Source organism: Cyanistes caeruleus, chromosome 11 (genome assembly GCF_971803275.1).
Source record: "Cyanistes caeruleus chromosome 11, bCyaCae1.hap1.1, whole genome shotgun sequence".
In the NCBI taxonomy this organism is placed as follows: domain Eukaryota; kingdom Metazoa; phylum Chordata; class Aves; order Passeriformes; family Paridae; genus Cyanistes; species Cyanistes caeruleus.
This window is the reverse complement of record NC_141711.1, coordinates 21,004,116-21,059,758: the sequence shown is the minus strand read 5'-3', so window position 1 is coordinate 21,059,758 and position 55,643 is coordinate 21,004,116. Positions and strand designations below refer to the sequence as shown.

Here is a 55,643-nt window from a genome sequence, read left to right as displayed (position 1 = left end):
CACCTTGATGAGGTTTTCAGAACCTAACGAGCAAGACTACTTTTGCTTTGGTCTCATCATCCACCGGTCTGTTTCTCGACCTTTGTTCCGTTCCTTCTTTCCCATTGACAGCAGTTTTTCAGGCTATCTCTCTCCCCCACCCCTGCTGCTGCAGCTCTGGGCTGAGCAGGCTGTTTCAGCCGCTCGCTCTGCAGGGGCCCACTTGCGTCCTTGCCAGTCACTTGCTGACGTGCTGACCCTGGGGCAAAGCTCGTGTCTCCTCTTTCCCTGCTGTGCCGTCCCTTCACACACAGGACTGGCATTTTCAAACACACTCAGCTCCCGCCACTGCCGGGGGGCAGCGCCCGGAGTCCACAGCGCTCTGATCTGGGGCTCCTCTGCTGGGCCAGCTCGCTCTTCAGCGGCAAACCTCACCCAGCACCGCTGCCGGGCCGGCGAGCACTGCCGGCACCCTGCACCCCTGGAGACCCCGGCACAGACAGGGCGGGTCCCGCTCCAGCAGCGCCACTCACGAACCGCGCTCTGCACCCTTCACATCGGGTGGGAGAGGACCGGGAACCGCCACACCAGGCCCTGCTGTTCGCCACTCACAGGGACCGGGTCCTGCTGCAGCCGCTTTACATAAAAGCAATAAAACAACACCTAAACCTAGCAACTCTTAACCCAGCGCTCCAGATGCTCCTAACATCCCCTATTTCGGGCACAATTCTCACCTCTCATCGCGCTTGAAAGTTTTTCTCCCCACAAGCCAGTGCTCACTCTTCGGAGCCAACAAGACACTTCTCGCCCTCTTTCTAAAAATCTCTACAAATCTAATGAAAGGAATCGCAAACCTCTCTCTCTTTCTCTCTGCCACTATCATCTCACCACTCTTTACACCACATCCCTCCAGAATCTCCACTACACAAATTACTTTGCTTCAGAATCAACAACAAATTCAAACACCTCCTTTTGGGGACCCTCCCCAAAGCCACCAAAGGCGCTAGACACAGAGACCAGTCAGCTAGCCAGCTACTTTTACCAACTAAAACAAATCTGCAATTACTATTTCTACTGCCTTGAACAGATCTTCAGTCAAGCTAGAAATGAAGACACAGACATCATTCTTCTCTAAATTTTCTTCTACAAGTACAAAGGGGTCCATCTTCATACAGCTGCTTAATGTGAATAATCTCTAGTGTAACTTTTCTCATGACAAGATATGATCAGGTCTTTTATTTTTACAGGCATTTAGATACATTGACAAGCTTCTGACAATACCTTTATGTTTCAACAGTACTTGCAGCTTATATACTATGAACCATCTATAGCAAGAACTAGTTTTACAATTGTTTTCAAACTCTTCTTTCACAAAAAAAGACTCATCTCTAAATTAACACATGTACTTATTAAAATAGACCAAGTTTAGAGTCTCCACAATTCTTTTCTCAATTCAAAACACCAACAAGCTTAATTCTAATCTTTTAACTGGGTCCACTTCTGCTTCTGTGATAAGCACAGCTGCAAAACAACACAAGCACTCCTAGAGACATGTGCACTTTCTTGGCAAATTCAAAAGAACAAGAAATCATGGCAGTTCTGAGCCTGATCTTCAGCTAAACACACCATCACAATAACTCTTTTTAGAAATCATCAGAGAGATGATCAGCATTTCATATTGTGAAAAGAGAGACAAAATAATTTTCAGCAGCAGTAAAAAGATTTACAACAATCCACAGGATTTTGCTTTTAGGCTGGTACCAGGTTCTGCTGTTAAGAACCATGGGCTGTGCCCATCAGCACGGAATACAAACAACATTAGGGTTAACAGCTCTAACACTTATTGACAAACTGATAAGTTTTCACCTCAAGAAGTGACTACTATGCAAATTACTGTAACTTGCCTTCAAAATTAAAATCAACCACAAAATTCTACGATATTCACTAAAGTAAAGAAATTGGAAGGCATACTAAGAAATGGGCTTGTTTCTCTACAAAATAAATATTGCAGTCACTCAAGAAAAAACAAACAAAGCTTACTTCTTTTTCCACTTTCTCCCAGGATGCATTTCTTGGAATTCTTCTAAGCTTCTCTCCAAAACTTTTCTGCTCTTCCTGAAATCTCAAATTTTAAGTACCGACACAGCTTACTGCTGCAGAAGCCCACAGCACCATCATACACGGAATTCTCTCAGAACCCGGTAAAACAAAGGCTTGCAACTTGCAGCTCCCTTGGTTTGGAGCTGATACCATAAGCCAGTACTGCTCCATATCTCACTCACACATCTGGCTAAGAAAAAGCTCTCTGAGACAGTTTGACACCAGTCCTTACTCCCGAAATCACAGAACCTAATGTGCCTGAGGTCTCATAAGACCTCAGCATAGAAAACCTGGGTCCCAGAGGGACTCACCTGGCTCTCTCACCATTGGGCATGTTCCCAGCCTGTTTCACAGCTTCAGGAGGTTCCAGGAGTCACTGAGAGCTCCTCCAATCCCCCTGTGCCTGGAGCAGGGAACCCGAACCAGCATCTGTGGTTCAATCCAGCCTGCCTGCAGCCGCCTAAACACAGCTCTGTGGCTTGAGAGCTCCAAAATAAGTTTAAACAATGCAGGGGCACCAAGACTTAGAAGGCCCCTGCCCTCACTTTACTCAAAAGGGATGGGCTGAACTCATCCCCTCAGGGCACCCTCTGTGCCCTGATCTTATCAGGGTTCGGCCCGACCCACCGCCGGTCGGAGCTCTGGGAGTTCCCTTGCACTCCTGAGGCTGACCCGCCCCTCCGTCCCAATAGCTCGGCAGGGAGTAGCCCTGGGAGCACCATCTCCCAGGAAAACCTTTCACCGCTGCTACAGTAGGGCAAAAAAAACTTCTAAAAAAACCCAAAAAACCAAAAAAGAAACAACTTCAAACACTGAATCACATACCAGCTCACCAAAGCGACCCCTCCCCCGCAAGCAGCTCTTGTTGCCCAGGGGGGAGGAAAGGCACAGAGGGAAGATCACCACTAAAGATTACCTTGGCTCTGCTCTGAGACCAGAGCTGCTATCCCGCTGAGAACAGATTTGATACAACACCCCCGCGGCTCCTGGGCTACAAGCCCCAGTTCTGGTTTACCACCCCGGGGCTCCAAGACAGGAGCTCGCAGGGAGGAAGCGAATCACTCCATGTGTCCCCACCGTGATCCAGTCCCTGTGGAAGCATCGACCCGTGTTCACTCCTACTCCAGCACAGCACAGGAAACCTTTCCTCTTTTGCAACACAATTCCAAAAAAACCACAAACTTTAACGCAACAATCACACCTATTTACGCATTCTCACCTCTGTTCATTCAACTCCACCCAGTCACAGCAAGACAATAAGGTGCTCTTTACTTCCCTTGTTAATATCCGCCCATGGGCACTGTAATATGTCAAATATCCCAAGCTTCTTGGATTATTCCTCAATTTGGCAGTTTTAAGTCCAAATTTCTTGGATTTAATCCTCAACTTGACAAAGTTTTAGAGAACCCACATTTTACTCTGTTTTCCCAATGGATTGTGCCAGGAAAACCTTGGGCTCCCTTTCCCGAGGGGCCAACCCCTCTCCTGAGACCCAGTCCCAGTAACCCCGGGGGTATCTTGCAACCCCCGCTTCCTGCTCCCCCAAAGATTACTTACAATCCGTCTTCTTCTTTGGGTCTTTGTGCACAAGAATTATGAAACGAAAACACCGCGGTTTTTTTAGGGAGTCTTTTTTTTTTTTTTTTTTTTTTTTTTTTCCCCTTTCCTTTGCATTATTCCTCTCCTTCTTGTCCTCGGGGTTTTGACCTGCAGCCGCTGGTCCACGGTAGGAGAAACAGAATGGGATCTGCTGAACTCAGCAGGGGCGCGCCTGTTTCCCCGTTCTGGATCTCTGGTGGTCCTAGAGGTGAGGTGCTTATCCCAGAAAGAGCCCCCAAAAATTCTTAAAAACGAGATTCACTTAATAAATTATAAAAAGAATTTAATATAAACAAAAGACAATTAGGAGACAAAAGAAATAAAGCGAAGGGTTAAAACGGCTGGGTGCCCTGGTGGGTTGCCAGGAACACACCTGGTATCTCAGGAACACTCCTTTTATCCCATCCTTGCTGTGAGAGGTTAATGCATATTCAAGCATGTCCCCTCCCTGGTTCTACCTTCTTGGATCATGTTATTTTCTGCTGGTCAGCATAATTTTTGCTGGTCATCATTATTCTAGCTGGTCAGCATTATTTTTGGAGTTTTGGTTTCCTTTTTGCTGCAGATGGTCACTTGTTGATAACGGCCTGGGCCCCTCATCCTTCCCCTGAGGGCAGCTGGTCTTCATATCTTCCGCTGATAACAGTTTGGGTTCTATTGTTCTCCTGATAAGAACTTGGGCCCCAGTGTCCTTGCCCTCTGGGGTTTCCTTGCCTTGTACCTAGGAAATTCTTTTAAACTTAAGACTTGTTAGCATAGCTAAAAAATATTTAATATATAATATTCATCTGCGAAAGCCAATATCACAATACAAATTTATAACAGTGAATTATGGCAGAATTAGCCCATGGCAGAATTACAAGACTGTAAGTACTATAAAATGAAATAATTTTTTACATTCTTCTGTCTTTCACAGACCGTTCAAACTTATGTTGGCTTGATGTGACCAACAGAAGAGTTTGGCTCTGCTTTTAATTCAAACAAGGAGCAGAGCTGGAACCCGTTGAAAAGAATCTCTTCCCTTCCTAGCTTATGCAAATTGCCAGGGTTCTTTTTTTCCAGCTCTGGGCTGGATTTAAAACTATCCCAGGACAAACACTCCTGTAAAGTAACTGATATAAATTAGGGATTTGGTGTGTGTGCTCACTAACCCCTGAGCCCCTCCGAGCTGCAGCTCCCTGTTCTCTTTGCAGACAGAGGCTGGCTATGGATGACAGTCGTGCGTCTGGCCTGCTGCACAGCACATCCACACAGGAGCTAAGGGATCATCCTTGCACAGCCCATCCTGGAAGAAGAGAGTTCGCTGATGAATCCGACACCGTTTTATGGCATGGCAGCAGAATAAAGGCTAGAATTGGTCCTGTTCCAAGCCCTTTACATTTTGCTGTGTGTAATGGAGACAGGAACTACGAGTTTCCTATTCATGCACAATTTGCTGTCTGAGAGCACACAGTCCTCAAGGTCACAGGGGCTTGCAGATCTGTGTCCGAGATGACTTTAAAAACAAAACCAACCTTTATGTGCAACACCTGTGCTTCAGAACTTTACAATACAAATCACAAGCTGATTCCGACTGTTAAGTGGGAAAAAACTAAACCAAAGAACAAAACCAAAACTCTGACCCCACAAAACAAACAAAGAAAAGAACCACTAAGAAAAAAACCCAGAACCAACACCAAAAGCCCCACAAATCCAGAAAAAGATAAAAATCAGGTGAAGGAGGCAGAGATCCAAGAGCAACAAATGGGCAGAGGAACTACAGTAAGACAGGTAATAAGAAGGGGCAGATAAGAAGTGGCTATGGCACCAAACTAGCCAGGGCATCTGAGATACTCTTCTCAAAAGCCTTCTGAAAACCATCTGACACAAAAATAAACAGAAAATAAATGATGATGTCTGTGATAATGGGGCTCTGCATGTTTAGCTGTAATCTATCCACTGTGTGTAAGTTCTGTTTCCTTATTAAGTCACATCATCTGGCAAGGCTGTTTTTCTGTCCAAAGAAAAAACACTGCAGTGGAAAGGAGGCCAGCTTGGAAAATACTAAAAGCAAGAGGTAAAAATAATATGTTGTTTGGTTGGTTTGCTGTTTGCTCATGGGTTTTTTGTCTGTCTTTGAAAGGAGCTCCTTGGATGTTAATGCAAGCAAGAAGTCCTTTGTAAAGGGCTGTCTTTGTAAAACACCTGCCACTTCTGTGATGCAAGACAGAAACAGCTTCCCTTGGGCTGCAGCTGGAAGGCTTGAAAATGTGTTCCAGAAACTCGTGATATGACAGAGTCTGATTAACACAATTTAATGTCATGAACTGCAAGATGTAAGTTACCTGATAAAATAATCTGAGTATTTCCATGACAAGCAGAAGGAAAGGGCTGTGCATTGGAATGACAGGAAACAGCCCCAGAGCGCATGATGGACAAGTTTCCCAGCCAGAGCAGACCAGAAGCACTGGGAGCACAAAGAGACACACCCAGGAGGCCCAGCAGCTCCTTGCTGAGGGCCCACTTCATGCAAGGACTGGCAGTCAGAATATTAAATCAATTAAAAATAAAAGGGTGGGGGCAGGCAGCAGTGAGGTGGCCTCAAAGGTTCAGCTCTGCACTCTGCTTTTGTCACCAATATTCTCCTAGTTCCTGTGTTTGGCATTTGTAGCCAACAGAGCTTCCAGTCCCTTTGATCAAATCAGTCTTAAGAGCAGTTTGAGGCTGTGTCAGTCATTTGGATGTGAGCACTGACAGGGCTCCAGGCAACAAAAGAACATTAAGTGCAGGCCACCCCTACAGCTTTTCATATTAATGAGCACAAAGCCTTTATTTTTGCAAACAGAGGGAGGTATGTTGGGGGCATTTTTGCACCATCAGGTCGAGGTACAAGGCTGTGGATCTACACCGCACTGTGGCAAGGAGAGGAACACAGGTGGGGACAATCCAGGCTGTTAGCAGTGCCCCCAGCCCTTCATTAGGGACATCACAATTGCTTTTTGAGCTCCTAAAGCAGCTGGTGAACAGCTCTTCTTCTTTTCTCGCCCCCTGCACACTGACAGGCAAGTTGAACAGAAAATCTGCCCCTCCCTCTATAATCTCTGAGCACCAAAGCAAAGAACCAACAACAAAAAAAAAAAAAAAAAAAACCAAACCGAAAAGAAAAGATCACTTTGTGCCCAGGCAGATGTTTTTAAGAGCTTTCTAAGATTGACTAAGCCAGTGCTAACACCATTAATCTCAACAAATATTTTTACTTCCAAAAGTATTGTGCTGAATGAAGTGTCACACATTGTGTGCCTTGCACAAAGCATGGGCCGGCTGCTGCCATGCACAGGTGGGTGCCGGGTCAGACCCTTTACCTTCAGAACCAGCCCTGCCTTCCTGAGGGACAGAAATTCATCTGTCAGAATCCCTTGGAGCTTCTGGAGCTGCTCTTGGCTCACTTGTGGATAATTGGGCTTCTGTGGAGAACTTTGAGCTTGGTTCCAGCACATGGGGTCTGCAGAATCTAAGCAGCATCTTTGTGGGGCTGAGAGGAATGATGCATTTGCCTTTACAAACAAGCTGTGGGTCTGCTGAGGAATAAAAATTGGATATGGAAAGAGAAAAGAAACAATGGTGAAAAACCATAAATGCTATAAGAATTAAAAATTAAGAGGGAGAGTTATACATTAGAGGGGAATCTTAGGTATCAGGCACTCTGGGAAGTCTGTACCTCTCAAGTACCTCAGCCAATGGGGAAAGAGAGAGGGATGTGTCACCAGGAAATTAGGATATAAAGGAGGCTGCGTCCTCCAAAAATTGGAGAGAACCCAGGGGAATGCCCCATGGCCTGGCCCTTTATTCAAATAAAGTGAAAGGACTCCTCTGTCTCTGTTTTGGACATAAACCTCTGGTGTTTGTGGATTAATTTTCCTGACAAATGGTGGCTTTGTCCGGGATATTTGCACCATCCAGGGCGGTGGGCAGCGAGCGCAGCTGAAGGCGCCTCACCCAGTTTTGGTGGCCAGCTCCCCTTGGTGGTGGCCAGCACTGGGCGATCGATTGGGTTCCCGAGACTGTCCAGGAGACAGACGAGAGGTGGACCAGGGGGGTCCATGAAGAGTCCACAGGGAAGGACCACGGAAAATCTCACTGGTGAGTAAAATGGGATCCTTGTGGAGCAAACCTGAGAGTGCACCCATGGAGGGTTGCAAAGGTAAAGCTGGGAAGGGCCCCCAGCAAAAGCAATGACAGTCCCATAATAGCCCCCAAAAATCCCTTGGGGAGAATGCTGAGCTCTTGGGACAGATTGTGCATTCACCAGGAGGTAACTGGGGAGATAATGGTAAAATATTCTTATTTTGTGTGGCCAGAATATAAATTGCCAAAGGGGCATATATGGCCACCTTATAAAACCAATGGAATTTGTTTGTGTTGAATTTTATGGAACTAGGTAGAGGAGAATTGGAAAAGATACACTGAAAGGAAATGTAGATTGATATGGTTTTGACAAGCAGAAGGAGAAATCTATGTGTCAAGAGAAAGAGGAGGAAGAGGAAAACAGTGAAGATTAGGATGTTTTTCAGCACCTTCCCCTGTCTTGTAAGCCAGTGTTGCCAGCTGCAGGTCCCCTGTATCCTCAGCTTCTGGAGCAAAGGGATCAGGGCAATGCTGTTCCTATGGTCCCACCTGCAAATAATAATGGTGTAGTGGGAGGGGAGCAGCATATCATACCACCCCCTAGAACTAGAAGAGGAGCTCAGTTTAGGGCATCAGAAGCCCCCCAGACCCAAGAGACAGGGGTACACCAGATGCCACTCAGCCAAGTTCCTTTGGGAGGTCAGGGGGGAGGGTTTGGCTTTGTAATTGTAGCACTTAGCACCCAGGATATAAGTGGATTGAATAAAGAATTACCCCCATATTAAGATGATCCCATAGGGGTAGGGAAATGATAGAAGAAGATTTGGGCAATGCAGATTATACTGAGAAAGATTGAGATTTTCTTTTGGGGGTTTTGTTTGGGTCATCAGAGAAACAAACAATTTTGCAGAAAGCTGGGCAGCTGTGGGAAGATGAACATCCACAAGCAGTGGGGGAGTCTGGACCTAATGCACCTACAGTGGATGATGCCAAGCCCCAGGCAGAGCCCCAGTGGGACCCAAATAAACAGGCCAGTATGGCTCACCTCTGCAATTAGCATGCTTACTTGATTAGGGCAATCAAATCAGCGGCTCCCAGAACTAACAACATAGCTAAGGCTATGTGGTTAGAACAAGAAAAACATGAAAGCCACTCTCATTGGTTAGAGAGGATTAGGGATGCCTTGCGGAAGCATGGGGGGATGGATCCTGAAGGACCAGCCTTTGACACATGACTGAAGGTACAATTTGTTACTAAGGCCTAGCCTGATATAGGGAAAGTGTTACAAAAAGATCAAGAGTGGCAGAATACGCCTCTAGAGGAATTGGTTAAGAAAACCCAGCAAATATATGTAAGAAGGGATGAGGAAAAAGCAAAGGCTAAGGTGAAAATATTTGCAGACTTTTTGCCACCCCAAATGAATACACCACAGGGTTCAAGGGGTCCCCCGGGGCAGAGGGGACGGCATTGGCCACAAGGAAGTGGCAGAGGCATTCCCTCCTCGACAGGGAGAGCCGACCCAAAGAGCGGCTGGGGAGGAACCAGTGTGCTGCCTGCAAGGCAGAAGGGCATTGGCAAAGGGAATGTCCACAGAAACAGCTGGACCCTCAGGAGGAGGAAGTCCAGAAGATCATGAAAATGGATTGTTAAGAGTGTCAGGAGCTCCCATGATATCAAGGACCCACCACTTTAGAGCCCTTGAGAATTTTTAACGTGGGTCTGGATCGAGAGGAGGTGTGTTCTGGTACACACACAAGGACATCTTGATCCACCTTAAATTTTATACCTAAGGGGCAGAAACTGCCAAAAAGATCATTGGTTATTCAAGGAATGAGTAGAAAGGATGAAGCAGTGCATTTTATTCAACCTCTCTTAGTAGATGTGGAGGACAGGTTTAAAATGCATGAATTCCTGTTTCTTCCTAATTGTGATTGTAATTTAAGAGGACAAGATTCGATGGCGAAAGTGAAAATGCAAATTAAGATTGTAAAAAATGACACAGAGTCCAACACTGTAATATCTTTGTGGAAAATGTCTGAAAAGGCTTATGCTAAAATAAACCTGGAAGTGTGGTGAGACCCAAAGAAATACAGGAAACTTGACACAGAGCCTCTCCAAATGACTTTGAAGCAACCAGGACAAGTGGTGTCTAAAAAGCAATACCCTCTTTCAAGGGAGGGAAAGAAGGGGTTACAGCCTGTCATTGAGTCCCCGCTACAAGCAGGTCTTTTAGGGCCGTGTATGTCTCCCTACAACACCCCTATTCTGCTGGTTAAAGCACCAGCTAGAACCTACAAGATAGTGCAAGATTTAAAAATAATAAATGAAATTGTCAGATCAAGGCATGCCACAGTTCCAGATCCCCTCTACAATCCTGAACCAGATCCCTTCTTCACATCAGTATTATTCAGTCCTGGATTTGAAGGATGCTTTCTAGGGGAGTCCAGTTGCAGAAGACAGTAAAGAGTATTTTGCCTGTGAGTGGGAACAAGAGGAAGGAAAGAAAATAGGGAAGCAACAATTGACATCGACAGTGCTCCTGCAGGGATATCCAGAGTCACCGGTTTTGTTTGGGAAAGCTTTGCAGAAAATATGAGAAGCGTTTACTCCAGCCTCAGGAGTTAGGTTGTTACAGTATGTGGATGATTTGCTTTTATTAGGGGAACAGGACAAGGTAGTTGAAGAGGCTACTGTAAAGCTGCTTAATTTTCTTGCTAAAAAAAGACTTGAGTGTCCAAAAAAAAGGACAGTTAGTAGAAAAAAAGGTCAAATGTTGAGGACGTATTCTGACTGGAATGTTACGTATATTGATCCAGAAAGAATACAAGAGATTTTACTGGTACCATTAGCCCAGCCGAAAAAAGAGTTACAGCAGTTTTTAGGGTTATTGGGGTAGTGCAGAGTATAGACTGAAGATTTTTCTGTTGTGGCCAGACCTTTATATTTCTTTTTAACCCAAGACAATCCTAACATCATCCTATGGACACCAGAAGGAGAGCAAAGCTTTAGAGAATTAAATTACAAATTGGTTAATGCCGCAGTCTCAGCCCTTCCTGACTCAGAAAAAGAATTTGAACTATATGTGAATGTAAAACAGGGTGATGCTAAAATAATTTTGGTGCAAGAGCATGGGGGAACACGGAGGCCTGTTGCCTATTTTCCCAAGCCCTTAGACCCAGTGGCCAGAGGCTGGCCCCTTTGTCTGCAAAACTGTGCAGCCACAGCTCTGATCATGGCTAGAGCCTGAAAGCTGACAAGGGGGAAGGTATCTGATTGTTAAAGTTTCACATCAGATTAAAGCTTTGTTAACTAAGAGACCCTCTAAGTAGATGACCAGTGCTCAGTTATTCCAGTATGAGTCTTGTTTAATGGAACCAGAGGATTTAGAATTTAAAATTAGGAAAAGGTTTAACCCAGTCTCCTGTTTGAACAGCCCTGAAGAGGGGGGACAGGAAGAAACCCATGACTGCATTCAGGTAGTAAATCTCCAGATGCAAATGAGAGAAGATTTATGAGATAGTCCCTGGCCTGAGGGAGAAAATGTGTTTATAAATGAGTCTTCAAGAGTGCTAGAAGAGAAATTATTTACAAGATATTCTATCGTCAATAGAAAGCAATTAAGAAAAAAAGGAGTCGGTTACTGCCCACCTGGTCAGCTCAGACAGCAGAACTGTGTGGGCTTGTGAGAGCCTGTGAATTATATCAGGATGTAGAGAATATTTTAACAGAAGGTGGGCATGATATTTTAGTAAAAGCCTGTCTGCACAAACCAGCCTTTGGTATAAGTTGCAATATTAAAGGCTAATATCCTTGAAACTTTCCTGAAGCAGAGAGAATGAAGAAAAACAATATCCTTGTGTCTAAGAGAAAAAATGTAAACCTGTGTGTATAAGCCAATGGTAACATGCTTAGCCCGCGGACCCTGTAAAACCCTATAAGAGTGTGCTAAAGATAGAAATAAACGATGCTTGCCATACTTCTGTGAAGACTGGTGAATAGTCTGAGCTGTTTCTCAATATCTGGCGCTCCAAACAGGGACCCTGAAGGCTGGGGGCTTCGGCAGGTCGGTGTGCGGAGAGACTCAGTTACGGACCAGGGCTGGTGGAGCGGATCCGTGTGCGGAGAGACGCGGTCTCGGATCGGTACCGGGTAGGCTCGCCCGTGTGCGGGGAGACACTTTTAGCACCACAATCTTACCTAAGTTCCAACTTTACTACCCTGCAAGAAGAGAAACCTGATTTAAAATGGTTTCCATCTGAACCAGGGGTCATGGGGGAAAGCACTGAAGTGTGCACAGAGAACAAAGGCACCCCCAGGGCAGAGGCAGTGCAGAAGAAGCTCCAAGGCCACGCTGGACAAATATCAGCAATTATGGAAACAGTTGAAACAGAAACAGGTGGCTCAGACAGCTTCAAAGAGAGACAAAATAGCCAAAAAATCGCAAACTATATGGTATCTAGTTTGAAGTTCATCACTGTAATTAAAAGTTGATAAGCTGCAATGGTCACCATTGTTACCACCTGGCCCTGAGAGGCTTTTCGTGTAACATCGCCTGTTTTTATAAAATGGTGCCCTTTTTCCTCTATCTGTGAACAACAGGAGAAATATTGAGAGAAAGAACTGCATTTGTTAAAGTTAACTTTGTGAGGTTTTTTCTTTCTCTCTGTTTTTCCTCTCTGCGAGAGTATGTGGGGGATGATGGAGACATTACTCTGACCTTCTAGAGATAACAGCAGCAGAGCAGCAGCAGAGCGGGAAGTTCACCCCCCTGCTACCTCTCTAAGAAAAAGCATCGGGACAGTATCCAGTTTGTTAAAAAGTCATGATTCATTGGGTTTTTAAAATGTTTCTGTATACCCTGTTAGAGTGAATTTTGTGTTTTAAGTAATTATGAGTTAATGCAGTTGCAGTTTTTTGGGGAAAAGTATTGTGATTCTTTGGAAGTTTAAAAAGTCCCTTTTTAAAAAGTGTTTAAGGTGAATATTAACAGAAGTAAAAGTTACCTTGCAATAATTAGTTTTAAAACCTAATGTTAAAATATTGAATGATTTAGAGCTCCTAAGAAAACAACCTTCCAATTAAAGTTATCTACAAAAGAGATTTATGGTTTCAAAAATAATTAGCGAGGAGAACTTTACTGTAAAAGACAAAGTGAAGTTAAGCATATATTACCCATTTGTTTGTTTTTTCCACAATTTTAATAAGATAATTTCAATGTCAATGTTTTTTGTTATAAAAAACACGCGTAACATGTAAATATATATTCCAATTTGGACTTCAGATTGTAATTAAGAATTGGACTTGATGTTTCTGAAAAGTGCTACAAAAGCTGAATGGCAACTTGCCAAATCATGTGTTGCTGTGGTTTTTCTTTAGTAAAAGTGCACTTTAAAATCCTAACCGATTTAAGCATATACTAGGCAAATTCCTTTTATGAATAAGTATTTTAGCAACATTTGTAATTATTGTGAGTTTTTATTAGAGCCAATTGACATAGAATTCTTGTGTATTTCTTATTTTTTTCTAATAATTGTAGTGAATCCATGCTACTGTTATATTGTGTCTAAAAAGTATATGCCAAATTTTCAGCTGCCTTTTCATAATAATAGAGGAAGATTAAGTTACGCTTTTATTTGATATAGATTAAGTATTAATAGAATAAAGCAAAACTAACTTTTATTATGTTTAAGTTTGAATGTTTTTAAGTTAAGTTTTATAAATTTGATTTTCTTTTAAGGTTTTGTTATTTCCTTTTGTTATAACTAATTTTCATCATGTTTAAATATGGTTCAATTTGAATTGTTCTATGTTTGGTTAAACATATTTGTTTAAACTGTAAAGGATAGTTATTTCTTTTAGAGAGATGGAGATGACTACAACTAAAACAGCTGTGATAGAACACTGATGAACCTGCTTGTGGATAAAAGTGAATGCAGTCTGTGACACCCTTGACTTCATTGGGAGTTCTATTGGTTGTTGCAATCACTGCAGTTTTTGTTTTTTATACCTTTCTTATTTTTCAGTGTTTCCAGAATTCCAAGAAAATGTACCATTGCTGAGAGTCAGCTGCCATGGGAGAGGCTTCAGATTAAACCAACTGCTGAATGGTTGAATTGGTCTGGTACCTGAGGCTTCTGATCATTTGCTTTGTACAAATGCATTTTAACAGTTTGCTGTGCTGTAAGCATCTCATAGCTGCTACTATTGAGAACCTTGTTTTAGAAATGAGTTTTGAGGCATCTTTCCAGTTAAAAGCCAGGCCCTGGCCAAGCCTTGACTTTAGCTGGACAGAATGTTTGCCAACAGATCCAGATGTATTCTGTACCAAATCACTATCTGAGTCACTTTTTGACTCAGCAATTTGACCCTATTAATATGACAGCTGGATCAATTTTGAAGTGAGCTTGGAGAATCATTTCTGGAGGTGGTTGTCCAATCCTTCACTGATTTCTTTTGTTTGTTTGCAGACCCCATGATGCTGGTGCAGTATTTTATTGGTTAGTGGTAGTTTGATATTATATATGTTATTAATAATGTTTGTGATTTGATTGATTTTTAACTGCTATGGGTTTTTATTTATTGTGTATATGGTTTTGTGTTAACGTTGATGTGTATGACAGAAGTACATCTCATTTTATTATTTTTTTAAAAAAAAAAAAAGAAAATGGGGGGAATTGATGCCCTAGAAGCATTTGATTAGTGTAATATGTGCATTAGAAATTTGGACCACAATAATGAAATATTTATATTGAAAGTTTAGAAAGATCATATAACTTAAATTTCCTATTGGGTGAACCATAGCTAAGCCAAAATGCTTCATTAACTGCAAGGGAAGAAGAGTCTGTGTTTTGTTGACAGGTTCAAAAAGGTCACCTGTCCATCTGACCAGACTGTCTGCCTCTGAACACATGAGATCCAGTTAACACAGACGTCACCACACAACCTTGGTACTCCAAACAGGATCAGAAGTGGAGCTGTCAGGACACAGTTGTGTCTGAACACTACACAGACAGTTTGCCAACAGAAATTTTGTGTTGTTCTCATGATGTTGTGTCTCTACCAATTCTTTCAGTTATTCTCTGTTTTAAGATTTAGAAGGATGTGAAGAACAAGCTGAACATCGATGCCCTCACTCAGTCACCGATCAGCTGCCAGTTGACATCACAGGAGCAGCGGACATTCCAAGACTGAATCACGTTAAATCATTGTTTGTGAGAAGAGTTTTATAGAAGATCTAGAAGAGTGTAGAGACTCCATCTAACTGTATATAAAAGCAAATTGTAATTGTATTTGACCCTTTCAGCAAATTGCTTTCACGCTTAGATTGCATAAATACCAGAGCACGTGTGTTAAAAGTAGTTAGATAATAGTTTAAGATAAAGAGTGTAGCTTGTGTCATAATTGTTATTTGTAGGTTATTGATAACTTTAGAAAAGATATTAGTATGAAGTATAAGTATTCCCCCTTCAAGAGTTAATATAAGCATATTTGAAAGTTCATTTAATGTTAATGCCTTAATTGTGAGTCTGCAGGCATGGTGGCATTTGCATGGAACACACTGCTTATGGTAATTGTGCTGTGTGTAGTCCCAGCTGTCTGCTAACTGACATCCAAAAGTGACAGAACATTTGGGTCACTCTAGCACACTTGAGTGGCCAAAAAATCGATGTGTTTTAGCCTAGCCACACCTGGAGATCCTTTTCACACCTGTCTCATAGGAGTCCCTGAATGGGATCCTCAAGCATTTAAAGGTTTAGTTTGCAATGAAATTCGATTGAATCAATTGGCAATGTCGCAAGAGTGCAATCGCACTGTTGGCTTCACATTAAGACAACTTGAAGCCTGCTGGCAAACAAAAATTATCAAAGTTCTCAATGTTACCATAGAGCCCCCAGAAGAATTGGACTTGTTAGGTTCCACCAATACCTCAGGTGGATGAATAATGTTTGAATCCCCAACAGAAAGCCACTCCAACAAAGTAATGCAACACTGAGCTCTAGTTAACCCTATAGTTGATCTCGTTACTAACACTGAAAGTAAAGCTTTTATTCACGGTGCAATCTCACAGGACAATTACCAAAGCGATTACCTAGTTCAATATTCCTAATCTTTGGAGATAGAACATGGAATGGAATTCCTGCTAGTCCACATGGAGGACCCTGTTATCTTGGGAAACTTACATTGTTCCATCCAAGCTTGCATCAATTGCTGAATGTAGCTGGTAAAATAAAAAACATCAAACAGTCAAAGCGAAGCCTGAATGAATTACAATGTAATGATGTTAGAGACCCTGACTTTTGGAATCGTGGTATAATATGGGCAACCTCCTTCTTTACTCCAGGAGCAGCTGCTGCTAAAATCTTGTCAACTCTAAAAAGGCTCGCTTATCAGACTAGAAAAGAATTCTGCTAAACATCCACAATGTTAAATGAACTTTCAGCCGATGTGAGTAGTGTACATCATGCAGTATTGCAAAATACTTGCAATATTGCAACTACAACAGCTACAGGATGGGTTACATGCCCTGAAAGAAGATAGTGACCCCATTGGAAGTTGGTTTGCCAGCTGGGGCATCACTGGATGGTTGTGGCCTCTTGTGCTGTAAGGGGGATGGATTTTACTTATAATGTAATTGGGATGGTGGTTTTAAGTTGTATGTTATCCTGTCTTCATAGAAGTGTAGTGTAACTTTTCTTTAAAAACTTGTTTTTCTGTTTCTCTGTTTCTGCTGTATCTCTTCTGTATTTTTCTGTCTCTTCCCAGATTTCTCAGCCTCCTTTGGACTGAATTCTTTTGGGATTCTCCCTCGTGGGGAGCCCTGCTTATCTCAGTTCTTCTGATTTGAAGAAAACTCTGGAGCTCATTAGAATCTTGTTTCTCATGTTTATTAACAGGTCATCACAAAACTTAACAGGTCTCTCCAGGCTGGCTACACAAGGCTAATCTTTGCAATCTGGTACATTTCTTTCTTCTGATGGTACAAACAAGGCCTTGTGGCACATTTGTGTCTGATGCACAAAATGGCTCTGAACTACGCAGTTCTTTTATCTTTATACCTATTGTTACCTAATTAACAATAGACACGTATATTATTTTTCTTAATGACCCAAAGACCCATCACCTGTGTGCAGCACTGTGGCATTTTCTGTCCAATCACTTACTATTACCCAAAAACCTCTAGGAGAAGAACATGAAGAAGAAAGAGGAAGGGACAAGAGACAGCACTCTAAATCCTCCATCTTGTCTCCTGTTCTCTAAACTAACTTTTTCACCCAGTGATTTAAAAAAACTTTCTAATCTACACACTTACACTTTTAGCTTTTATTATCTACCTTTAACATTTGTTCTCATATATCACCATGAAAACATGCTCATGAATTTCATGTTATATGAAATTCAGTGTTTTTCTGGATCTTATAACTAAGTATCAGAAACAAGGGCACACACTCTGTATTCCAGACTCCAACAGGTTCTGATCACTCAGAGCAACCAGAGGTTTTTCAGGAAGCAGAAAGTCTTTATTTTGGGTTTTTCAACCCTTTTTTAAGGTGTTCCAATACAGGTTATCTTGACTGGTAGAAAGAACAAGACCTCCTTCATCCCACTGGTTGGTTAAGAGAAAAACACTCTCAGGACATCTGTGTCTTGTTTTGGGAAAGCAAACCTTACTCTCACTGACACTCCTTGAGAGAGAAAATGTTCTCCAAAGACTTTCCCTTGGAAACAATCAGCCCCTGAGAGCTTGAATGTCTCTCAGGTTCAGAAAATCATGTCCACAGTCAGGCTGTGTCCCTGGTGTTGTTCTTGATGGTTCCTTCTTTTCCTGGGCACTCCAGTGGAGGAGGTGCAGGCCCAGGTGATGCCACTGAAGGAAATGTGCCCTCAGCCCAGGGATGCTCAGCTTGGACTCCCCCAGCCCCTCGGGGCCCCACCGCTGGTCACAGCAGCCCCTGCCTGGCTCCTGCCTGCCCACACGGTGGTCAGCCCTGGCAGCTCCTGGACATGGAGCTCAGCTGGGGCTGGTGCTGTGTGGGCTTTGCTGGTGCTACCAGCCGGACACTGGGCTAACAGCTCCATCTCTTTATTGGAACGGATGAAGGGGCCATCACCTACACTGGCAGATGGGCTCACCTTCAGTGCTGTTTAGAGGGCAGGGCCAGGGGGCTCAGGGACACAGGAAGGGCCATGTTGGTCTCGGGTGGGGCGGGAGGGTGCTGGGCTGGGCCTTAGTTCTCTACAAGAACTATGGAATGGGCTACGCCGAGGCAGAGGAAGACCAAAAAAGGCACTGAAGGGACCTTGGGGATACCCATGGGGAGAAGAGCTGGCCGTGGGATCTACACGGTTATAGGAGGATTCCTCCTGTTCTGGGATGGCTGCTCTGGGATCCTCTTCTCAGAGCTCTTGAGAGAGCTGCCCAGGCCCTCATTACTGAAGAGGAGCTGCTCAAGCTGTCGGGGTGTTTAGTGTAGCCACTGTCTTTCAACTTCTGTCCAGAAGTGCTCCTGTGGAGAGAGAAGGTGGCTGAGGCCTCCAGCTGCTGCTGGTACACAGAGACCCTCCTGCACAGCAGGGCCCAGAGCGGCCAAGGCTCCCCAGCACGGCTGCAGCTGCTGGCACAGCTTGGCCCAGCTGCAGAGCTGCCCCTCAAGGCCCCGGCGAGCAGGGGATGGCTCTGGGCAGGGTCCCTGGCCAGGAGCAGGCCCCAGAGCGTGTCTGCCTTTCAAGGGCAATCTCTTCCCTGCTCTTTCTTCCACCCTGCCTCAGTCTCACTGAGAATATTTCCTGTCTACAATAGACTTTCAAAAGAAGCTGTTTGAGGGAAAAATGAACAAAACACTCACCGTTTTCTCTTCCAGGCATAGCAGATTCCAAAGCAGAACAACATGAAGATAAGTTCCAAACAAAGCAGGCCTGCTATTATCCCTAGCCAACAGAGTGTTCCCTGTCAGAAAGCCCTTTCAATGCCCTTCTGGGAATCAGGAACATGAGTTGTGGTGCCGGCTCCATCTATGGAAGCAATGGGCAGTGTGAGCCCATGCTGTGCTCTGCTGCTGAGCTGGCAGCAATCTGGATATGGTCAGGACATTCTCTGTTTGCCCCAGAGCTGGGGCCTGCAGGCACCTTGCTGCCCCTTGGCACAGGCTGTGCCACCCAACAGAGCCCAGAAGGCCGGGAGCACAGCCCAGGGACAGCGCAGCCGCTTGGGCAGTGGCTTCTTCCAGGGACTCAGGCCAAAGCCATCCCTGAGCAGCCACAGCCACCCCTGACCCTCCCTTCTCTGTGACAGCTCACCCAGCCCAAGGGGACAGAGCCAGGCCCTGTCAGGAGCCAGTGCAGGCCGTGCCCAGTTGGGAGCCAGGGCTGGCTGTGGCCCTGGGCTCATGGCAGGGCTCATGCGTGGAGCTGCTCCTGTGCCTTGGGCCTCTGGGCACTCAGGGCCAGCTCCGGGAGCAGCTGCAGAGGGAGTGATGTTGGTGCATGAGTCCCATTTCCCAAGGGTTGGGAATGAGCTCCAGAGGCCTCGGAGCTGAGGCACCTCCAGCTTTGGCTGCCACCGCACTGTGCAAGGGCCGGCCCTGGGGGGAGAGCTGCTGGCACACAGCCCCGCCGAGGGCTGAGCCCAGAACAGCAATTACCTCCTGTGTCTGGGCCTGTGCCTGGCATCGCCTTCTTTCATGCAGCAGAGTCTGGCACAGAATCACTGCTTCCTTCAGGAATGGTTTCCTGCTGCACAGGCTCTCATTTCATTTCTGGAGAATGGAAGAGGGAGAGCTGGATCAGATGGGGCTGCTCCTCATTGCGGAGGTGCCATCTTCAGGAGGCAATATTTGTGAAAGGCATGGATAAGGATCAGCAAACATGCAGGTTTTCAGGATTGTCCCAGGTTGGTCCCTTCTCCAAACAGCCCCAAGGCCTGATCTAGCTGGAGACTGAGAAATTGCAGGGGATCTCAGGGTGTGCATGGCCTGTGGTGCAGTTTGGGACTCCCTGTCAGGTGATGCCAAATGCCTTCCTGCAGAGGCTGGGGAGAAGCTGCAGCCAGGCCAGGCTGGGAGACAGCCCTGCAGGCCCTGAAAGCATCAGCGGGGCCCAGGAGCCCCGGCAGAGGCAGCAGAGCAGCGCTGCCCCCAGGGTCACTGCCAGGGAGGACAAGGTGAAGGCTGAGCACGGCTCAACCTCACGCAGAGCTAAAGTGGGAACTGGGCTGCTCTCTGGCAGGAGGAAGGGTCTTGTGCCAGCCCAGAGAGCCTGTGCTCATCCCCAGGGAACAGTTCTGCCCTGCATGTGCCCCCTACAATGAGCTGTGCTGCTGCCAGTGCCCCGTGTAGCTGTAGGGCTGCTCAGCTGTGGGGCAGGGACAGGAGCAGGAGGCTGCATGTGCAGCTGAGCCATGGCTGCAAAGCCCAGGGCTCTGGGCTCCCTGCTGTCCCAGGCCAGCCCAGAGGCCAGGGGGTTCCTGTGGTAGCTCTGTGCAAGTGGGACAGGGTTTTCCCCCTGGCTCACTTCAAGTGGCTGCTGGCAGGAGCATGTTTCCCTGTGCAGCTATTTAGAAGTTTGCAGGAAGTCTGTCCCATGAAATATGGAGCTCCAGATGTTTTAGGTTTGCATTGTGGCCTCTGTTACATTTTGTGTGTCCATTTTGCAGACATGAATGACTGCAGTGGTCCCAAGGAGGTTACCCTGGCGTCAGAAGTTTCCTTGCCAACTTCCCAGATGCTCTTACCTTCCAAGGCCTTGCCTTCCATCTAGAATTGCCTTTTTCCCTCAAAGACTTTATCTAACTCTCCTTTATTTTTAAGCTGACCATTCTGCAGGGGTAAAAAAATCCTGATTTAAAACACTGGCTATTTTCTGCTTTGCTGCCACTTGATTTTAGCTTCTGTGAAGTTGTTGTATAGAATGAGTAGTTCTCTGAATTTTTACAGCTCTGTTGGATAGTATTTCAGAATGAGCTGCATTATTCTACTTGCATTAAGAAAATCAGCTTTTAGTCAGTCTGTCCCAAAAGTGGCCCAATCTCATGCAGTTTTGAATGAAAATCCTTGGGGAAGGTAAATTATCTAGTGTCAAGAACAGAGTTCACCTTTGGGTATCACTCCTGCACTCCTAAGCTTTTCTTTCAATCTCCTCTAAAATACTCCAGCAAAGAGAAGAAAGTGTTGATTTAAATGCCCACAGATTATGTAATTTATAAACCAGGGTTTTCTTTTAACCCGAAGGAAGGTGTTTACTAAAATCAGCATAAGGGCAGATGAGAATCTCTGCCAAGAGCAATCTCCATCTCTGCCCTTCTCTTTCAAACACTGAGGCTCTCCAGCATCCAGGGGCTGAGGCCTTCATCATGCAGCAGGTTTCAGTCTGCTGGCCAACAGAGTAATGTCCTGTCTGCTGCCAGTAGCACATCCACTGGGAGAGGGTCTAGGCATATGTACCTTGCTGCTCTCCTACACAATCTCTGTGTCTTATGAGAGCTCTGCAGTCTGGAACCTGTCTTGCCTGTTGCCCACATGGCATTTTTGAGGGCTTGAAGTCTGCCAGAGGTTTACACGAACCTTTGCTTCCATTACCAGGCCTCCCACTGAGCCAAGCCAAGGAGAAGGATTATCCCAGCAGAACTGGTTTTAGGAGTGACAAAGACCTGAGGGATGGCTTTGAAAAGGTAAGGGATAAAGATATAGATGAGCAGACTTCCTTCAGGGTCCTTCAGAGTCCTTCAGAATCCCTCAGAGCTGAGTCCTTCAGAAGCCAGGAAGTGAGAAACAGCTGCCATTCCTGGCCATGAGTGTTATGCAACAGCAATTACCCCTCCTTGCTGCGTATTGCACGTGGTTTTTATTCTGCTGCCATGGCCTGTAGGAACTGAACTGCCTGCTCACTGGGCATGTGAGCTCTTCATCTGTCTTGGAGCACTCTGATGACTTTTGTGCTTCAAGCAGGGCTTCCTGTCATAGGTTGCAGTTGGAGCAGTGTAAGGTTGTGGTCCTAAAGTCTTCCACCTCCCTGTGTGTAATTGCCAAGGTGAGGACAGGAGACATGCTTGTGAAACTATTGGAATGAATATGGAGCTGTATTAAAGGCTGTGGCACTCTATGGACCCTGTGCTCCTGATGAGATGTTGTGTCTGGTTTGGGTGTCTCTGCTTACATCTGTGATGTATTTCCACTGCAACTAGACCTAATTGCAATGCATTGTGCAAGTTGGCTCAAAAGAACTTAGAGTGGAAGGTTGAGGAGCTTATTGAGGAAGAAGTGAAGAAAAGGACACAAAGGAAAACATCCTTGCAGCTGCCTGCACAGACAGTTGACAGTGGGAATGCAGAAGAAGCAAGTAGGTGGTGGCTACACTTGTAGTCTTTTTTGACCACTTGCTTGCCCTTTGCACGGTGCTGCAATCAGACAGGGGGGCTGCTCTGATTGCATCTGAGTGGAAGCTTGAAGAGGAGTTCTTTCTTCTCCCTCAAGAAATATACAGAAGCCCATAGCCTCACTGAGTCAAAAACAGAATATCAGTTTCCCACCTTCACCTCCAAAGCCTTTCAGAGTAGAAAATTTTGTCTTGCAAAGTTGACTGAGGTTTAAGACTCTCTCCTGGAGAGCAGCCTCCAGGGAAGGGGAGTCCAAAAGAATGCTCTTCAGCCATGGTGAAACTGAGAAGAAACAAAATTCAACTGCTTCTAATGGAAACACCAGAGATCCTCCTCCTGCCACAGCCTGCAGAGGAGCTGGCACTGTAGAGCTGTGCTGAAGCCCCAAGCCAGTGCTTCTGCTGTAGCCCCAGGAGCCAGCAGTGTTCCTGACTGAATCCTGGCTGAGGGGCTCTGACTGCAGTGCTGTGTGCGCTGCCCCCAGGGTGGCAGCAGGGACCTTAGGAGGCAGCACTCAGCCCCAGGGCATCACGCAAGGCTATCTGCACTTTCATTTGGTAACTTCCCCAGCCAGCCTCTGAAACAGGAAAACAAAAGCAAAGCAATACCGGGTTTTCCCTGTTTATTAGGGGAAGCATCACTGCAATTTGGTTTTAAACTAGAAGAGGGTAGATTCAGATTAGATACTAGGGGGAATGTTTTTATAATGAAGGGGATGAAGCACTGGAAGGGTTTGCTCAGAGAAGCTGTTGTTGATCCAACCTTGAAAGTGTTCAAAGCCAATTTACATGGGGCTCTGAGGAATCTCATCTAGATGAAGATGTCCCTGCTGACAGGGGTTGGACTAGATGGTGCTTAAAGGTGCCTTCCAACTCAAACTCTTCTAGGATTCTGGGATTCTGGGATCACTGTCCCATGTTAGTGTGCCAGTGTTATACTTGAAGTTCTTTGGGATAACAAAGAGATGTTACCCAACTCCAGCAAGTTTTCTGGCCCTTTCCATCCTCACCCTGTGCAGCAGTCTTCACTTACAAGCTCCTCTTTGGTCTCCCCACAGGCTTTAGCCTACTGCCTGTCAATGGCACAGCTTCCAGTGTGCAGAGAAAACACCCTGGTAGTGCCTTGAAGAAGAAGGTCTTGAGGAAGCAGGACAATGTGCCCGTACTGCCCAATATGCCCATCATCCATGGGGATGGCAGCTTCCCACAAAATTCCTCAGGTAAGCCTGCTCCGAGGCAGCTTCTTCCCACACAGGTTTTTCCTGCCCCAAGAAGCCCAAACTGCCACCTGCCTCACCCAGCAGGGTCCCTAGCCTGTCCTGAGAATGAACAGCAAATGTACTTTTGAGTCACTCCAGCTCTGCAGTAGTGGAGCAGCTGGTTCTTAGAGATCCATTGGAAAGTGGAGCTGAATAAAGTAGTGGTGAAGGCCTAAGCTCTGGCTTTTGCCCCACCTGATAGTCCAAACTACAGCACTGGTGCCAGGAGGCAGCTGTAACTGCAGGGATGTGGTGTGGGGCAGTGTGCCAGGGTGTGCTCACTGGGCACCCACGAGTACCACCACGATCAGTTGTCCACTCACCATCTCGGCCCTCTGCCCGTGCTGCTGTCCGGCTCTGCAGCCAGCTTTCTGCTATCCCAGCAAGGGCTGTCTCTACATGGCAGTCAGCCCTTGGTGCAGTCGTGCTGCTGCTCCCAGAAGTGCCCAGTGGCTCCTCACTGCTGCCATCCCACGGCCTGCAATGCCAAGAGGGAACAAGCAGTGCCTCCTGTGTCCCCCCAGCCAAGTACAGTGGCCGTATGTAGCAGGTGACAGCCGGGCGGGGCTGCCTGGTGCTCCCAGGCTGTTTGCTGCCTGCAGTAAATACCCAGCAGATAGTCCCAGTGGCTCTTGTCTCTCCCTTGTGGGTAGAGTGCCTGTGCTATCATTCCAAGTAGGGAGAGATGAAAAAGAAAGGAGCTAGGATTGATACTTGGAATGCTCCTTTCTAGAGGTGCTACTTCCATGTTCAGAATTGACCAGAACTAGTGTGACATGGCTCTCCATTGGTAGTGAACCTAGATGTGTATGTCTGCACACTTCTGCAGTGACATCACTGATGTCAGTGTCTGGGGTACATCAGTGACATCCACATTAGCTCCTGGCTGAATATTTTTGATGTTACAGTATACTTTGTGAGAACAGGCAAGGTAGCACATAAATCCTGGAGAGTCTAGAGCAGTTCATCTGGGTTCTGTGCAATGTTTATACTCCGTCATTGTAGACAGCTCAGATGTTTTCATCCACACATTAGTAAATGATCTTTTGAGTGCACAACATGAAATTTTGGATGGACAGTGCTTTCGATGACAATTTGGTTTCATAAGAAATGCTTTTATCATCTGATTTTTCTCATACCATGTACATTTTTTTCCTTACAAAAAAATTCAGTTAAGGAAAAGCCTGGACACCTGATTATCAAGAGCATGTGTCTGGCAACCATTTGCAGCTGTATTTGCATATTTTTATCAGAGTTTGCATTTGGAAGGCTATTTTATCAACTGTCTAGACTGGAAATTGCATTTTTCCACAAGTGAAGGCTTAGGCACTGCTGAGTTCACAAACATGAACATTTGATGACAAACAAATTTCACCTCAGCATCTTTGAAATACAGCCAGTGTGTACCTATGCAAGAGCAAAGATTCATGATGCTTGGAAAGAGCAAAATCCATAAAGTACTCCCTGGCCAACAGTAAGCTACAATGTATGTGCAGTCAGCTGCCTGCTGTCTAGAAGATTTGAAGGCAATGGAAAGAGAGGCGCTGTCAGGAGTGAAGGGTCAGGTATCGCTGCTCCCTGGTCGCTGCTGCGTGGGGATTCAGCCGGGCCCAGCAGGGCTGGGTTGTTCAGCCTTGGCTTGGGGCTGTGGCAAGGCAGCTGCAGGTGTTTCCTCAGGGAGCTGCAGAGTGCCTCTGTCCTCGGGGCTGGGGGAAATCAGGGTGCTGAGACAAGAGAGGCAGCTGAGGGGTTCCCTCCTGGGGTAGCAAGTGCTGCTGGTGGGCGCTGTCTGGCAGGCAGTGGGAGCTCGGCGGCCTCAGGAAGCTGCCGCTGCCTGTGGTAGCTGTGGCACTTGGGAGCTGGTGTGTGTGGGCAGCTGTCAGCTTTAGCCTGGAGCTGTGCCCAGCTGGGGGGGCTGGGAGAAAGCAAGCAGCCCAAGGAGCCAGGCAGCAGGGAAGTGTCTGAGCCAGTGCCACTTTGTCCCACATGGAAGCCTGGCTGGGAGGTGGGGCTGCAGGCCGCTCCATGGCGGGGTGCCTTGCCCGGGGCTGCAGCGCTCATGGCTGACCCTGTCCTTACAGTGACCTGGCAGACGGCCACTGGTGCCAAGCGTCGAGAGGAGCCGCTGCGTGGGAACAGGCAGAAGGACACAGCCTCTTGTGACCCACAGCAGGCCTTGCTCAAGGCACTCTCCTTGCTGGGCAGCGATGACTGGTAAGAAAGGCCCCGTTCACTCTGTCTCCCTCTTAGCGTTAAGGTAGCTCAGAAGTGGATCTTGCTAGTGCCTCTGAGCCCCAAGAGCCCAGAGGGCCAAGGAGCACCAGTGAAACCACTGCAGAGCAGTGGGAGGATAAAGATCTGACAGCAGCCTTTCCTTGGCCTTGGTCTGCAGCAGTGCTCCAGCTGCAGCAGGTCCCTGCTATTTGCTGGCTTTGCCTGCTGCTCCATGGAGCTGCAAAGGAAATCTTGAGGGAAGAGAGAAAGCTGTGGGACAAGATGATTTGCTGGCTGAAGGCAGAAGCAGGACGGCAGCACTTTTGAGTGTAGAGATTTGGGTGCCTTGGGGCACTGACCCAGTGGGACTGAGTAAGGTTTCTTCTCTCTGGTCCCACTGCTGACAGCAATGGCAGCTGACAGGGTTTCCCTGGCACCTCCTGCATGTGAATGCCACAAGCAGCTCCAGGGAGTTCCTCTTTCTGAGAAATGGCCTGACTTGTGCTTTCAAGTCCCTCAGCCTGTCATTACTGCAGAAGGGCTCATGGCAGAAGAGAAGGAAAAAGAAATATAATCCTCTAGGAATCTTGCACTTTTGGAATTCAACTTTTTCCTTCAACTTTTTCCTTCTCACTGCATCATATGGGCCTGAGATGCCTGGTCAAAACTCACATCGTGTCCCAAAATTTGACACAGGCAGAAGGAGGCCCAGAGCTGCTAACCTGACAAATGTTAGTTGGTATTGTTAGCGTTCAGGAACACAGAATCATGGAATGATTATATGAAGGTGCTTTATTGAAGAGCTCTGGGTGTCAGGGGTACTCATACCCAAATCTGACCCGCCTTGGTTTCGAGCTGAACATGTTTTTATACTCTATCATTATATAACTTACATATTAATTATTAAACTTACATTGTTCTATTGTATCCATTGTTTTTACTCAAGCAGGAATTTCTCGTGATCCCCTCTCAATCCCCTCACATTGTTTCTCATGTTCTTTAAACAATAATTGTATCTAATCACATCTAACAATTGTATCATTTATCATATACTGATTACACAGGTGCAGTTTCACATGATCTTTAGCAAGCACAAGGCCAACCATTCCCAGGACCTACTTTTCCCAGGGCTTGCCAAGCCTAAATTTCTTTCTAAGTCCCCAAATTTTCTATGATTTTAAAACCTTTTACTATCAGTATTGATTGTCTTTTTGATGTCTGTGTTAGCATCCACTCACTGGTGAATGCTTCATTCACATGGGGATAAGGACTCCATTCACATTGGGATAAACATGAAAAATCTGCTACAATGCATCTCCTTGTGCAGTCGCCTTTGCTTTTCCCTTTCTCTTCTGATTTCTCTTCCCCATTTCTCTTTGGTGCCCTGTGAGGTGCAGAGAGCATCTGCAGGTGTGGGGGTGTCTGGGTGACACTCAGGGGTGCCCGTGGGATCGATCACCAGCCCTGTGCTGCATCCCTGATGCCTCACCAACCTTCCTGGAGCTGAGGGCCTGCACAAAGCAGGCGCTGAGAGATGGAGTTGTTGTTTGCACCTTTTAAATAACACGTTGCTGTTGTAGGGGTTGTTTTAGGTAGGGGGTTTTGCCAGAGTTTCAAGTGTTCTTGCCCAGGTGTGGAGTCTTCTGGGACATGCTGCTGCTTTTTTCTGGGCAATGTGGAGGAGGAGTGGAGTGGGTGACAGACAGGCGTAGATTGCAGAGTGGAAAGTCAGCTCCAGAGTGCCAGTGCAGTCTCTTACTGCTGAACTGCCTGCTGGGGCTGGTAAAGAAGGAAAATGCCCCAGGAACAGCCCGATGGGACTGTGTCTCAGGGACAGGAACAGGGAGGTGACAGGAAACAGCAACTTGGTCTGGTCTCACAGCTTCTAGGAAGCAGTGACAGAGGAACTTCATGGGCCAGAGGTTTCAGAAAGGCTGTCTTGTAAAACGGCCACAAATGAAGACTCTGAGAAAAACCCTCTATTTGCCTCTTGGATTTGTGTATGCTTTTGACAGCCACAGCATCCTGTGGCAACAAGTTGCACAATTTGCTTAAGTGCTCCTTGAAAAGCACCTCCCACTGAGGTGCCCCTGAGCTGCCAGCCTGGTCATTTCAGAGGGTGCTGCCTAGTTCTTGGGTGGAGAGAAAAACCAATCTTTTTGGTACTTGCCTTTCAGGGAGCTGAAGGAGAAGGCACTCTCCAGCATCAAACAGCTGGCTGGGTCCCATTCAGAAGTCGTGCTTTGCAGACTTTGTGAAATTTACCTGGCAGTTACCAGCGAGGTGAGAACATTCTTCTGAATTGTCCCCTGTACTTCATACATGGTGTGTAGAGTAGATATGTGCATGTTCATGTCCATGTGTGCTCAGGGATTGCCTCCAGTTCTGTTTTTAGACCTTATATTTCTAGTGTCTGTCAGCTAGGGTGTGTGTGTGCATGTAGCTGTATTTCCTGGTAGGTTGGGTGTCTGACACTCATCTTTGAGTGAGGTGTCATTGTAGTGCAAGGGGCAAATGCACAAACTGAGACACTAATTATGTTATTTACCAGAGTCCTAACCTCTGCCTGAGCTGTAATTCAACACTGCCAATTAGTCTGTAGACTTGAGCCTGTGCTTTCCGTTTCTTGGCTGAGTGCTTTAACTTCTGGTGTTACTTTTTTGAACAGGAGCACATGATTCTTTTGTCTTTATGACTTGTGCCTTATGGTTTGCTAGCAGCCCTTGTTTAATTTGTTTGTTTCCAAACAAAAGGACCTAAAATCAAAGGGGTGGGCATTACAGAGGAGTTAAGTTAAATTATTTGTTTTTAGGCCTGCTGTCAGCAGGTCTGAGGCCCGAAATTGGTGCCAGACTAAGTGCCTTTCTGTGCTTCAGCTCTCCTGCTCTTATTGTGCTTTTTGTTCCCCTGGACAAATTGGGATATGTTGCCATTTCCTGAGACTTTTGTCTAAGGCCACTGGTTTTCTTTTCAAGGTGATTCTTATGTTTCTCTCATCACTTCCCCAGGTAAGCAACCTCTGCTCCAAGGTGTCCTACACTGCAATCATCACTCTTGGAGAGCTCTTTGCAACCTTGAAGAAGGACATGGACTCCGAGGTGGATGAGGTTGCTCAGGTCCTGCTCCCAGTGGTTTGGAATTCTCCAGAGTTTGTTGAGAAAGCAGCCAATCAGACCCTGGGGATCATGGTTGAGAACATGAGTCCTGCACAAGCACTGGCTGCTCTCATGGACAGGGGAGACAAGTAGTTTCTTCTTCTTTTAGTGATCTTCTTCACCTTCTTGTGTGTGGGTGGGGGAAGGGATGAGAGACAGAATGGGAATGGTGGGAGGGAAGGCTCCTGCACCCTGCATCTTCTGTGAACTCAGTGACTTTGTTCTCCCACCAACCTCACTTCTTTCGTCTTGTCACCTATTTCTGCCCTCCTGCAGCCTATTAGTTCACAGAATCATAGAGCTGTAGAATGTGGGGAGTTGGAAGGGGCCCATCAGGACCGTCGAGTTCAGCTCCTGGCCTTGCACAGAGCACCCCAAGGATCACACCAAGTGCCTGAGATTGTTGTTAAAATGCTTCTTCAACTCTGTCAGGCTTGGTGCTGTGAGCACTGCCCTGGGGAGCCTGTTTCAGTACCCAACCACCCTCTGGGTGAAAAACCTTTTCCTGATATCCAACCTAAACCTCCCCCGACTCAGCTTCCTGCTGCTTCCTGGAGTTCTGCCAGCCTGTCAGAGCTTCCCAGAACTGGTGAATGGTGGGGAAGGGAAAGTGCCTGCAAAGGCTAAGGATAGAGCCTTGGGCTTTTGTGGGGAGCGGGACAGTTGCAGTTGCAGCTGTGAGCGCTCTTTGATATTTCACAGCGCCAAGCACAGAGGCCCGGGGAAAAACCACACATCCTCATTATGCCATTAGCTTGAGAAAGAAGGAGGGGACTTGCTGGGGTGAGGAGTACATGGGGGAGAATGTACTGGATGGGGCACAGCCTGCACAGCAGGTGCAGCTCCTGCCAAAAGGAGTCTTGTAGTACTGTCCTGGCCTTAGAGCTCTACTTTCTATTCAAACTGATGTTTCATGTTAGCCTTGAGATGATGAATCACTCTACTGGCACCTTCACAGGCTGACTGCCATGGGACAGCTGAAGCAAATGCTACCTTCAGTGTTTGTGCTGGGCCTGATAGTTCCCAAGAGACACTCTCTAGAACAGGACAGCCTGGCTAAACTGCCTGCCACCCCTTCCTCAGCTTTGGAATAGGGTAAAACATTCAGATGTATCCCTTGCCAAGCCTCCCAGAAGGAACAGGCAGCATTGCTGGATATTCTGCAACGTCAAGCCCCACAGCAGGTTTTTCCCTGCATTTGTTTTTTATCAAAGGTCTGCAGATTTTGGGATAAATGGGTGGAAAGAGCCTCAATCCTGCTGCAGCTCTGTGTAGTGAGTGTCCTCTGATAAGTCAGCATGAGTTGTCATTAATTTCTAAAGAATTTTTATGTAATCTATTTCTTTAATCTTTCTCAGAGCAGATTTTGGGAAAGAAATTGAATATCAGATAATGCAGGGAGACCAAAATTCCTCCCTCTTCCTTGCAGGCAGTCCTTCTGTTCAATGCTAACTTTGTGTTTATCTGAGGACAGAACCTCCTACAGGTGTCTAAAGTTGCAGGAGAACCCAGGCCTCCTTTGCCCAGCAACAACAGGGAGCATTCTCTGGCCAAGGCCTGTGCTGCTGTGCCTCCTTCTCCCTGTGTCCCAGTGTTTGCTCTCTTCTTCCCAGGAGCCGCTATGTCCAGGTGCGGAATTGTGCGGCCAAACTCCTCCTGTCCTTGATGGGGAAAATTGGAGTCACGAAGCTCGCAGACACACCCAGGGCTGAGAGCCTGGCACAGGTGGCAGGGAAACTTGCTCAGGACTGTCACAAGGACACAAGGTAATGATCTTCATTTCACCTCCTAAAACAGGAAATCTGTTTGGTGTCTGGCATTAAAAGGGAAATCCAGAAAAGTGTAGGAACTACAGGAAATAATACTTTACCTCTCCGTGTGGCTAAGGGTCATAGAATCATGGAATACGCTGAATTGGAAGGGAATCATCAGGGTCATCGAGTCCAGCTCCTGGCCAAGTGCAGGACACCCCAAGAGACACTCCATGTACCCAAGAGCATTGTCCAAACGCTTCTTGAGCTCTGTCAGCCTTGTTGTTGTGACCAGTGCTCTGTGTTCCCTGGGGAAATGACTGTACTGGGTAACCTGAGCATGTCCAGCAAGAAGGAGCATTGCCAACTTCCTGTGACTTGAAGGATTCTTGACTGTGATCAAAAGAGCTCAGATTAGCCAGACTAACAGTTTTGTTTGGCCTTAGGTGCACAACCCAATGCCAAAGTGGTGGCTAATGTTCATCACTGAAGGATCCCAAACATCAATTTCTCATTAACTTAGGACTTTCCTAGAAATATTTCAGGGACCTTTAGCCAAAGTATTCAGTCTTTCTAAACCTCTCTTGCAGATTTCTATAATGCTGCTATCTGTGGCTGAATGACCTCCAAATTGCTTCTTGAAGACCACTGCGGTTTCCTAGTGGCAAAATCAACCCAAACCACCAAAATCCCCTTACTTTGATAATTATATTCATTTACGTTGATGATTAGATTCCCATTAATAACTGCCAATAACACAGGAACAACTAGCTGCCCCTGTCCATACATATGGTATAGAAGAATCAATAGGAAGCATGAGGTGTTTTGTCCTGGCTTCCCTGCCAGTCAAAGGAAGGCAAATTATTGTGCAATGGCAGCAAGACACTGCTAATGGTTTCTGACAACAAAGCAGATGTGTTTTGCTTGTTCCCTGGGATCCATTGATCCAAGAGCCACACACACAGTTTCAGAATGAAATGGTATTTTCTGTTGCCTCATATTCTCCTCTTGCCTCTTGTGTTCAGCTGACAGCACTGTGCAGCGACAAGTGGAGGTAAATGTCTCTCTTTGCTGAGTAGGTAATGCCTTCTTATGCAAGGATTGCACCTGATGAGTTTGAGGTATCAGCCTCTTCTGTTAACACTCTTCCTATGTTTGTTCACTTTTCTTTCTTCTCCTTCCTTTGTTCCTTAGGCACTATGGACAGGAGATGGTGAAGATGTTGCTAAATCATCAAAAATTTAAAAGGCTTTTGGAGCAATCTGTTTCTACCATGACCTGGAAGATATTCTGTCAAGAATTAAGAAGAAAGTAAGTGTTTGGCAGGAGAAATGTCTCCTTTGTGCAAGGATTGCCACTACTAATATGAGTTCAAACGTACCTAATCAGTCTTTATCTCATTCTTCTTCTTCTGAATCACTTTGCTTCTGGGAATGAGCTGTTAATCCTCAGCCTGTTCATCTGCAGACTACAAAGGAACTGATATTCTTAGGGAAGAAGTGGGGTTTTGAATATTTTGAATATCACAAAGGGGAAAAGGGAAGAGGAGAAAATGGGGTTTCATTTCAGCGTAACCCCTCACCATGCTCTCCAGACTCTGCCCCCAGTAAAGGAATTAAGTGAGAATTGTGCTTCTGAAGATAACAGAATCTTTGGAAAAGACATTGGACATAGTAGTGCCATGAAAATTTCCAAATATACAAAAGATGTACAGTCAATCCCAATTACAACAATTACTGTCTGTCTGCTGGGAATACTGCCCTGCTCTCGAGCCCTGTGGAGCTAGAGGAAGCTTAGTGAATTCAGCAGAGTCCAGTGGAAAACCATAGGCTTGTTTGTGGGTTTTTGTTTTTATTCTTCTTATCTACATTATAGAAGGGAGTGTGACTTTGTGGAGGAACAGGGAGAGCAGGTGTTGAATCAAATCAACTTCCAACACAATGGGCCAGCCCCCAGGGAATCTAAATTTTTCTGCCGCTTCCTTTAAGAACACTCATTGCCTACCAGTTTGCATTATTTCCATTCCTGCTCAAGACTAATGAAATTGGGATTTTAGAGTGCTGCTCAGTATGGCAGCACCCATAACCTGCCTTGGGCTATTGAGAACAAAGAGTTGGCATCACTGAATCTCTGGTCCATTTCCTTCTGTAAGCCAGGAAATGTCTCCCTAAGCCTTGGTAGCCGTGATCCTGAGGTTCTAACCTTTGTTTTAAACAGGGACTTTCCTACTGTATATTCTAAAGAGTCATGGGCTTTCTTTATGTCTTTGTAGGAGATGGAAAACCAGAAGAGTGAAGGCCCATCTAGCTAGCTAGATGACTACTAGCCAGGCCTCTACAGCTGATGTTTTCAGGAGCATCCAAATAATCGGGAACATCAGGAACTCAAGGATGGTTTTGCTCTCCATTTTCTATAACAGGACATAAAAGACTAGCTCTGATTTTTGGAGGGTGACGGGGGGGGTGGTGTTATTTTCTTTTTTCCTTTTCTCTCCCATCTCCCCCCTCTTTAAAACAAACCAAACAATTATAAGCAAGGTTATTCTGTGTATTGGGGACACATGACCCGGCACCAGCAGCAGCACAGAGGTACATTTTGGTGTAAACTGGCAATTTGGGCTAGGCAACGAGGGCAAGAAGGGGAAGAGGGAGGGAGTTAAGAAGACTTGTGAACTGTCACAGTGTCAGGTATGACATTGGCAGTCGTCTCTCGTCGTGGCCCTGGTAGCAGGACGGTTTGGCCTCTGTCTGGTTGTTGGTCTGGTGGCAGGTCGGTTCGGTGGACTCCGACAACGTCTCCGTTTTCAGGCTGCAGTGGACTGCTGTTTTTCAGGACCTGTGTGGGTCTCAGGAGACTTTGAAAGTTCTGAGTCAAGATGCCAGTGAAGAAGAGCAGCGATTCCTCAAAGAAGCCCCAGGCCACATTGCCTTCTAGTAAACAGTACTGAGCACTTTTGTTAGATGGGACAAAGCACATGACAAGCTTTACATGTGTCTTCCTCAGGAAATTCTTTCTGCTGGAGATGACCTGTGCTGGATTGTTTCCATCCCCTACAAATGCCCTATGATAAAAATTGGCTACTTCTGCATTACACTGAACACAGCTTCTCTGGAGAGGTTTCCACAGAAATTGGGTGACAAAAAGACACCCATTGGTTGTGGCTCAGACGATCCAGTGCACTGGCAAGGGCAGTGTTGTGGAGGCGTGGAGAGGGCTGTGTCTCTGCTGCCTGACTCGGGACAAGTAAATTCAATCAGGGCTGTTCTTTTTCATCAGAGAGGAGTCTTTTTCAGATTGGTGTTTTGATGAGAAGTCCCAGTCAAGAAGCAAGATGCCATTCCCCAAAAAAGCAGCTCCTGTGCAAGTTGTTTGGCCTGGCTGATTCATGGCTTTCTTACTCTCAAACAGTACCAAGTTTGAGTAGTAAGTATCAAGGCAATTCCTAAGCAACATTGGTCAACAGGTGTCTCAATGTGGATTTATGATATTCCTGTCCTTCACACTGTTTGCTTGATGGACAGCATGTTTGGTTTATTTCCCCCTGTGCTGCAGTCCAAATTTAAGACAGGAATTTGGTCCTTGCTGTCCTTTCTGGCAGGGGCAGAGCTACTTGTACCTGTACTCCTCTGATAACAGAGAGTTATTTAGCTCTGTCATGCTCAGTGGTGGCAGAAGAGTGACCACATGCCTCAGTAGCATAGCTAGGATCTTGGAATGCTCATGGAAGAGACAGGTTGATCCAGGAGAATTGTTCCCTGTGGGTTTGTTAAGTTGTGGATCTAGTCTCTGGGGAAGCAAACATCATGTTAGCATAGTGCTGGGATGTCTGTTTTGACTATTCTGATTTTATCTCTGTTACTGATTTCCTGGATCCTTCAGATATGCCCCTGTTCATCTGTTCAGATGCATCTGAGCTACTGTTACAGATTGTCATGCCTGGTGTAGAGACACTTCTCCAGAGTGATGAGTTTCCTTATTATAAGACACACATGTCCCCTATGAGGAGGCATTTAAACTTGGAAGTAATGTCCCTCTGTCCCCACAAAGCAGTGAGACCTGTGTGCCTGGGAAGCCATCTGAAGGTAGATCAGATACATCTCATCCTTGGTTTACCTGAGTGAGCACTGGTGAGAGTGTTACTTACAGATTGTCTCCTGTAATAATTGTCATGAGGTCCATGTTGTTTTTCAGAGCCTCATGATTTTCCAGCTTGAAATCACATCATTAGGGAAGCTCCTCGAGATGTTTTGCTCACAATTAACTGAAGGTATTATCACCACCAAGTTCTAATTTGGTTTTATTTCCCAGGGTGAAGTCTACCTCTGAGGAACACCTCCTACACCGTGCAAAAGCCCAGGTCACGTTACCTCCACCTGTGGAAGAAACGGAGCCGCTCCAGAAGCTTTACAATCTCCTGGAAGCCAAGGGGTTTCAGACACAGCTGGAAGGAGTGGCATTCCTTCTCGAGCTGTGCAAAACCAGCCCCCAGCTCATCTCCACTAACATTGTCCAAGTATGTAGGGTATCTTCATTGTTCCTTTCCTTTAGCTCCTTTCCCAAGCCTGGAGCAGTGAAGTTCATTCTGTGTGTCTTGGCACTACATCCTGGCAGTTTGGGACAGGCTGGTCCCTCTTACACAGACAAATTTCATTTGGGTCCAGGCTTCAGAACAAGTTCTTTCAGTCCAGCTGTATTTGTCAGGCAGGGGCCTATTGATGCTGTTCATCAGATGATGACAGAGTTTGCTGCTGCTGTAGCTCCTGCTGTCTCCTACTCCCAGCTGGGTTAAGTGAAGGGAATACCAGCGCTGAAAGCATGGCAATTATTCTCTCGATAAAAAATGGTTGATCATGAGGAAGAGAAGTATCAGGCTGGGTTGGTTTAAACCCATATTTTTTGAAAGGTTACTTCAGTAAAGACCACCTTGTCTTGCACAGGCACAGCTCCGGGTTACTCATATCTATCTTTGTCCCTATTCCTCTTGGTAGAGATGGTGCTCACCCTCCCTATGGGGGGCCTATTTTAGTCTCTGGAAAGGGAGGAAAATGACTAAGAACAGATCTGTGCCTTCACCTCCCAGAAGCTGCATTTCCCTTTCTCCAGAAAATGGTGCCTGATAATGTGGTTGTCAAGTGACTGAACCTGCTCTAATGAGAGCTGTAGAGCACATTAAATTTCAGAAGCCTTCCTGTTAGTTAGACAAATGGTGTGGATCCTGGAAGAGTTGATCAGAGCCCTGCACTTCTCCAGACCCAGAGACAGACAAAAGAAAACTTAGATCTCCTCCAGCCATAGTTTTGGCAAAATCAAAACTGCCCTCAGTACTTGAGGCAAGTGCATAGAAAAATGGGCACATTAAATATCTGGTTCCATACTTCTAAAGCAAAGGTCATCTTTTTGAATTAATAAATGGAATTGATTTAATGATTTACAGGTGGAGAGAAACACCACAGGAATTATTCTTTCCCCACTCAAACCTCTTCAAAATAGATGAAAATCTTTCAACCAGCATGAGGTTGTGCAACCACTCCAGTGAGTGGCCCCCAGGAAAACAGTGACATTGTGCAAGCAAGTGCTGACCTGTCCAAAAGGATCAGATTCATCTTTTACGTTGCTGAGTGCGCTTGTCCACATCCCCTCTTCAAACAAGGACATTGTAATCCAGCAGTCATGTTGTTTGCTCTCTCCAGATTTTTGATTATTTTGTCCTGAGAATATCTGACAGCCACGAGAAGGTGAAGCAGAAGGTGCTGGACGTGCTGTCAGAAATCACAGGCATCCTGGAAGATGCCTTGAGCCCGGTGATCATCCATTTGGTTGAAGGAGTTACAAAGAACCTGAACTCAAAGGATCCCGGGGTTCATGCTGCAGCTGTGAAAGCACCGGAAGAATCCATTTCTCATTTAGACAAGGCTGAGCCCTGACATGGACTCTCCTCAGCTGTGTCTCTGCCTCTGCCACACAAGAGATCACTGAGAGCCCTGATAGCTCTTGTTGTCTGTGGAACACTGCAGCTGACATCCACCAGAAGCTGTGGAGCTGCAGTCCCTACACACCAGTCCCCCAACAGGCTTGAATGTGCATCAGCATTTCCCAAAGGTCCCAGGAGCCCTTGGCTCTGTGCTGCTTGTCTGAAGAGGAAGCCCTGGACTACAGCTTTGCTAGAATTCAGAGCCAAGGGGGTTTTGGAGTTTGCTTGGGCCCCATTTGACTCCCCAAATGAATAGCTTGGCTGTTGGCATGAAGGGACACAGGCCCATCAGAGCTTCTGCAGAGCAGCCTCCTGGAAGGCTCTACATTATAGGCATTCGCTGCCCATTTCCCACCTTTCTTCTTTGGCTTCTTTTTTCAAAGGAGAACTTTTGATTCACCAAGTTCATTTCCTTATAACAAACAGGTAGAAATCCAGCTGTCAATGATGCCTTGTTCCACATGTTGTTTTGCATGGGGCAAGATGACTGTAGCAAATAGCTACCTAGGCAAGGGCTGCTGCAAATTCCTTTGCCACACAGATTGATGTCAGCTCTGAAAATGCCGCACTGGGGAATGTGCCTGAGCAATGAAGTGTTAAAAAGGCAGGTCTTCCAGGGGAGTTTCCACTTTCTCCACCTCAGCTGTTCTGTGAGCACATGAACTGCCTGACTCAGTGCCTTTCTGTGTTCCAAGTTTGCTCTGGGATGCAAACCCTTTTCACTGCTTACATGTGATTGAACTCTTGAGGTCCCTGGTGTGAAATGTTTAATGTAGCTCCTGGTACAGCAGATGACTTTGGATCTACAATTGTGCAAGGAGATCTTTTCTTTTGGAATTAAAAACCCTCCCAAGGAAGCTGGAAGGAAAGAAGAAAAGGATTCAAGGATCAGCAGAAATTCATTTGATTTTATAAAATGGGCTTGCCCCTGCCCTTTCCCACCCCACTGTCCTTTCACTTAGGACTTCTGAAGAGTGAGCAGAAACGTGTGTTTCTCTTGTAGATAAAGTATCACTGATGAAAGAGTTTGGCCACCGATGGAGTCAACTGAGTGGCCAAGCTCTGCTGGATGTCACAGAGCGTATCACAGGTATGGCCAACCCTTCTAAGCTAAGAGGTCTTCCAAGGGAGAATGTACAGGGAATGCCTGTGAATAGACAGTAGAGTAGCTCCTCCAAATCAGGAGGTGCTGAGCTTGTCCCTCCTGCCCAACACCCATGGCAGGTGTATTGGGCAGGTTTTCCTGGCTGCTGCTGTGGTGTGCAGCATCTGAGACGGGGGCAGCGCTCGGCCTCGGGGCTGAGCTCTCACTGGGGCATGTCAGAACCCACCTCCAGGAAAGGGAAGGGCTAAAAATACCCTAGCTGGCTCCTCTCTTGGAAGTTCAGGGCATCTGTGATCCTTGAGGGAAAGTGGTGGCAAATGCTGTTTCAGGGGATCAGTTTGTTTTGTCCTCACAGAATCCTTATTTTGGTCTTGGAAGGTTTTGAGGCTGAACCCTGCAGGGCCTGGGGCTCACAGCTTAGGTCAAAGCTCAACACACATATTAGAGGCACAGATTTAGTGCAAGGGTAGCATTTGTTGGCAGAGAGGCAGAAGCAGAGTGCTGAGGCTCCCTGCCTGTGCTGTCCAAGTGGCATTGGGCTGAGCATTTCAGGGAGTGCAAACACTGTCTTCCTCTGTCAATGCTGTCCAAAATGCTGCAAATGCAGCTGCTAATTGATTCCTCAGAGGAGCTTGCTATGGCAGCAACAGCCAAGGAATGGAAATGTGATCGTCTCAATATATAGTAGAGAAGATGATTTATGGCCTTGCTATGGCCTTGCTGGGGCTAAATCCACCACTAATTCTGCCAGCACCTTTAAATGCAAGGTTTAATACACTTTGTGTCTCCATTATGAATCTCAAAAGGGCATGTTCAGCGATTGGGAATGTCAAAGGCCTATTAAAGAACAGTTGAATAAAGTAGATCTCCAGGAATAGGGAGTTTAATTTTGCAGTTATTTTGATCTCTTTTTCAAAAGAAGGAATTAAACATAAATTAGGACTACTTTAGAAAGAGCAGATGCACTCTCTGAGATTTAGTAGGAGCACACAGCTCTTTCTCTTCTCGACTTCCATACTGACCAGCATCTTTAATTGCATTTAAACTCAAATGAACTCCCGTTTTTAAATGGATACCATAATGCTTTTCCCACTTAGAAGCATTGGTTTTGGGTACTTCCAGGAGCTGTTGAAATGTTGATGACTGCTGGTGGATTAACAGCATTGAGAAAATGCAGTCTTTTCCACCACAGAATAATAAATGGCTCCTACATAACATTTTACCTGTTCAGAAAATGAGAATGGTCTCCAGACCATTTCAGCTTTTGATGTCTCAGCCAAATCTGCTGTGCAAGGAGCCTGTTGGTAGTCAATTTTTGTCTGTGTTTGATGTAGTTCAGTTCAGAAAACAAGCAGAGAGGATGCTTCTGACACAATGTGAGAAAACACTCATGTTTTGGTTAAATTGCAGTTCCCTGGGTAACAGTTTTCTCTCTCTTTCCTCCTTTCTGTCTGCATTGTAGGGAAAAATGCCATTAACATTGGGAGGGGAAATGCCATTGAAATGTGGAGATGCTCAGATGCCATGGCAATGGGGTGTGGGTCATTATCTAAGACACCCTGAGGTTTGGAGCAGCTGTTTGTTGGAAGCCACAAAAGCATTCTGCCAATGACACCAGCAAGTCACTGATGTTTCTAATCCAAGTGTCATCAGTATTTATCTCAAGAGGGCTGGAGTTTTGAAGTGTGGTCTAACAGGGCCCTTTACTGTGTGCCACTGAGCAAAGGGAAGAGCCAGATTAGACTTTTGGCACTTGACATCAAGGGTCACAAGCATGGAATCATCCTTTTTATTGAAATTCCCTCAGTTGCCTCTCTATGGTGCACGTCTGGATTTTCAGTGTGGGTTTAGACAACTTCTTAATGGAAATAAAAGGCAATTTGACATTTCAGGCACTGTCCCTGCAGAAACAGGTCACGAAACAGATTAGTAAAAGTACAAAGTCTGCCAGAGCTACAAGGCCCTGTTTGGAGGAATTAGTTCTGGGGTTTGGTGGTTCTGTTTCTGGGAGGATCAGCTGCTTTGCCTGTTTCTGGCTCATGGGGGTCTGTGTGCTCTTTCTCTGATCTTAGCCAGAGAGGCTTCCACGAGGCAAAACTTAGAGGTAGATCCTTGTTTGCATTAAGGTTGGTGGCTAAGAAGCTTGTGTCTCTCTCCTGGCAGTGCTTGTGGAATGGGTTTATCCCAGGAGCCCTGAAGTCGTCCAGCACTACGCCCTGCCCGTGCTCTGGTCCTTCCTGGGGAACAAGGCGCTGCCTGTGCGAAGTGCCAATGTCTGCACTGTGGTCACCAAGCTTGCCTCTGCCCTCTACGAGGTGATGGGCACCAAGCTGAGGAAGTGTGCTGCCAGCCAGCCTCCACATGTGTGGGAAAACCTCTCCAGCATCTTGGGCTGGTGAAGGCCTGATGCTCTCCAGAAAGCTGGGGAAGAGCTGAGTTGGACACCTCTGGATGTGACTTTTTTGCTGTTTCAAAAGTGATGAAACACTGAGGAAGGGTTTGCATCAGCCCCTTCTCTCTCCACTGCCCTTCCTAGTCAAGGCATGGGGGGCCTGAAGCAACTTCTGATTGAGGACAAGATGAAGGCTGAGCAGGGCTCAGCCTCACATACAGGTGAGGGATGGGGTCTTGTGCCAGCCCAGAGACCCTATGCTCATCCCCAGGGAACAGTTCTGCCCTGCATGTGCCCCCTGCAATGAGCTGTGCTGCTGCCAGTGCCCTGTGTAGCTGTAGGGCTGCTCAGCTGTGGGGCAGGGACAGGAGCAGGAGGCTGCATGTGCAGCTGAGCCATGGCTGCAAAGCCCAGGGCTCTGGGCTCCCTGCTGTCCCAGGCCAGCCCAGAGGCCAGGGTGTTCCTGTGGTAGCTCTGTGCAAGTGGGGCAGATTGTTCCCTGGCCTGTCTCAAGTGGCTGCTGGCAGGAGCATGTTTCCCTGTGCAACTATTTAGAAGTTTGCAGGAAGTCTGTCCCATGAAATATGGAGCTCCAGATGCATTGGGTTTTGTTGGGGGTTAGGTGTCTTTTTTTAGTTCTGGCTTGCCCGTGGAATTTTTACCCATTAGTTGCGGGGACAACCTAACTGTGGGTACTTGGTGGGTGCTTGACAAAAGACAGAGTTTGGCTGGGCCCAGGAGGGATAGGGGGCAGGAAAAAGGAGGGTGGGGACAGTTTGGTGGGCTTTCTTCAGGTTTGGAGAAGAACACTTTGGGCTTGGAGTTATTGCGGTGGGGAGAAGGGAATTTCACCATCACCCAGACGGAGCTGCTGCTGCTTCTCCTTCTTCCCTCTTTGTTGGTGGCCTCGCACCCCCTGTCCTGCGTGTGGCAGTGCCAGGCACCACCACAGAGCTGCTGATCCACCTCAGCCACCAGCCCAGGATCTCTGCTCATCCCTGCTGTTCCAGCCGACTGTTCCTCAGAGCCCTGCAGGAGCACTGGGACTGCCCGCCCGAGGGGGTTTGTGAAGCAAAGCCTCTCCTCCATCCCTTCCCGTCTCGGCCAAGAAAGCTGCCACGGGGTCCCTGGTTCTGTTTTCTTGCTAATGCTGTAGTTATTGTTGTTTGTTTGCCTTGTTATAAATACTAGTAAAGAACTGTTATTCCTATCCCCAGATCTCTGCCTGAAAACCCCTTGATTTCAAAATCATAATCATTTGGAGAGAGGGGGTCTGCATTTTTTCATTCCAAGGGAGGCTCCTGCCCTCCCTAGCAGACACTTGTCTTCTAAAACCAAGACAGGTTTGCACTGCAGTTTCTGTTACAATTTGTGTTTCCATTTTGTAGACCTGACAGGCTCTACTCTTACCAAGAAGTTTTGTCTGCATACTTCCTATGTGTCCTTACCCACAAAGTCCTGCCTCCCATCCTGAAGAGCTCTCTTTCCACCGAGTCCAGGAAGAAGCTGCTGCCTCTCAAAAGAGTGATTGAAGAATAGGATTTATGTGTTAGGCTTTACTGTTACATGTGTTCATATGTTATGATATTTTGATGTAGGTTTGAATAAATGTGCTTTGATTGTATCTTTCAAATTGTGATGATATTTTAATTTTATATATATATATATATATATGTGTGTATATATATATATATATATGAGATCCAGGGGGGGTTAATTTTAAATAAATTAAATTTTAAAAAAAACAAGCAGGGAATGTGAGACCAGGACCTGCTAGCCTAGAGGAGATGTGCTGAGGTTATGGGAGTGCAGCTCACTTGATGTCCCAGTGTCTCAGCACATTCTTTCCTCACTGGGCCTCTCTTCTTCCACTTTTGCCATGTTTTCTTTGTGTCATTTGTGCTGCTGTTCGTGACTTGGCATTACAATGGGGCTACCCACTGACATGTTTGGGGGACAATAGACCCAAAAGATCCTGTATAGTCAAAAGTTTTCTACCTACATGTATTCTGTGCTCACAAAAGGCCTGAGCAAAGAAACAAAGAGAAGTGTGCCCAAATCCCAAAGCTTTGCTCCTTTGCAACCTCACGCCGATCTGGCTCAGCGGTATCTTCAATCACAATTTCATAGGAGTGGTTGTGTATTTCCCTGGAAAAGATGCACAGCTTTGGAAAAGTCAGCTATATGTACATTTATCCAGGACAGCAGTCCAAGTGTCTTGTTTGCAACTTATTTGCAGAAGGATGAGTGGACTGTGAGCTCAACAGGTGACAAGGGTTCCTCAAATCTATCTGCACTCCAGCCTGGGTGCCATTCAGCCCAGGGGTATGGGATCATTTGTTACCATGGACCAGTGCTTGCCAGCATAATGAATTCCTGCGTAGCTGGAACATGCAATCCTGGGTTCAGCTCCACGTCTTGGTGGGCTGCATGTTCATCGACAATGCTACCTTTCCAGAATTTTTTTTTGCTGCTTCCTTTCGTATTCATTTGAGGCTTTTTCACTTCACATTTCAACTTAGGTTGCCTTTGGGAAAACCACTTCTCGGCCCAGTGCAAACTGGAACCTTTTGACAGCAAAGTCCTCATGGTTGCCAGCTTCTGATGTTACAGGAGAAAATGCATGTGAATGTGATAATTAGGTTTTCTGAAGTGGCTGCCTAACTTTGAGTCTAGTCCTGGCCTAGTAAAGCCCAGGCAGGGTGGCATGTTGCAGGGAAAACTAGTCTGTGAGCTTATGGGGTTGCCACCATCAGCAGAGTGAATGTGTCCTTTGGAGATTCCTCTGGAGAGAAAATGAGGGACCCACTCCATGCTGCAGTATTCTCTTAGATCTTTCTAAAATATCTTGGAAAAGGCAGTGGAACTTCACATCTCCTTGCACACCCACTGTTTGAATTGGGGCATTTTTGTCCCTCCTCAAAGCCATTGCTCTTGCACACCACAAACATGAACATCCACAAATGGGAATGATGCATGGTCCCCCTGATGGTGCTTCAGAGTACGGGGAAGTGAAGATCTGGGTAGCTACCAATATGAACACTTAATTAGCATTTCATGCTCCTTCAAGATATCCAGATCTCAGGGCTTTTTGTTTCAAAGCAACCACTGTACTGGCTCTAGGGAAGAACAGTAAATGGGAAACAGCGACTGCCAGCTCTGCATTGCAGGAGTGTGGGGGAAGACCTGAAGTGTCTGTGTCAAAAGGTGAATGGGAAGAGTGTAATTGCCAAAGCCAAAGCTTCATTAGGATAGCAGGATCTGTTCTTTAGTGCATGCTTGCAAGAAGATCATTAGGGACCTTCTTTTTGTATCTCCTGCAGGAAAGGAACTCTTAATAATACCGTGCTGCTTAAACCCACATTGGGATGTAGCTCTGTAGTGGTTCACAATGAGGCAGACTGCCTGCTTTGTCCCTGCCCACCCTGGTGACCCTGCGAAGGATGTATACCATGCACGTTTTGCCTCCAAGAAAGGCTTGGGTTTGCTTCTTAGTGTGGAATAAATATTAGAGTAATAAAATGGACAATTAAATTGCCCATTTTGGAGGGCATGCTCGTGCTTTCATACGTCAGCCTTGCACGTCATGCTCCCAAGGCTTGTTCCTCATCATGAAACAGTTTAATAGAAAAACAGAGATCCCATGTTACATCTGAATGCAATTGCTTTAGATCATTAAGAATTTTGCTGGCAGGTACAGGACAAAAGTCTTCTGACACTCACTTGCAGTTGCCCTGGATTTTGGCGGCCCTGTGTGGAAAGCTTCTGTAGGTGGAGTGTTTGGAGTTGGTTTTATGGTGTTTATGAAAGATGTGCAGAACAGTGTGCAGGGCTCTCCTAGCAGAAAACTGTTTGTCCAATGTGATAAATGATGCTCAGGTGTTCTTCAGAAGTCAACTTGTTTATTTAAAAATGAGAAACCACTGAGGGCTGAGGACAAGATAAGCCAGACCCCAAATGGCAGTCTGGATAAAGAGTTACAGCCACACGACAGGCTGGGTGCTTCCTTCCGAAACAGAGTTCCTCAGGAAGACCCGGTGCTGGGCACCCCAGAGGTTTAAAGTCTCTCACAATGTCGGATTGGTGCGTTTTTCAATCCACAGTTTGATTGGTCTAAATACAGACCTTTGATTGGTCTTTAAGATCATGCAACCTCCACCAATCATTTCCAAAACTCAACACTCTATTGGTCCCTTCCTTCGGCCAGCGAGGATCCACATGTCATCTGGGGTTGTGACTTCATTTTCCTAGAAGGTTCCATTCTGCTCTGCCTTCGTTAACCTCAAACCCCCCCTTCTATTGTTCAAAACCGGCTACCACATGTTTCCGTACACCCGGACAATCATACGCAACAAACAAACATCATTAGAACTTCAACTTTCTTAACCAACTAGGGAGTTGCACTATTTATAACAATTCCCCCCTCTGAAGCTTTGACCTGGCCTAGGCCCACATCAAACTCTTATGCAAATACAAATGATTAAACTCTTTCTTCATAAATCCAATAGATTTTTCTAAGCTTCTGGTACTTCCTATAAATTTATTGGGCTGTCTGAGGACCGTGGTCTTTCTCTTGTGCTTCTGTTTTTGTCAAATTGATTGTCCCAATCATTTCAGCCTTTTCGGCATTCAGTCTTTGTCCAAAACTGATTTTGAGGGAGTTTTGCACCGTTCTAGTAATGGTTTGGATTAGACAGGGAACCATACAAGGAAGGAGAATAAGACTTATTAGTGACCCACCAGTATGGATGCTAAATCTGAACCACAGTGCCTGTAGTTATTACAGGCCACATAGCTCTCAGGCCTGACTGAAGGCTAGCCTGAGAAATTCATGAGAAGGAATTAAAACAATTCTCAGAGATACTAAACAGCCTTGCAGGTGTTGTTTTGCAGCCTGTTGTTTCTCCTTGCAGGAGAGAGTCAGGGGGGGCAAAGTGCCCCTGACCAATGATGGTAATGTAGTACTTTGTTAACCAATAAGAGTTTCCTTTCTGTACTTTCCACGTATCTGTCTATAAGACAAGCTGAAGCAATAAACTAAGGAATTCTCCTGTTGTGACTCCCTTGAGAGTCCATTGTCGTTCTTTACCGCCGTTCCCAATCGGAACGACAAACCAGCAATTAACAACACCTTTGTCCACCAGTCACCATTCCAGATATTATCCCACCACTTAGCTTGGAAAAATGGGGTCCATTTCTGCACGGGAACATGAGCTAGTTTCCGGATATTGGCTGTAATGTTTCTAATGATTTCACTATGATTGTCTATCTCGACACAGCATTCAGATGAGTTGAATTTTCCCCATTACGCTCCCTCTTCAGCTTGTAAACAATCTAATGCTAACCAGTTTTGATAAATCATTGTTCGCATCTGCCTGGATTGTGCTGAAATCAAATCAATAGCTAGGGAGGATTGATTTGAAATTATTTCTATCAATGCCTGTAGGAGAATGATGCAGTTCAACATGTAAATAGGCGTTCTGTAACCCCATGACGCATCTTGGGCCCAAGTGGCAGGGCCATATGTTGCTACAACCCACTCAGGTGGCCATTCGTCCTCCCCCCATCTTTGGGCTCCCCCTATCAGTATCTGCCTCCTTTTTCTTTTTAACTCATCACCAAGGGGTACCCCCAGATGTGGTCCACTAATTTGTGGAAGGAGGAAGAATGTGTGCTTAATAATGCCCAAAGTGCAACTTCCCACCCAGCTTTGGGGGAGCATTACATACCTTGTCTTCCCACAGATCCAAAAGAGGCCTTTTGGGGCTCTCCAGTGTTGGGGTGCTCTCGTTACTATAAGGCCATTTCTTGTCCAAAATTTTGAAAGTCGGGGTTTGTCTAGAAAAGGGTTAGCCTCCCTAGTAATGCACTCATATAATTTTTCCTTTTCAATGTACCAACTTCCTTGTTTTTGTTTCTTAGACCAATACAGCTCTGGTGCCGGAGGGATCCACCACTGATGCATATTATTGGATACAAGGTATTGCTTAAAATGGAGCTCACCATCACCTAAGTGATGTAACTGGGACCTCTCGTCCATAAGCATTCCTCACCAATTACCTAGGCCTTCAAATTCCGTATTTCTTCCTCGGCTCTTGTATCAGCTCCAGGTTCTCCTTTCTCCTGTAGCCTTAATAAATTCTGTGAGCTCAGCGGAATTCCCTCCCACGGCCAAATTTCCTCCAGTTGCATGTCCCCACAAATCCAACAGGTACTGATATCAAATTCACGGCTTATTTTCTCTACCAAATCTAGAAATAAGTTCTTACCTCTCATCACCTGAATTTCCTGACCACTTTTGATTACCCCTTTTATTTCTTTTTCCTTAATTATATCTGCCTCGGATCCCCCACTTTTCACCCGCTGTTCAATAGGTTTTTCCCTGAGCAGATCCGTTTTTCTTTGGCAGGGCATTCTCCCAATAGTTTCTGTTTAAAATTCTCTGTGTTTTCAGAAAGCCAATACGTGTTGCTGTCCTCAAGACAGGTTGTTATTTGTGAAAAGTTGATAGAGGAGGGGTTTGGATTAGAATGTGTTCTGTGGACAGCTATCCACGAGTCCCCTGCATACAGGGAGTAGTAGCATCTATCACACGACACGGTCTCTCCTTGCCAGCTATTCATTAATAGGAGGACTGATATTAACAGGGGTCCAGTACAGGACACTTTCCCACCCATATCCTTTACCTTTCTGAAGGTTCTGTGACTCTGTGGCTAAAGTGCTTCCTGATCCGGTCTTGCTCCCTGCAATACTTTTTTATTGGCTACTACTTCTTTTTCTGTTGCAGGAGCTCACTCCCCTCTTGTATCCACTTGTCTCGTTCCTCTTTTTGTAGCCTGATTGCTAAGTGCATGGAAGAATGCTCCATCCTCTTTCCAGACTCTGTGGATCTGTAACAAGGAATATCAGAAGTTAAGAACATATTTTTATGTTAACAACATCTTATAGTTAATAACACTAAAAGCATTTAAATCACCTGAACTTTAAAAGTTATACAATTAAATAAGTCAATACCTTTTAAATAAGCTAGGATAGCTCATTAAACATCGTTGCAGCTTATGGTTCAAATCTAGCAATGACGATCTGTTATTCCGTTCCTCCTGATGGTTCACACTGCTTCTTCTTCAAAACCAGCTTCGTGTCCATTTCTTTGATCGAGGTCCAGTCGGTGGAATTGAGGATTGCTGCATAGGAGCAAGGACAGGTTCTTGTACCCTTGAAACATGCGTCCATTCCTTCTCCTGTGTGTGAACAGCTGTTTCCATGATTAACAGGACCTGAAATGGACATTCCCACTTCGGAATTAATGGCTGATCTTTTCAGGTTTTAATCAAAACCCAGTCCCTGGGTTGGTACTTGTAGATTTAAAATCCGATAGGAGACCTCTGAGGGAGATATCCTTTCTGTCTTAATTCCTCTAAGGTGCTGGCTATAGTTTGGATATACTTTCTTATACTCTGCTCTCCTTCCTCATAGTTTCCAATATTACCCGGGGTAGTTAAGAAGGGTAAACCAAACGTCATCTCGTAAAGGGGCAGAATCCCTAAGTCCATCCTAGGTTTAGTCCTCACTCTCATTAGAGCTAAGGGAAGACACCTCAGCCAATCCATTTTCATCTCCTCAACTAACTTTGTAAGGGCCACCTTTCCTGTTTGGTTCACCCTCTCGACCCTTTCTGAGCTTTGTTGTCTCCAAGGGGTATGGAGCTTCCAGGTGATGTTCAATGCATTTGTTGTTTGCTGTAAAATTCTTGCAATAAAATGTGGGCCTCTATCCAAATCGACAGTATTCACTATTCCATATCTTGGTATAATCTTTTCTAATAGAATCTTACTGACCACCTCTGCTGTCGCCTTGGCAGCTGGAAATGCTTCAACCCAATGGCTTAGATGATCCACTATGACTAATAGGTATTTAAACCTTTGTATTTGAGGTAACTGTGAAATCAATTTGTACATTTTGAAAGGGTCTCCTAGCCAATCATCTTCCTCCTTGAGGCAATTTTCACGTAACTTTCTTATTTATTCATTGGCAAATCATACCATTTTGGGTCAGCACTGTTGCAATTTCAAACATTCCAGTACAAACATAAGTTTTCATAGAATGATCACAGAGGGCTTGGGTTCCCCAGTGGCTTGAAGCATGTAGATTTTCTAATATTTTCCTACTTAGTGCTTTATTCAGCACTTGTCTGCCATCAGGCATTCTCCATTTACCTTTCCCATCTTTATTAGCACCATGTTTTTGTAATGCCTCAATTTTTTTTCATTAAATACAGGAACTTCTCCATCCTTTTCATCTCCATCATCTCTGCCTTTTAGATCTGTTATTCTAAAGACCTTCTCAATACTGCCCAGTGCAGCTTTGCTATTTGATCTGCTAAGTGGTTCCCTTTGACCTCCACTGAGTGTCCCTTCTGGTGTCCTTTCACATGCACTACTGCCACTTCCAAAGGTCCTTTCAGAGCCTCTAACACTGCTTTAATTAGGCCCTCATGCATCAATGCTTTCCCCTTTGAGTTTATAAAACCTCTCTCAATCCCAGTCTTTCCGAACGTGTGTACTACCCCACAGGCATATTTGGAGTCCGTGTAGATGGTTCCGCTCCTTTGACTGAGCCATTGCAATCCTCTCAACAACGCGTAAATGTCACAACACTGCGCAGACCATGTCGTAGGAAGTCTTCCCCCCTTGATTGGTGTCGTGTCTTGTCCATTTACAACTGCATATCCCAAAACCTGCTTCCTGTTTATGGCATTTGATGAACCGACTATAAAAAGGACCTCTCCTTCAGTTAATGGGTGCCCTTGCAGATCCTCGCTAACTTTTGTCTGCAGGTCAATAACTCCAAGGCACCAATGTTCTAGCTCCCCCTCTGGTTCCCCATATAGGAACTGGGCTGGATTTTCAACCTTTGTGGTAGCTAACTCCAAATTTTCCTTATTCCTCAGGATCAGTTTGTATTTTAAAAGCCTGCTCTCTGGGACCCACTGACTGGCCCTTTTACTCAGTATGCTTTTAAGATCCTGTGGGGTATACACTTTAACTTTGTTTCCAAAGTTAATTTATAGCTTTTCCCCACTAGGGTTACAGTAGCAGCAACAGCTTGGAGGCAGGTCAGCCATCCTCTTATATCTGGGTCAAACAGTTTGGACAGGTATGCTGTGGGTTCTCTGACTCCATACCATTCTTGCACAATGACTCCGTAAGCTGCTCCTTCTTCAATATTTACAAACAGTTCAAATAATTGGTTTAAATTGGGTAGGCTTAACACTGGAGCTGTTGCCAATTTCTCTTTCAATTCCACTAACTTTTTCTTGTCCTCTTTGTTCCAGCTTATGGGGTCATCCCCTACTAAGTTTTCATGTAAAAATTTAACTAATTTTGTATGCCCATCTATCCATAACTTACAGTATCCAATTAATCCTAATAATTTACTTATATCTGTTTTGGCTTTTGGTGCTGGTAGTAATAATATTCCCTGCATCCAATTTGAATCTAACTTCTTGTAACCTTCTCCAATTAAATGACCCAAATACTTCAGATTCTACACACTGTAATTCCTTTTTGGATACTTTCAAACCCTTTTCTCTCTGACAGTTCAATAAATTAACAGTTGTTTCTTGAACCTCTTCCTTCATTTTCCCCAAAACCAATAAGTCATCCACATATTGCAAGACTTGTGTTTCCCCACTTGGTGTAAACTCCTTCATAATTTCTTCCAGGGCCTGGCCAAATAGATGGGGGAACTCTGTAAATCCCTGAGGTAATCTGGTCCATTGCAATTGTTGTCTCCTCCCAGTTTCCTCATCCTGCCATTTGAAAGAAAACAACCCCCGACTCTCCTTCTCTAATGGACAGGACCAGAAGGCATCTTTCAAATCTATCACGCTGAACCATGCATGCTCTGATGGTACTTTATGGAATAGGTTGTATGGACTAGCCACGACTGGATAACGTGTAATGGTTCACCTCCCTTAGATCTTGCACTGATCTGCACCTGCCATCTGCCTTTTGAATGGGTAGTACACGAGTATTGTGTGGAGACATGCACGGTTCCAAAATTCCATTTTCAATCCCTTCTTTAATTATAGGCGCTAATCCTTGTCTGCCCTCTGCCAAAATGGGATATTGCTTAAGTCTTCTAGGAGGTGTATCTAGTTTTATTTTCATTTGTATGGGGGGAATGATTAATAATCTGTGATTTCCTGTCTCTGCCCACACCTTTGGATTTATTCCTTTCTCATCCTCCTCCTTCAGCACTAACAGTCTTACAACCACGCATCCCCCTTCTGGCACCACCCCTATATTTATTTGTTCCTTGAGGTCCCGACCTAATAGATTGCACTCTAGCCCTAGTATAAACAACAAGTCTGCACATCCTTCTCTAAAATTTCCTTTTATTGACAATTTCTCTACAATAAAAGCATCAAAGGGATTGTTCTCAGCACCTCTCACTTTGCACTTTTGGTTACTCAGCTTACAACCTTTGGGTCCTTCTGATACACTTGATTTATCAGCTCCAGTATCTACCAAAACTTCATATTCTTTGCTCTGGGGGCCTACTTCCAAATTTGCCAGAGGCTCTCTTTGGTGTCCTATTTCATCCCCCAGAGCACAGAGCCTCTCACACCTCTAATCTTCACCTTTTAAGATCTTTTCCAGTACATCCTGCTCCTTTGCTACTACCTCATCCATTCTGCTTTTCTTACAGACTCTCCTGCTATGACCCTTCTCGTTGCAATAGAAACAAATCATGTCTGTAGAAACAAATCAATGGGATTCTTCCATCCTTGTCTGAATCTCTCCTCTCTTCTACCCCTTCTTACGGTCCACTACCTCCTGCTCCCGCCTTCTCACTTTTCCCAGCTCTTATGCTTTCCTTTGCCACTGCTGCCATAATTTTGGCCTTTCTTTTTGTCTCTTCCTCTTCCCTCCTTAAGTACACTCTCTGCACTTCCTTCAACAATTCATTTAGACCTTTCTCCTGCCACTCATCTAACTTCTCTTGCTTTCTTCTGATATCAGTCCAAGCCTTAGTTACAAATTGAACTTGCACTAACACTTGGCCTTCTGGACTTTCTGGGTCCACGCTAGAAGAAAGTTGGAAATGTCTTTTTAATCTCTCGAGGCAAGTACAAGGGGCCCCATCTTTCTCTTGCTGGCTGTCAAACGCTAGCTTAGCGTTGTTGGCTCTTGGTAACGCCTCCCTTATTCCTCTTATTATCAGTGTCCTGTAATCTCTCATGTTCCTTCTTTTGGACTCATTTGGGTCCCAATTTGACTGGATGAGCGGTGCCTTTTCTTTTCCCCTTGGGCCTGCCCAATTTTCCTGTTCCCAGATTCTCCTGGCAGCCTCAAATCAACCGTGTCTCTTCTGAACAGAAGAGCACACCTAGTATCGAATTTAATTCTTCCCAAGTGAATATACTTGGGCCTAAAAATTGATCTAATTGATTTGATATTCCAGTTGGGTCCTCCAATAAATTTTTGATTTCCTTCCTAAAATTTCTTACCTCGGAGGCAGTTAATTGAACATTAACAAAACCTATTCCCCCTTGAGCATCTCCCATCAGTACTTCCCTCAAGGGAAATAGTTTTTCAGCTCCCTCCTTTTCATTCTGAATCTTCTTGGCCTGGAACCTTGTGTTGCAACTGTGATATCTTGAGCTTTCATCTGGCCTCCCCTGCTCTGTTTCTATTTTATTTTCACAACAATAAGCTTTTTCTGCTTTGTCTGTCCTTGCTCTACACGCACTTTCCTTTGAACTACCTGTACTGAGGTTAGCTTCCTCTCCAGGGAGCTGGGACGTGGGGGAGAAATGAAGAGAGACATTTTGAAAGGTGCTTGGGGCAGGAATGGGTGTACAGTTGTCACGATCCACAAGGTGGGATTCCTGATGTGGTTCTTTTAGTCGGTCTTAGAGTACAAAAGATTATCAGCAAACCAAGGACTTAAACAGCAAAACACACTTTATTGAGTGCTCATCAGCACTAATATGCGATAGAGAGAAAAGAGGAGAAAGCAAAGCATAAGAAAAGAGAGTAAGGGGATTACAGCTACCAACATCAAAGTCCACTCAGCCGTCTGACGATGCAGAGTCTTCTGTCTGTTGGGGAGATCTCAAAGGAAGGTAAATTTGGGGTGTAATTTTATAGTTTTTACAAAGCAAGGGGCACAGGGCCAAAACCAGAGGAGATTGATGATCATTGTGATGAATTCCATTGTGTGGGGGGCAGGTGTAGGGTACAGAGAAATCCACATCTTGCAAGCCTCTGTTCACCAGCAGGAACGAGGACAGTGCACCGTGCAACCACCTGCAAACAGTCACTTACCAAACATCCACCTCAGCTAGGCCTGAACCCCTAAACCAAATCCCTTGTGATACTCAGAGTCTCAGTCTCTGTCCTTCAGACGGTTGTGAGACAGATGAGAGAATCTTTGGACTGTCTCTTACACCACCCCATGGCTCACAATTGTCATTAAGCGAGGTCTTTCTGCACGATGTCATAGTGCTGCTGTGAAGTTCTTCTTTGAAGTCTTCAGGACTCGTTACAGTTGGTAGTATATCCTGGAAAAAACAGAGACAGGTGGTAGGGAAAGGATAAGGGACAGAAAAAGGAAAAAGAAAAAGAAAAAGAACAAAAATCAATATATTGATGTCAAAGAAAACTGATCAATATATATAATTTTAGCTAAGGCTAAAATATTGGTTTCTTATCAGAAAACAAACAATCAATTTTATTCTAAAATACAACATAATAAAATTAATTAACCTCATAGTCACAATGGCCAATTACTTATTGTAGTGCCTGAATAGTTCGTCAAGTATCAGTAACCTTAGGCGTAACAGCAACATGTAAAGCACTCATTCCAAAACACAATGTATTTCTTTCCTTTTTCTAATCTTTTCCAAAATTTCGATTAAATTCTGGTGAAGCAACAATTGCTTTACCGGAATGAGGTTCATTCCAATTGGAGCAGGCACTAAATGATGAATCAAAGTATAATTAATCTGCAAAAGATAATACGAAGTAAGTGGACCTAAGTAAGAAAAGTCACATCCTATGATCTCAGTAAAATTTCATACACAAAAATTTGAATGATTCTTAGAATCCACTACTATGTTTTCCACAAGCATACTATCACAAGCAGTTCTCAAGCATACACATCCATTGCCTATATACACAAGTACTGTTTCAGAAGTCTCATTAGGATGGATTTCAAAATGACAGATGTAGGAGACGAGTTCGGGAATCAAGAGACAACCCAATATGAGTTAGCTGCTTGTTCCAAATTTATTACAACCTTAGCTACATTTTTATAGTATTTTGAAAAGGTAACATGCGATCTATATTCTATTATGATTGGATAATTGCTATTTTTCACATGTTAACTTCTACATTTCATTGGTCCAGTTCATAACGCCCAAACTCTATAAGATACTTTTTTAGTGAAACTTATTAAGATACATTAAGCAGTTATAGAGGATACATTCTGCAGAATTCACATCCTGACAAACTTCATAAGATACATTCACAAGATACATTTAGCAGATTTCTTATCCTAAATCTTTATTCTTCATTGTCTTATTAACAATTAGTCTTCTTCATTTCTTTGATACAATATTTTGCCAAGGACTCATGCTAGCTCAAAGTCAGGGTTGTGCAGGCCTTCTAGGGAGCTATGGCCTCGAGAAGCAAGCCATTCTTCAACAGCAGCAGAGGTGGCAATGAGATTCCTCAAGCGTGGTTTTCCCTTCCTGTTATTCCAGAGCTTTGGAGATGACATTCGAGAGGTTGGGCCTGCAGTTCCCTGGCCCCTTCTTGCTGCCTTTTTGGAAGACTGCACTGATGTTGGCTTTCCTGCACTGCTCACGCCTGCCTCACATGGCATCACTTTGCCTGACCAGCTGGCAGAGCGTCCAGTGCCGGGGCCAGGAGCAGAGATTTCCCTTGGCCCCAAAAGGGAAGGCTGGGCTCAGGCCGTGTGTCAGTGCGACCTGGCAACGGGAGGAGAAGGTAAGGCAGGGAAGCAGCTGCCCAGGGACCAGAGGGGCCCCACACCTTGGGGCTCTGGGCCTGTGCTGCAGGCTCACCTGCCTCTCCCTTCCCAGAATCAGCGCAGGAACATCCAGAGGAGACGGCGGTGTTCCTCAACGCGACAACGGGAGCAGAAGGCGGACAGGAGCAGGGCTCACGCAGGGCTGACCAGGGAGTAGCACTCTGTAACGGGGTGACTTTACTTTTAAGATAGCTTTGGGAGCTAAGAAGTTGAAGCTGCTGGTGGCTGATGGGAGTCTTTTCTCCTGACCAATTATTGGTCATTTCTAAGAACTGACAGCAGTTTTGACCATTGAAAAGTGAGATCAACCTGTGAACACCACCTTAAGATGTAAAGCCAGGGTTCTCTTGCTCTCTTTGGTTTCCTGATTCTGAAGAGGTAACAGGCTCTGTCTCGGCCTCCTCCCCCTCCCCCGTCCAGGCCGGACAAGGCTGCAGAGGGCGGGGGGAAGAGAAACGGAGCCGGCCGGCCTGACTGGGTTTGCAGTTTCTGCTGCTGAACTGAAACCTGACACCATGAACATCTGCAGCTTTCCAAGACTTTAACTCTTTTACTACTTGGATAAAATGTAAAGATTACTCCTTTTTCCCAGAGAGAGAGAGAGAGAGAGAGAGAGAGAGAGAGAGAGACAATCAACATGAAGAAGACAGTGAAAAAAAGAGTTAAGTTTTAGATGAGGAAGAGAGAATAAGGAGATGCTTTATAAGCTGAAATATTTTTCTGTTAAAGCTATGGAGATAGAAAATAGTGTTCTGAAAAAAAACCTCCTTTAATTCATGACAGAGTATATTGGGAGGAATGGAGTGTTTAGAGTGTGGATTTTGAGCAAAAGGTGGAGTAATTGTGATACAGTGAAGTGCTGGAACAGAGTGAAGAGAAGATTTGAGGCCTTGAGGGCAATGAGAAAACTGTTTTCCAGAGAAGCTCACAGAGGCAAATGAAGAGAACTTTTGCCTTTGAATAACTCATCCTTAAAAATGACATCCCTAGACTCATGACCCATAACACACCTCAGAGGGATGTGAAATGGGAGGAGAGAACTGATGACAGATTTCTGGTCAGCTGGCATCAGAAAAATAGAAAACTATAACAGAAATAGTTTTTTCGTGAAAAACTCCATAAGTTACCAGAAGACTTCTGTTTCTCTACAAAGGCTGATGAAAAGATTCTAGCAGGAATTGGGACTGTTTTAAACACCAAAGTTCCAATGTTTTTTGTCTCTCTGTTATCATGTGAACAAGGAAATGGTTGGATAGTGGGGGATAAAAGGAGTTTCCTGGAAGTTTATTCTAGTGTTCTTCTTCTTGTAGTTTTGTTAATAAACTTTCTTTATTCTTTTTAAGTTTTAAGCCTGTTTTGCCCTTGTTCTAATCCATATCTCACAGCAAAAAATAAGTAATTTTTTAGTTACTGCATTAAAACCACAGCATTTATTTGGTGAATTGGCCGGAAAAACAAAATTAGCAAATCTAAACCGCTACACACTCTCATGGTGCTGGACATGTCTTGCAAACTTTCCACACTCTTCTTGCTCCCACAGAGAGAGGGAGAGGACCAGCACCTCGAGGACACCGTGCAGTTCC

General features: G+C 45.4%; 3 protein-coding genes and 1 long non-coding RNA gene across 10 annotated transcripts in view; 3 read left to right on the top strand and 1 right to left on the bottom strand.

Annotated features, from left to right (window-relative positions):
- Nucleotides 1-4,511: 4,511 nt before the first annotated feature.
- Nucleotides 4,512-5,042, top strand: LOC147651104 (uncharacterized). Its single transcript, XR_015275103.1, has 2 exons — nt 4,512-4,544; nt 4,872-5,042. It is a non-coding gene; the product is annotated as an uncharacterized LOC147651104 (long non-coding RNA).
- A 13,329-nt stretch (nt 5,043-18,371) lies between these two features.
- LOC147651103 (TOG array regulator of axonemal microtubules protein 2-like) lies at nt 18,372-33,311 on the top strand. Of its 3 annotated transcripts, XM_086846607.1 has the most exons (9): nt 18,372-19,669; nt 21,357-21,445; nt 23,208-23,369; nt 25,490-25,622; nt 27,800-27,905; nt 28,631-28,738; nt 30,391-30,543; nt 31,723-31,839; nt 32,801-33,311. In XM_086846607.1, exons 3-7 carry the CDS (start codon nt 23,324-23,326, stop codon nt 30,487-30,489), a joined length of 492 nt encoding a protein of 163 aa, XP_086702733.1. In that variant the 5' UTR covers nt 18,372-19,669; nt 21,357-21,445; nt 23,208-23,323; the 3' UTR covers nt 30,490-30,543; nt 31,723-31,839; nt 32,801-33,311. The 3 variants fall into 3 exon arrangements, with proteins under 3 accessions (XP_086702733.1, XP_086702732.1, XP_086702734.1); XM_086846608.1 differs by lacking the exons at nt 18,372-19,669; nt 21,357-21,445; nt 23,208-23,369 and adding an exon at nt 25,256-25,413; XM_086846606.1 differs by lacking the exons at nt 30,391-30,543; nt 31,723-31,839; nt 32,801-33,311 and having other exon boundaries at nt 18,923-19,669; nt 28,631-28,878.
- An 89-nt stretch (nt 33,312-33,400) lies between these two features.
- Nucleotides 33,401-41,620, top strand: LOC111942606 (TOG array regulator of axonemal microtubules protein 2-like). 2 transcript variants are annotated; one of them, XM_086846611.1, is made up of 6 exons: nt 33,401-33,468; nt 34,837-35,041; nt 36,219-36,432; nt 37,500-37,589; nt 39,768-40,217; nt 41,385-41,620. In XM_086846611.1, the coding sequence occupies exons 1-5, from the start codon at nt 33,404-33,406 to the stop codon at nt 40,001-40,003; spliced, it is 810 nt and encodes a 269-aa protein (XP_086702737.1). In that variant the 5' UTR covers nt 33,401-33,403; the 3' UTR covers nt 40,004-40,217; nt 41,385-41,620. The 2 variants fall into 2 exon arrangements, 1 of the variants encoding a protein (XP_086702737.1); XR_015275095.1 differs by lacking the exons at nt 33,401-33,468; nt 36,219-36,432; nt 37,500-37,589; nt 39,768-40,217; nt 41,385-41,620 and adding an exon at nt 35,963-36,050 and having other exon boundaries at nt 34,953-35,041.
- Nucleotides 41,621-51,950: 10,330 nt separating this feature from the next.
- The window catches only part of LOC147651102 (E3 ubiquitin-protein ligase PHF7-like), a 13,761-nt gene continuing 10,068 nt past the window's right edge, over nt 51,951-55,643 (bottom strand). For all 4 annotated transcript variants that reach the window (XM_086845361.1, XM_086845365.1, XM_086845362.1 and 1 more), the window contains one exon: nt 51,951-52,567. The gene's annotated coding sequence lies outside the window, so the exon portion shown is untranslated. The remainder of the gene's footprint in view (nt 52,568-55,643) is intronic.

Excerpts from the sequence above, each read along its gene's own strand:
- LOC147651103 (XM_086846606.1), top strand. The coding sequence starts at position 23,324 with ATGCCCATCATCCATGGGGATGGCAGCTTCCCACAAAATTCCTCAG. Across the intron at positions 23,370-25,489 it reads CTTCCCACAAAATTCCTCAG|TGACCTGGCAGACGGCCACT; the intron begins GTAAGCCTGCTC and ends CTGTCCTTACAG. Across the intron at positions 25,623-27,799 it reads TTGCTGGGCAGCGATGACTG|GGAGCTGAAGGAGAAGGCAC; the intron begins GTAAGAAAGGCC and ends CTTGCCTTTCAG.
- LOC111942606 (XM_086846611.1), top strand. The coding sequence starts at position 33,404 with ATGCCAGTGAAGAAGAGCAGCGATTCCTCAAAGAAGCCCCAGGCCACA. Across the intron at positions 35,042-36,218 it reads TCTCCACTAACATTGTCCAA|ATTTTTGATTATTTTGTCCT; the intron begins GTATGTAGGGTA and ends TGCTCTCTCCAG. Across the intron at positions 36,433-37,499 it reads GGAAGAATCCATTTCTCATT|TAGATAAAGTATCACTGATG; the intron begins TAGACAAGGCTG and ends GTGTTTCTCTTG.